Source organism: Lactuca sativa, chromosome 4 (assembly GCF_002870075.4).
Source record: "Lactuca sativa cultivar Salinas chromosome 4, Lsat_Salinas_v11, whole genome shotgun sequence".
Lineage (NCBI taxonomy): Eukaryota > Viridiplantae > Streptophyta > Magnoliopsida > Asterales > Asteraceae > Lactuca > Lactuca sativa.
The window spans coordinates 4,423,312-4,495,400 of record NC_056626.2 but is presented as its reverse complement, the minus strand read 5'-3'; the positions used below and the strand labels follow the sequence as shown (position 1 = coordinate 4,495,400).

The 72,089-nt window shown below is 36.0% G+C and overlaps 4 protein-coding genes, 1 long non-coding RNA gene and 2 pseudogenes across 6 annotated transcripts in view; 3 read left to right on the top strand and 4 right to left on the bottom strand.

The window, feature by feature from the left end:
- Positions 1 to 1,595: 1,595 nt before the first annotated feature.
- LOC111889889 (UDP-glucosyltransferase 29) lies at positions 1,596 to 3,177 on the bottom strand. The gene has a single exon (XM_023886046.2). The coding sequence runs from the start codon at positions 3,087 to 3,089 to the stop codon at positions 1,725 to 1,727; it is 1,365 nt and encodes a 454-aa protein (XP_023741814.1). The 5' UTR covers positions 3,090 to 3,177; the 3' UTR covers positions 1,596 to 1,724.
- Positions 3,178 to 6,656: 3,479 nt separating this feature from the next.
- LOC111889887 (uncharacterized) lies at positions 6,657 to 8,362 on the top strand. Of its 2 annotated transcripts, none has more exons than XR_002849654.3 (3): positions 6,657 to 7,047; positions 7,122 to 7,324; positions 8,127 to 8,362. It is a non-coding gene; the product is annotated as an uncharacterized LOC111889887 (long non-coding RNA). The 2 variants fall into 2 exon arrangements; XR_002849653.3 differs by having other exon boundaries at positions 6,669 to 7,047; positions 7,166 to 7,324.
- Positions 8,363 to 9,597: 1,235 nt separating this feature from the next.
- On the top strand, positions 9,598 to 10,245 carry LOC111889896 (uncharacterized). The gene is made up of 2 exons (XM_023886052.3): positions 9,598 to 9,897; positions 9,982 to 10,245. The coding sequence occupies exons 1-2, from the start codon at positions 9,742 to 9,744 to the stop codon at positions 10,216 to 10,218; spliced, it is 393 nt and encodes a 130-aa protein (XP_023741820.1). The 5' UTR covers positions 9,598 to 9,741; the 3' UTR covers positions 10,219 to 10,245.
- A 5,480-nt stretch (positions 10,246 to 15,725) lies between these two features.
- LOC111889891 (uncharacterized) lies at positions 15,726 to 31,433 on the bottom strand. The gene is made up of 8 exons (XM_042901800.2): positions 31,115 to 31,433; positions 30,563 to 30,651; positions 17,446 to 17,567; positions 17,121 to 17,249; positions 16,717 to 17,037; positions 16,551 to 16,623; positions 16,249 to 16,461; positions 15,726 to 16,019 (listed from the first exon to the last, which is right to left on the bottom strand). Exons 3-6 carry the CDS (start codon positions 17,512 to 17,514, stop codon positions 16,618 to 16,620), a joined length of 525 nt encoding a protein of 174 aa, XP_042757734.1. The 5' UTR covers positions 17,515 to 17,567; positions 30,563 to 30,651; positions 31,115 to 31,433; the 3' UTR covers positions 15,726 to 16,019; positions 16,249 to 16,461; positions 16,551 to 16,617.
- Positions 28,243 to 33,621, top strand: LOC128133355 (probable microtubule-binding protein TANGLED; annotated as a pseudogene).
- A 17,330-nt stretch (positions 33,622 to 50,951) lies between these two features.
- LOC111889863 (UDP-glucosyltransferase 29-like) lies at positions 50,952 to 54,718 on the bottom strand (annotated as a pseudogene).
- Positions 54,719 to 71,490: 16,772 nt separating this feature from the next.
- Positions 71,491 to 72,089, bottom strand: part of LOC111889880 (60S ribosomal protein L17-2) — a 1,993-nt gene continuing 1,394 nt past the window's right edge. Inside the window, exons 5-7 of the mRNA XM_023886035.3 lie at positions 71,973 to 72,075; positions 71,821 to 71,888; positions 71,491 to 71,727 (exon numbers count right to left, since the gene is read on the bottom strand). Of these exons, the coding sequence (XP_023741803.1) occupies positions 71,683 to 71,727; positions 71,821 to 71,888; positions 71,973 to 72,075 (216 nt within the window). The 3' untranslated portion in view covers positions 71,491 to 71,682. The remainder of the gene's footprint in view (positions 71,728 to 71,820; positions 71,889 to 71,972; positions 72,076 to 72,089) is intronic.

Here is a 72,089-nt window from a genome sequence, read left to right as displayed (position 1 = left end):
TATTAATCCAACAGAGAGCGCCACAGGTAATTGCGACTCGAGGTCAATCGCCTCTCACTCAATGTTGAAGAAATATGATTCAATTTCGTAAATCCACAGCGATCTTGCCCGCAAATTTCGACAATCCACACTGTCTTCTAAATTGGTGAACTATTCTTGTTTGTTTTTAATCGTAATCACATTTATTAGGGCTCTTATTTCTCTACATATCAGTAGCATGATTCCATTTATATCAAATTTATCTTATAATTTCATTATAAAGAACAAACGAATCAGAGGGTGTATTAGGTAATATGAAGGCATGCGAGGTGTTTGTGTTTAAGCTTGTGAGAGAACATTTTTTGGTTTTTATGATAAAATTAAGAAGCTATGCTTGATTTGTGGCCGTCTTATGTGATGTTATGTTTTTTTAGAAAGCTGATGTGATCATTGCATGCGGTTATTGTGTTGGTCATTCATTATGTAATTGTTGAAGCTTTTCTCGAATCTTGAATTTCGTTTTACTTGCCTACGGTCTATTAATGGAAATTATATCCGATGCTTGATTTCTGCCTTATATATGTGCCAATAGTGGTTCGATGATCAACAATTAATTAATTGTATATATAGGGAACAACATGAGATTCTCCTTGTGCGGGATATAGCAAAAAGAAGTGAGCATGCTATTCAGTTTAAAGATCAAAGAAATGATTGAAACTTTAACATTTATAACTCTTTGAATATTAGGCATATATATGCCAAGTTAAATCGTTCTTTCTACTTACATCTGTAAATAATACCATCATTAAAGTGTTGTCGTATATATCTCCATACAATAAAAGTCCATCTTGATGACCGCCTACAACCCATGAACATTTATCTTTTAAAACTAACTAAACCCCTTCATTCACTTTGTCAATAAACCATCGGCCACATGGCAGTTTTTTGTAACAATTTATTTTCTTTTGTCCCAAACCATGTGTTCTCAATTTTCATCATAACATATTATGTGTCAAGTTAAGGTTATGAACACACAACTTTCTTATATGTTGAAGCATGATTCTGCTCAAGGAGGACTAATTAAAGGAAGCATCAAGGTTATTGATGATTCCAGTTTACAAATGAATGGGAAGCAAATAAAACTAACCATGGAAAGGTGTATATTTATTCCTTTTGTTACTTGTGAAGTTAGCTCTTTCTTTTTTAATCTAGCGTTTAGAGAGAATTAGGGAAATGGATTGAATTTATGTAAAATAGTATGGAGCGATTCCCATGTAGTATAGAGTATCTTCGCATGTGTACCCAAATTAATTTGCAAAAACGATGGATTAAGAAATACAAGGTAACCACACTTGATAAGGAATCACATTCACTCATTCCATTCCTATGTCCAACAAAAAAAAATTCCATTCCATTTCATTTTTTTCTATTACCAACTACCAACTAACTTCATTGGTATGTTGATAATCAACCACTATATTTTTGTGCTGAAAACTTAGTTTTTTGAAGGTTCATGTTCTTTTTCAGTGACACATAGACAAAAATAAATGCAGAAATTCTTCAAACCCAAATATTCTTGGACAAACAGTGAGTATAAATGGAAATAATGTGTTTTATTATTTTGTAACAAATCAAACTAACAATATCCACAAAACACATAACAAAAAAAAAACCCACTAGTTATATGACTTATATCTAACTAATAACTTTTAAAAACTAAAAGAAGAGAGGAGATTTTCGTCATTTCAAACTTCACCAACTTCACTGCGTCCACCACCACCACCAAGGCTGCACAACTGCAGTAGCTCCACCACCGCCGCCTCGATCTCTTCCTCCCCTTTCATACTCAAATCAGAACTCATTTTCTTAGCTGTTTCCCTGACCACCTCCCCTAACTTACTAACGACCACGTGCCGAACAACCGCTGCCATCTTCTCCCGACTGAGCCGCCCATTTTCGTCCCTCACCACCTCCATTCCAATCCCAACCTCCTCCACCAAACGAGCGTTGATCGGCTGATCAAGATGCATTGGCATGGCTATTACTGGAACACCATACTTCATGGCTTCTATAGCTGAACTCCATCCACAGTGACTCACAAATCCACCAATGTTTTTGTGGCCTAATATTTTTCCTTGTGGCGCCCACCCTTCAATCACTAGTCCTTTATCCTTCACCCTTTCAAGAAACCCTAATGGCAAAGCTTCTGAAAGGCCAAGTTTTCTTTCAACTTTTGGAAACCTTAAAACCCAGATGAAATTCACATCGCTTATTTCTAACCCGTATGCGATTTCTTCCAAATCATGATCAGAAAGAAAATATTCGCTCCCGAAAGAAACAAAAACAGTAGATCCAACAGCCTTTGTTTCAAGCCACTGCATCACACTGTTTTGTTCCTCGTCTTCTACAGGAGATGGCTCTGCAACAAGTGGACCTACTGGCACAATCCTTTTATCAGTAAGAACAGAAAGGTAATCACTGTACTTACCTTCAATCTCCTTGAAAGATTTTACAAGAACCAAATAGGAAGATCGATTTACACACTCCATTACAAAGTCTTCATCTTTACGCATATCCTCTAAGCTTTTAACAACTTTTCCATACTCATAGCTACGATAGTAGATCGTCGAGAAGGGAAGCGCAATGCCAGGGCGGTTGCTCAAGTGAAAATGAACCATGGTGGCAGCAACACTTGTGGTGATGAACACCACGGAAGGGATTGAAAGGGCGGAGGCCGCCACCGGAGCCCATGGTTGGATGATATCGTAAATGAGCAAATCAGGTTTTAGGGCTTTCAAGATATCTGAAAACTCATCAGTTGCCATGTCAAAAGCTTTCTTGAGAACAGGCATAAGATGAGATGGGAGGCCATTGGTGGTGTGAAGGTGTGGTGGTAGCTCCGGTAGCGTCGGAAGGTTAAGCTCTATGAACTGAATTCCATGTGAAGTCTTGATAGACTTGAGATTTGCAGGAGTCGAACAAAGGTAGATGTCAAAGAGGTTGGTGTTGCTTAGTTTTTTGGCTAGTTCTAGGAAAGGAGAAATGTGACCATGGCCTAACCATGGGAACATCAAAACGGTTTGCTTTCGTCCAAATCTATTCATCGTCATTGCTGTGATTGAGATAAAGTGCTTCTGATATCGTTAAAGATTGTCTGTGGAGAAGACGGTGCGTTAATTATATAGAAAAAGTTATGATCGATGGAAACCCCTTAAAAATACGTATGGGGAAAATCTGCTTACAGATTTGCATTTATGTAATCTTTTTAAAACACAACGGTATATCTTAAACAAATTAGAATGCGATGAATTTGAATAGGTAATAGAATCTATATCTTTTTATTAAGATCGATTATTAGTTTGTTTTAGTAAAATCGATTATTTTTAAATAGGTAATAGAATCTATATCTTTTTAATTATGGTCTAAGATAATAACGGTTTGGTTAGTTATGGAAGATATCAACTGTTCCAAAAATAAATTTTTTTCTATATTATATATTGAAATAATTACGCTTAAAATATATACCAGGAAATCGGTTTAAAAAAATGCTTGCAATCCTTTTACGTGCATGATTCACTTGATAATCTATAGTATTTAGTTTAATTTTTTTTTTACTACGGTTTCGAAATTGCCATATGCATGCTAATATAATATTTAACGTTTGAGAAGAACTTGGTTTATTAAATTAGGCTTAATTGTTTGGACAATTCTAAATGTTTGTTTGCCGTTAGATAAATTTTTTTCTTTTGATGTCACTATAAAAAATATAGACAATTGTATTAAAAGAAATAATAAAACAAAAATTATAGACAATTGTATTTTAAAAAAATATAATAAAACGAATTATATAGTTACTAATTTTAATCCATAATTTGATATGTTTATCATCCAAATAGGTTATAAAATCTTGATTAATAAAAAAGACAATTCACTACTAGAAAACATAGGGTTTTCCTACGGAAAATAGCTACGGAAAATTTCCGTAGCTAATTAGCTACGGAATTGCTACGGATTAGCTACAGAATGGGATGCCCTAATTTAGTAACGGAATAGCTACGGAATAGCTACGAAATAGCTACGGACGTCAGTCCGTAGCTATTCCGTAGCTAATTAGCTACGGAATTGCTACGGAATAGCTACATATGCTAATCGGTAGCTATTCCGTAGCTAATTAGCTACGGAATGGCTACGGGATACCTACAAATATTATTTACCTACGGATTAGCTACGGAGTATGCTTTCCGTTAGAACTCCGTAGCTAATCCGTAGCTAAGTAGCTACGGATTAGCTACGGATTTTTCTTATTTTTGATTTTTCGGGCACCAAACGTCGTTTTTTTCGCTTCGTTTTTTTCACACCTCTACTATAGATGATTATCTATATTTTCACCAACTTATAGCTATTAATATCGTTCATAAAGTTGTGTGCCCTTTTGGGATCAAGTACTCGTTTCACAGTTTAACATTGTAATGCCTATATTTTTCACCAACTTCTGATGAATTATGTTTTTTTATATATATTTATATACATGAATGAGTTGTGGTATATGTGTACATGTATATGTGTATGTATACGTGTTTGTGAGATGTATGTGAACGTATTCATAAGCATTATAGTGTTAAACCACTAAACGAGCAATGGATCTCGTATGTATACACGCCTTTATATATGATATTAATAGCTATAAATTGGTGAAAATATAGATAATCATGTATAATAGAGGTGTGAAAAAAATGGAGCGAAAAAAACGACGTTTGGTGCCCGAAAAATATAAAATAAGAAAAATCTGTAGCAAATCCGTAGCTAATTAGCTACGGAATAGCTACGGAATTCTAACGGAAATCATATTCCGTAGGTAATTAACTACGGATTAGCTACGGAATATGCTTTCCGTTAGAATTCCGTAGCTATTCCGTAGCTAATTAGCTACGGATTTGCTACGGATTTTTCTTATTTTTGATTTTTCGGGCACCAAACGTCGTTTTTTTTTCGCTCCATTTTTTTCACACCTCTATTATACATGATTATCTATATTTTCACCAATCTATAGCTATTAATATCATTTATAAAGTCGTGTATACATACGAGATCCATTGCTCGTTTAGTTGTTTAACACTATAATGCTTATGAATACGTTCACATACATCTCACAAACTCATATACATCATCATCAACAACATCAACATCATCATCACTATCATCATCATCATCATCACCATCATCATCATCATCACCATCATCACCACCATCACCACCACCATCATCATCATCATCATCACCATCACCACCACAACCACCACCACCATCACCACCGTCATCACCATCACTATCACCGTTATCACCATCACCATCACCATCATCACCATCACCATCACCATCACCATCACCACCATCACCATCACCATCATCACCATCACCATCACCATCACCACCATCACCATCACCATCACTACCACCACCATCATCACTATCACCATCATCACACCACCATCACCATCACCACCATCACCACCATCACCATCACCACCACCACCATCATCATCATCATCACCACTATCACCATCACCACCACCACCATCACCACCATCACCATCACCATCACTATCACCATCACCATCACCATCACCATCACCATCACCATCACCATCACCATCATCACCATCACCATCACCATCACCACCATCACCACCATCTCCATCACCATCACCATCACCACCATCACCACCATCACCATCACCACCACCACCATCATCATCATCATCACCACTATCACCATCACCACCACCACCATCACCATCACCACCATCACCATCACCATCACTATCACCATCACCATCACTATCACCATCACCACCACCATCATCATCATCATCATCACCACCATCACCACCACCACCATCACCATCACCATCACCATCACCACCATCACCATCATCACCACCATCACCATCATCACCATCACCATCACCACCACCATCATCACACCACCATCACCATCACCATCACTACCACCATCACCACCATCATTACACTTAAATTGAGGAGGTTTGTTGGTGATTTTATATCATCAATATTATTTAAGTGTAATATGATTAAAATTGTTGACCAAAAATGATCTTGTTTAATATTGAACACGTTTAGGATGGTGTAGGAGTGCACACATGTTCAAGTTTTTCAATATTCAAAGTACATTGTTATTTATAGGAGATGCCCCTAAATGAACGGGGGTCCGGGGGCAGCGCCCCTGGCAGCGGGGGTCCCAGGGGCGGCAGCCCCTGGCGGGGTCCAAGGGGCAGAGCCCCTGGCTGGGATCGAGCTGACCTTTTTAGAAAGTTAACTGTTCGTGTCTAAAATATGTAAGAAAATTTATCCAAAAAAAAATTAAGACTCGAATAATAATAATAATAATAATAATAATAATAATAATAATAATAATAATAATAATAATAATAATAATAATAATAATAATAATAATAAATATAATAATAATAATAATAATACTAATAATAATAATAAATATAATAATAATAATAATAATAATAATAATAATAATCAATATAATAATAATAATAATAGTAATAATAATAATAAATATAATAATAATAATAATAATAAGGAAGTCTATATATTCAATCAGAGGCCATTTGAGCATGGATGTGGTATTCCCAGCCTGTTAGTAAGTCGTTTGGTCGTTTCTGGTGGAGGTTTAAGTTCGAATCCCATCCGCAACAATTTTTTTTTCCTCCTCACAGATTTGGCATCAGTTTTTATGTGGCTCCTCACGAAAAATTCCAATCTCCCCCCAATATGCCTCACGAAAATTTTAATCTCCCCCCAAATACCCTGTATCCCTAATCATCACGCTTTCCTTTCCCTGTGTTATCTTCTTTTTCACGAGACCCTCCATCTTCTGGGTGCCATCTCAAACGTCGATCCCAGAGACGTTCGGCCACCTCCAGCCCTTCGTTCGTCACCGCCTCCGTCGCCGATCCCAGAGACCTTCCACCACCTCCGGTGCTCCGTTCGTCACCATCTCCGGCTTTCTCTCTTCGATCGTTGCACACAGAGGTAGGTTATCTTTCTGAAATCGTTTTTTTTTATGGTTGTCGTCGACGGCTATCTCAAACACTTTGCCCTAATAGCTAAACTCGCTCCATAAAAATCGCATATCGACTCCACATCGCAGCACACCCTCTGACCTCCCATCTTCCGCGTGCCCGTTCGTCACCATCACCGGCTGTCGTTGGTGATGGCTGATAGCGATTTCAGTGTTGTGGAGGCTGGAAAAACACGAAGAAATAGCCCAATCGTTATGATTTTCAGCTTGTGAACACAAGATGTGAAGGTAATTTCTATAAACCTAAGTTAACGTAGGTTTCGTTTGGAATTGTTGATTTCATGTTGAAATTGGTTGATAAATCCTAAAATTGTTTATGGATGGAAGCTTTTGAGGACATTAGAAACCTCAATGCATGAATCGATTCTAGTTTGTATAAAGTAGATTGTCAAAATTTGTATAAGATGACTAATTTCAAAGGTGTTTGACAACCTAAGCATTGGTTCTTCTTAAAAACAGGTTGGCATGAAAGATTCATGAAATTTCACTCTAGAACTTAAAGAAAACACATTCAGGCAAGTAGGATGCCTAAATGAGAAAAATGTCAAAAGGGATCACTCCAAAAAATGGTTTAAAATATGCCTTGAAGTTTTATACATGTTTTGAACACTCTTTGCATATTATTTAACTATATGACATGGTTTTAAACACATTAATGCATGAAATTGGAGTAAACTGTTAAAATTGGACAAAAAGGGTAAAATTGGCAAACTTGATTATGAAGCTTCATGGAGCATAAATAATTATTAGAATAGAGTTGAAAGATTGTTACAATGACTAGATGAGCATAGTCATTTTGTTATATGAGAATTGAAGCAATATGCTTAGTTAAAGTCTATTGATAAAGAGAAATTACATTAATAAAATTGTGATTGTCAATATTGAAGGTTCAATGCAAATATCTTTTTATTTCATTATTAATTTCATTTGTTGTGTTTTAGGCGGTTATGCTTATGTATACAGTTTTTTGTTTTTTCCGTTTTTTTAATTTGTAATTAACTAATGTATTAAATTTGGGATTTTATTACAGATCTTCATCCAAGGGCTTAAGGGTTATAAAAAGTTATACTTCTGTATAGATTTGCTCATGTAAGTGGACATCCATTTGTATGATTTTTTTTTATGTAAATTAATTACTAGTAATATCTTGTACAAAGTAGGATAATGCATTCAAATGTATTTTGTGTGTATGAATTGTATTGGTTTGTATTTAAATTACTTTTATGAAATAAATTGAGTAAATGCAAAGTTCAATGTTGTATGGTATTTGAGACATTTGTATGGTATTTAAGATAATGGAATTGAATGTGTCAAAGTTGGTATTAGGGACATTTTTTGGTGTATTTTGGACAAATTGAATTGATATGGTATTTAACAAAAAATTGAAATTTTTAAATTTTTTTTTTTATAAAATGAAATTAGCTACGGACTAGCTACGGAAATCCGTCGCTAAATACGTCCGTAGGTATTCCGTAGGAAGAAAGTCAATTTTAGTCAAACATGAGTTCTGTCGCAAATTCGTAGGAAATCCGTAGCTAAACAGTTCCGTAGCTATTCCGTAGGAAAATACTTGCGTGGGTAATCCGTAGGAAATCCGTAGCCATGTGATTCCGTAGCTATTCCGTAGGAACATTCACCCGTCGGCAATCCGTAGGTATTCCGTAGCAATCACTGTCCGTAGCTATTCCGTAGGTATTATACCTACGGAAAAATCCGTAGCTATTCTGTAGCAATTCCGTAGGTAAAAATTTCCCACGGGCATTTATGCTACAGGGCATTTTCCGTAGCAAATCCGTAGGTATCGCCTTATACCTACTGAATAGCTACGGATTGTGCCGTAGCTGTTGCCTTAGTTTTCTAGTAGTGATTGCTTAAAGCTCAAAAATCAAAAATATTATGGTCTAGGATACCATATGAGATGATGGTGAAGGATATTGTAGTACCATCAGCACCAAATAGCACAATGGTCATGAAATTGCAGGGAAATTGTTTCTTCTTTACCTTAACATATTGATTTTTTAGCATGTTATTTGAAGTGTTAAATTTTTTTCTTATTAAACCATTGTGCTTTAAAAGTATGATGTTATAACTATGTATACGTTAAAAGTCTATTTAATAATAGCATTCTACTTTCAAATTACAATGTGTTAATAAGAAAAAAATTTAAAAAGTTATACATTGAAACTAAGGTAAAATAGTTCAATTAATAAAATATGAAATGATTGTTTTGGTAACAAAGGTAAATGCTTTAGAAGTTTTGATTACTGTTACATCTTTTTATTAAAGAATGGGAATAAGGGGAAAAAAGGATTGGAAAGGTGACAACTTTTAATTTCTGTAGAAATCAAACCATATGCAAGTGTTTTTATATGGTGAAGAAATGGTATTTTGGTCATTTCTATATCTTATGGCTTGAAAGAGTAACATACTATTGCTTTTGGTCACATTTGGTCACTAAATTTTTTTTCGTGCTCTAATAGTCATTTAACGTGTTGATTCGTGTAAAATTTACCCTTACAACTGCTTTTTGTTGGTTGCAAATGATTTATCGATCTTACATGTCAGTTTGATCCTACGTGGCATGTAGGGATAATGTTATTAAAAGAGGGGCGTATGTGGTTCCTTTATTGTGCCCTAATACCCCGATGGCTTCCTCCTACAGCTTATCATCTTCCCTTAATCGATCAAGCAAGAAATCAACAGTGAACGATCCAAAAACTTGTGATTGTGGGTTCCCTGCACGTATTCTAATGTTAACAACACCAAAGAATCCAGGGAGGCATTTCATGGTGTGCAATGAGGTAAGCTATTTCACTTGAGTCTTCCCCCTTTTCTGATTCATTTTTCCTGATTTGAAATCTCCTTATGAGTTATTTGTGTTGAAGGGTAAATGCAAATATTGGAAATGGTTGGAAGTAGAACCTGTACAAATTCCTCTAATGGAAGTAGTAGAGGGAATGAAAGCTGAATTAGTAGCATTAAAGACCGAAGTAGAGAGGGTGAAGGAAGACATGGAACAAATGAAGAAGGAAAAGTACTCTGATGTCATTGCAATGAAGGAAAAAATATATAAGTTTATCATAGGAGTTCTTTTTTTGATCATCGTGTATATGATGAAATGATGTATTAAAAGATGTTGTTTGAATGGAATGAAGGCATTATCTTAACTTCTTGTTGGAATGGAATGAAGAAATTTTGACTAGAATGGAATCACAAAGAAGTAATGTTGAATGGAATGGAATCAAAAAGAAGTAATTTTGACTGGAATTAGAAAGAAGTAATTTTGACTGGAATCACAATGTAGTAATTTTGACTGGAATGGAATCACAAAGTAGCATACATATAATAATGAATACATAATTTTGACTGGAATTAGAAAGAATTAATTTTGACTGGAATCACAATGTAGTAATTTTGACTGGAATGGAATCACAAAGTAGCATACATATAACAATGAATACATATATGATTCCATTCTTTAATTGTAATGAATACATAGAAGTAATTTTGAGTGGAATGGAATCACTGAGACAAAAATACATACAAATAAAAAGAAAGTAATTGAATGGAATGAATACAATGCATACATATAACAAGAAAGTAATTGAATATTGTAATTGGATTCATTGAAATACTCCATTTATATTCGAAATTAAATAAAGGACAAGTAGTTGTCTGCATACACAAAAGATGGGACAAAAGATTCCTGCTAGGGACCACAAAAGAAGGGCCACCATGTGCCCACACACCCAAAAGAAAAGCATAAAGAAATATAGTATTTTGTCTTTACATCACAACTTGATAACAAAACATGTGCCCACCCACTACCTACACACTAACTTAATCAAGGACTGTAGGGTTCTCTACACTACTCCCAACCCTAGGTATCTTCCTCCTCAATGCCATTTTGAAAATCCTTTGAGAATATTGCATTCGTCCACTTCTACCAATCGGGGGCCTTCTTGGGATAGACCTTGCAGCTGCTGCTGGTGGTTATGGTGGAGGTGGTTGGGCTGCTGGTGGTGGTGGTTGGGTTGCTGCTAGTCGACTTAGTCCTGCTTCACTACCCCTGGAGGAATTTGGTGCTATAAAAAAATTGAAGTCTCAATTACTTATCAAAATGATGTATTATGTTGAGATGAAAAAAATTTACCTTATGTATTTGTTTGCTGCTTAGATGGACACTTTTTCTTGTTATGGCCTGGTTCCTTGCAAATACTACACCTTATCAGGATTCCTCTTTTTGTCACAAAATGTCTAACTGGGCCACAAAACTCTCTTTCCACTGCATCCCTTTTCCTTTTCACTGATAGCTTACCAAGTAATCTTCTTCTTTTGGGAGGCAAAGGCTTATGATAAGGAACTTCTGGCCACATATCACTACTATTGAGAGGGTTAATGCTATAATTGTAGCATTTTAGATAAGCCTCTTTACTGTATGATTGGGACACATGTTTCTACATCTTGATTCAGGGAAGAGATTGCATCCACTCCATGTAAGCATGGTGTCCCTGTAAGTTGCCGTATTCTACATGCACAAGTCTTTGCAATTAGATCCGCTCCATATGTTGCATCATTAAACCTAACTTCATACTTTTGATTACCACAAGGAGTAACCCCCCACAATCTGAAAGAAGGGTAATTCCTGCACCAAGACCACCGTCATTGTCATCCATGAGGAGATCTATGAACCACTTCCATGTGGCCTTGTTCTCAACTCCAACCACAGCCCATGTTATATGGTAGATGTGGTTGTTTCATCCTTTCCTACAGCTATCAAAACTTCTCCTCTAACAATACCCTTTAAAAAACAACCATCAAGGCCAATCACAGGCATGCACCCTTCCTTCCAACCATCACTTATAGTTTTAAAGCATACATAATACTTAGAAAACAAAGTTGTGGAATATGGCATGATATTTACATCTCTCCTCACAGTAGACCCCGGGTTTGTCCTTAGAATTTCATGGCATATGACCATAATCTCCCATAATGTTCAATTAGACTTCCTTTAATTTCTTTTAATGCAAATTTCTTTGAATTTCTGCATTGCCCCACACTCACATTTATATTGAATGTTGTTGAAACTTTAGCTTTCATCTTCCTAACACTCATTTTTGGCTTCTCTATAATTTCACTCATAAACTATTTACCTAACCACTTATAAGTTACTATGGACCCAAACTTAAACACCCTGCTACAATTATGTTCACTAACTAGAGATTTTTTCTGAAAGGTCTTCTCTTTAGTCATCCAAGAGGGCCAAAGTCTAAATGGACAAGTAGGTGACTTGTTTTTTTTTTTTTTTTTTTTTTTTTTTTTTTTTGCAACACTTAACTAACAACCTTTGGGAGTCATTTTTTTCAAACCAAAGATCATATCCATTAGTAACTACATAGTTGCTCAACATGTTTTTAAGCTCATCAGGGTTACAAAATCGTATACCTAACAGTGGTTTCATCTGATTCCATGGTTGTCTATCATCATGCAAAGGGTATTGAGGTTCAACATATTTAGCATCTTCATATACATCATCTACATTTACTGTATGTAAACAAAGTTTGTTTAAGAACCTGTCACCCATGGTTTTGTTGGTTGGGAATGGATATTCAGCATCATCTTCTTCATGGTCAACAGAATAAGTGTCCGACAAGACCAATGTTTTAAAAACCGGTTTGAACCGGCCGGTCGAATCGGTTGGACCAGGAACCGGGAGAGGGAGCGGCTAAACTATCACCGGTTTTACATTGATTTCTGAACCGGATTGACCCGGCCGGTTTTTAGAAAAAAACCAGTTGAACCGGTCAAAATAAACCGGTCCAAATAAAAACACATGAAAAATAACCATTTACATAATAAACTTTGAAGATTTTTTTCAAATCTATTTAGTTTTCTCTAAATAAAAACATATGGTAAATGTTATAAATTCTTTTGATATGTTTGGATTCATCAAAAACTATATTTCATTTCGGTATTATACTTTATTTTCTTTTTGACGTATATGGATTGATGTAAAACACTAAAACTTATGGTTATGTGTTATTTTAATGTATTTGGATTCATCTACAACTTATTTTGATGTGTATTTTTAATGTTTGAACTTGTAAACATTAAATTCATAATTTCTATATGTACGTATGTGTAGGAAAATAGAAAAAAATATGAAAAATATAAAAACCAGTTCACCCGGCGATCGAACCGGTCACCATATCGGTTCAATTAAAAAACCGGTTGTTAAAACATTGGACAAGACTGAGTCTTCATCCTCTTCACAGTTGTAGTCTTGATCTTCATTATCCTCTTCCTCAATCCATTCGAAGATTGGTTCATTCTGGCGGTCCACATACATATTCATTCTCCTTTCATTTGCATAAGCCAAATCCCAAAATTCTTTGTAATCATCATCATTCACCAGTGTATGAATTCCCTGACTTAACGAATCTTGTGGAAGGCAGAAGTAGATGTCTTTACTTTTACTTCTGGTGAGCTTGTGAAGGAATTCTATGAACTGCTCGTACTCAAATGCACCGAAGTCAACATCTCGCACTGATTGTCGGTCGGGATCAAAGTATACTAATGGGTTGTGTGCAAACGTTCCATTGTAGTGGAAATCCACTACAGTGAAGTTTCGATCAGTGAGAAATTGTGATGAAGCCATTATAGAGACCGATTGAAGATTGAAGGAGACAAAATCGGGGGTTAATGAGACTTCATGTCCTAATCGAATTTAAAGACCAAATGAGACTTTACTCTTAACTTTAATGAGGAGCGGAGGCAAAATCGGGGCCTACATGCGACTTCATTGGTCACGTAGGATATAAAAGCCACCTCAGACCGATTCAACCGTTGAAACCGGCTAATATCGGTCATAAGGGGAAATTTTACATGAATCAACAAGTTAAATGGATATTAGAGCACGAAAAAAAGTTTAGTGACCAAAAGCAATAGTATGTTGCCCTCTCAAGTCATTATCCCACTTTAATATAAACTAGTAATGTGGCCCATCCGCATGGGTGAGAAGAGTTATTGTTTTTATGGTGTATTCAATGTGGATTGATAGATACACAAATACAAACAGATATATACATAAATCCACACAATAAATTGATAATACTCCCAATCTTTTTCATTAACCAAAAGGAATTCAATTCTCCATTCTTCTTTTTTTTAATTAGATCAGGGGTTCATTCCTGAAACATATATAAAGATTGGATTAGATAGCAATAAAATCATTTGAGAAAAAACCAGTATCATTGTGGTGAACTGGTAGTGATTATTTTGCTGAAAAAATCTTCATATCAACACTTGTAAAGTAATCAAGGATAAAATACTAATATAATATATAAAACCCTAATGTATAACCCTCTCAGTAATATTATATTAGCATTCACAATCTTTTTTTTTAATTAGGGAAACTAAAATAAAATGCTTTTGTGAACATCCTGAAAATAGTAAAATCCTACCTCTTAGGGAGGAAGGAGTCATTCCCTCCGAACCCACTCAACCCACTGCCACATCAGTTTTTCTCTTTCATTTTTCTTCATCTTTTCAAACCCACAACACACGAAAACTGTATCTTTTTCAACTCACTCAACCCATTCAATTAAAAAAAAATACAAAACAATCAAGGTAAAATCTTAATTAGCAATAGAGTTACTGATGGTACCTCCAAGATACCACTCCCTCTTTAGTGGGTTAGGACGGTTGGGAGTGGGGGTTACAGTCGTTGATTAAGCACAACATCGGCAAACCGAGTCTAGACCTACCATCGCAGAATCTAAAATAGATGTCCTTAAATTGGAAAACCCATATCGTCTCTCTCAAAAATCAAACGGTGATGCAATGACCCCCAAATCGACATCAACTTCAATTCACCGGTATTGCAAGAATAGGAGGCTTAAAGGAATCAGAATAAAGCAAAGAAAGAAACAAAAATAGGACCTGGAGGACGTTAAAGAGACGAACTATTGACCGAATACCAATTGAGAGAAAGGTATATTAGAAGAAGCGTGGAGGCGGTAAGAATTTGGCCTACTCCAAGGCGGTGAAGGATAAAAAGAAGAAGCATAGATGGTGAACCCCATGTGACAATCGGAGGTTTCGTGGTTCAATCGATGTCCCAAATGAATAGTGGGAGTTGTGGAATCATAGATGAATGACCGGAAAAGCACAGGAGCGGCATGTACTCGGCAATGACGACTGACTTTTGAGACGGAAACGATAAGGTCTTTTATGAAACGATGAGCTTGCAAAACAAAAATTGCAGCCTTTAGCAACGACACATGTCGTCGCAATTGATGGCCTTTCGTCGTTGCTAATACCTTTAGCGATGACATGTCGTCTCTAAAGGGTTGTTGCAATTAACTCGTAGCTAATACTCGTTTGTCGTCGTAAATATTGTCGTCTCTAATACACATCGTCTCTAATACTCCTGTGACGTCGCTATTGACGTCGTCTCTATTGATATTCCGACCACCGGCCGGAGTTTTTCCGGCAAAGCTTCCCGGAGTTATGTGTCGTCGCAATTAGTCCAGGCCGTCCCTAAAGGTGTTGCTGCTAATGTTTTTTCTTTTTTTTTGAGAAAAACAATTTTTTATGACATTAGTTTATATATATTATAAAATGCAGATTTAATAAAATAACATTAATAAACACATACCACATTACATAAAACATCAAACATACCATATTACATATCTAATAAATCTCAAATAAACATCTAATATATAATCCATAAACTATCTAATATATCCAAAATAACATCATCCATAACATAAAACAATAAATATTATGTGTCTTCGCCTTCGTCTTCCCCATCACTGTTTTCCTCGTTGTTGTTGACTTGGTTTTTAAAGGAGCGGATAATGTCTCCAATGGCCATCACAAATCTCGGGTTTCGAAAAAAAGCATTCACATCAACATCCTATAATTAAGTCACAAGCACATTAATTCATTAACAATTCAACAAACTATCAAACCATCAAAGCACCAAATGAATTAAGTCGTTAACATTTAACAAACTATTAAACGACCAAATTAATTAAGTCTTTAACAATTTAACAAACTACCGAGCTACCAAAAATTACTACAAATACATCAAGTTCTTAACAATATAACAAAGCTACCAAATTCTTTAAGAATTTAACAAGTACCTGTGTTGGTTGCGGTGCTCGTGACTGTGACTGTCATTGGGATGGAGCACTTGTACCCGCGGCTGAAGAAGCTTTAGGCCCAATGCCTTTCACATTCCCCCTTCATGTACCCAACACCTTCTCAAATATTGCGATCCAATCAATAGTGTCTGGATCACCACCAGAGTCGGCTATGTGATGAGTCTGTAGAGCAACCTCAGCAACTAAGGCATTCTGTATTTCACAAAGATTGTTAATATACGTTAAAACTAACACAAAAAAAAACCAACAATCTACTTCATTTTTAAGTAATAATAACTTACATATTGCTCTTCAACCAAAGGATCAACAAATTCCCCTTTTTTATTCACATGCGCACCATGAAATACTTCAAGTCTATTCAAATTTTGTTTAACATTACAAAATATGTTATATCTGAATAAACATTAAAAAATATGTTATAACTAAATAAACATTATTGTAACTTACTTTCTTGAAACAAACACTACCGTAGCTGCAGGTCCCTCCACGATTCTTCACTACTTGCTTCTTCTGGCATTCTCTGTTTCCAGCGGATCGTTTTTGATGTTTTTCCATTAAGAAATGGTCAATCGCAGCATTCCAACGCTGCCGATCCATACCCGTAGGGGCTTGAGCCCTTGCTGCCTTCACATCCCCTGCAAAATCAATCAAACGGTTATTTGCAATATTTTTGCGGCCTCTATACCGCGCACATATCCGATTGTTCAGTGACGCCCAACAAGTTGGAGCCATGTGATGATTTGTAATCGCATCAAAATCAAACCATCTCTACAAAAAAAAATAGAGAAATTAAAAATAATTTTAAATCAAAATTAAAAAATATTAAAGATATAACTTTATAAATAATTTACCAAAAGAAACTGCAACATTCCAACCCTTTCGGCTTCGGAAACGTCTGTCCATGTGTCTTTATCAAAACCGATGTTCCGCCACATATAGCTCCCAACCTCCCAAATGAAACATTCGTATACCTCCCCAATCTGCATGTTAGTATTTATGTTGAATACTATCTTAAGAGGTCGTTCACCGTTAGCTTTAAATAGTTTGTGCATTTTTTTATTTACTCCTATGCCTCTTCGTTTTGGAGGCACCGTTGCATAAAAAAAATATTAGTCAAAATAATTTTTTATATAGATACAATATGAAATACAACGAATTAGAATAAATCTTAATTACCATCGTTCTGGTGATCACCAAAACCTCCACCGAACGGATGTAGTGGCTCGTCACCACCGTCACCTCCATGGCCCATCACAGCAGCCATGAGATGGAGCAATGCAATCCAAAAAAAGGACATCCTGAAAAAATATAACACAATATGAATATATATATATATATATATATATATATATATATATATATATATATATATATATATATATATATATATATATATATATACACACACACACACACACAGAGACACACATATAATATGATATGATTACAACAAATACAAACCTTATTTTACTAGTCAAATGTAAAGATTTTTTTAATCATTCTCGCCCCCAGACACTTCAGTGTCTGCTGACACATCACTATCATAATCAGAATCTTCCTCATCATAATCAGTCTCGCAATCCCTAAGCGTACGTTTCGGGTTCCCTCGAGAAGTTAGGATACTTCATATCAAAAATTTTCCATGAAGTATTATCAACGGGATGCATCGTACCATCTTTGGATCGTCCGGTACTGTGCCAAATCATATCTTTAGCTGTGTGTCTAGAACAGTACAAACGTTGTAGTTTGAGGGTCACGGGAAAGTATCGTAACACCTTATGAGCTACCTTCTTGCCCTTTGTATTTTCATCAACCCACCGACTCTCATTACAAATTGGAAACTTTAGCAACAACTTGTGTTCTTTCCAGAAAAGAAAACAGTCGGTTTTACATACATGCATCAACTCATAACCCAAGCCGATCTTTTTAAGTGTCTTTTTTGCTTCGTAATGTGACGGGGGACCCTGTTTCCTTGAGGAAATGTAGTTTGCAACAATTCAAGAAGCTGATCGAATGAACTATCAGTCCATTTGTTGATCACCTTGATATGCATCGGCTTTGCTAAAAAGTCAAGGGACGAAAACAAACATCCAGGATATAATTTTAACTGGACTTCCTCTAACAACTTTTGAAATCCATCATCGACACTACTACCGTCGGTATCTGGGTTCCCTTTTTCGCGGTTGGTATCATTTTTAATCACACCCCCATAACATCGGCCATCTCGTTACTACGCGGTATGTCTTCAATAACCGGATGAGTAGTATTTTCGCCGTGATACTTCCATATAACATAATGTGGACTAAAACCATGTTGAAGTATATGGAATTTCATTATGGCTAGTAGTATAAATTTATTGACATTACATTTGTTACACGGACATCTGATTTGACCTTTGTTATCGACGTGTGTGTAGCACCTGGTTCCTGGTACGTAAATCTTATTTGTGTATTTTCCATTTTTAGCCTTGGACTCGACGAGTCATAGGTCCGACTCGCCGAGTAAAGACGGGACCCCGGGACACGTTTAAGTTGGTGACTCGGCGAATCCATATTCCGGACTCGGCGAGTCACCACTGTTGGATGAAACCCTAAGTTTCAGGGGTTTGCACCCTATTTAAACAACATATCCGCCCCAAGCCAGCCCCCATTCACCCCCCAGAGCTTCCAACCCTCGTTCTAAGCTATTCATAGAGATTTTGAAGCAATTGTTGTGTGTTCTTGAAGGTTTTGAGGCAAAAGGGAAGTAGATCAAGAGGAAGGGAAGGAATCCAAGCATCTTTGTGCTCTCTCAGTAGTTCCTTTGAGGTATAACCCGTTTTCCCCCTGTTTCTATGATTATTACTTCATTTAAGTCATTCTTGAGCCAATCCACAAGCTTGTATGTGCAAATTATTTCGTAATAAGTTGATTGGCCCTTAGATCTAGGCATGGTTGAGCTCCAGGAGCTCAGATCTGTTGCCTTTATGGACCCTCATTGCATGAAGACCCTAGATCTACCCTTTTGGGTGCATTTTGAACCCTAAAACCCTTATTGGTGAATATCTACACGTAAAGTTGGAAACTTTACGTGTGATTCATGCTCTAGGAACCCAGATCTGTGAATGACATGGACTGGAGTCGAGCAAATCCGTGTAGTTAGTGGTTGCATGGCAACGACTCGGCGAGTCGGTTCGCGAGTCTCCAAGTTTGTCCCCTTTTTCGTAGTGTCGAGTGAGCAGTGAGTCACGGGGTGTGACTCAGTGAGTCGGAAGCTGAACTCATCTATGGAGGAACTCGGCGAGTCAATGCCCTGACTCGGCGAGTTCAAGGCAATCTCCTTAGATCAAGAACAGACTCGGCGAGTTGTTCATACAACTCGGCGAGTCGCAGCATAAGTGTTCTTCGGATGAAGATGAACTCGGCGAGCTGTTCATACAACTCGGCGAGTCTTAGCATAAGTGTTCATCGGGTGAAGATGAACTCGACGAGTTGTTCATACAACTCGGCGAGTAGGATGAAGGACTTGAATATCAGTTTAGAAGGAGAACTCGTCGAGTCGTCGCCTAACTCGACGAGTAGAAACGGGATTCAGGACAATCGTTTGGGTAGGGACTCGGCGAGTTGGAAAGCCAAATCGGCGAGTCGGGTCAACTGAAAGTTGACTCTGACTTTGACTTAGGGCATGATCAGGGGTAAAATGGTCATTTTACCCAAAGGACAGTTAGCAGTGTTTGATTGAGTATGTTGTGGGAAATGCAGCCGGAGGATTTTCGGAGCAGCAGCAGCAGCAGTAGACAGTCAGTTCCCGATCAGATCAACAGCTACTTCGAGGTGAGTTACCTTCCAGTAACGGTGGGTCTACGGCCACAATGTCGGCCCACCAGTAGTAGTTGTATGTAGATGATTGTCTCTGTGATATTCATCTAGGGGTTACTACTACCTGTGTTATGTTTATGTGCTAGTATGATATGATGCTATGTGCTAGTGACAATAGGGGGAGATAGTCCCCGAGATATCCGGTCGGTAGGGCCGAAGGGGTAGTCATACCCAGCCATGTTAGATAGATTCTGATACTGTGATACGTGTTATATGGTAATAGTAGAGGGGAGAAATAGTTCCCCGGTATCCGGTTGAGAGGACCGAAGGGGAGCCCAGCACCCAGATATGCTAGGCAATATCCGGTCGAGAGGACCGAAGGGGAGGCCAGCACCCAGATATGCTAGGCAATATCCGGTCGAGAGGACCGAAGGGGAGGCCAGCACCCAGATATGCTAGGCAATATCCGGTCGAGAGGGCCGAAGGGGTAGGTCGGGCACCCAGATATGCCTGACAATATATGTATGTTATGAGATTATATGGTATGTGGTACAGTGGGGGAACTCACTAAGCTTCGTGCTTACGGTTTTCAGTTTTGGTTTCAGGTACCTCCTCAGCTAGGGGCAAGGAGCCGGCGCGGTAGCAGCATGTCACACACACACATTCTCTCTCTTGTTTCCGCAGTTACGAGTTTATTCTGGGATTGATACTCTGATATTTGATTGATCGAATGTTGTGGTTTTCAATTTGGTTTTCGATGTGAAATGGTTTAATCAAACAATATTTTAACTATTAATGCTTTCATGTAATGTTTTATAACGAAATTTTTGGACGTGAAAATTGGGTCGTTACAAGTTGGTATCAGAGCCCTGGTTTGAGGGATTCAGACACACCTTCGGGGGTGTCTGAACTCAAATCGAGGGATTAAAGGATTTTCTAAAAGAAAATGTTTTCTAAAAATTGAGAAAAGAGTTTCGAGAAAGAACGAAGTGTGTGATGTGTGCGACCGGCCGAGCTCAAGTAAGTATTCCCCAAAGTACCCATACAAGTTTATGTTATGTTTATCAGCTTTTGTAGAACAACATGCTAGAATAGGACTAAGGATCTAGGAGTGATGCCTTATGTGCCTGCTTTATGTGTTTCAATTGTATGAGAATTGCATGCTAATATCGAGTAGACAGCAGTAGGGTAGCATGTTTAGGTTATGCCTGATAGTATGAGTTTAGCACTGTGTGCTAGTTCAGTTTCTCTCTATGAGAGCGGAGTTGCTTGAGGTTGTTTCCCTCGTCTGAATGCTGCTTGCTTTGTGCTATGTGGGATTCTGAATAATGGGAATTAGCCATTAGGCGAATACGTAACGTCACTGGTGATCAGGGTTGAATAATCTTAGAGTACCGGATTTGATCCTACTGCGCAGCTCGTGTTTGAGTCTAACCGTTGTAGGGACGAGTCGGGTGCTCGAAGGATTATCTGAGCCTCGTCACATGTGATGGTATTCGGGTAATGGCTAATTGGCATTACAAGGAGGCCTGCAGCAGCTGCGGACTGGATAGAGTAGAATCAAAGATTTCCCTAGGGCAAGCCTAGGATGAGTATAGCAGTGATCAACAGTAGTGAAAGGGATCTGGTGGAGTCGAGGCATTCCTTGAAGGTACGGATAGATGTGGAAGGTAGTATGGGCCCGTACTACTGAAAGCAGAGGATCTGTACCTGAACCAAGGAAGGCCAAGATAAGACCAGGGAACTTGTAAGTAGTTGTGATCCCTCAGGAAGTATCAGTATCACTAATGATTGTTGTGATGTATTGCAGAATGGTGGTACTTCGATCGAGGCCGGTAGATGGCGGTTCAAGAGAGGGGTCAGGTTCGGATCAGGTTCTGAGCCAGTAGATGAGGGACTACGCGAGTTCATCGCGTCAGAGATCACCAGGGGTATCCTTGAGTCGACTCCCATTATCTTCGGGTCGATCAAGGAGGGGATCATCGAGTTGATGGAGGATCGCCTCAGGGCGTTCAGGAGCGACATGGCATCTGGCCAGTCGGGTCCTCGCACATTGTCCTTTAAGGACTTCAGGGGCAGTGGTGCTCCAGATTTCCACGGGGTGAAAGACCCCATTGCTGTCAGGCGATGGATTGCAGACATCGAGTCTGCACAGTTGACTAGCTTCTGCCCCGAGGTGTCGAAGGTGAGGTATGCAGCAGGGTGCTTGCGAGACCGAGCTCGTGATTGGTGGGAGTCAGTGGGTGATTCGTTGGGAGCCTCAGCTATTGAGGCTATGACCTGGTCGGACTTTGTGACCAGGTTCAGGGCAGAGTTTGCGCCGGCTGTTGAGCTTCAGCAACTGGCCAGGGAGTTTCTGGACATGAGACAGACGACGGAGACTGTGGCGGAGATCACCGCCAAGTTCCGGGAGAGGGCTTTGTTGGTGCCCCAGTATGCTAGTGACGAGGATATGAGGAGGACCCGTTATCATGATATGCTACGAGCTGACATCCGGGAGCATGTTAGCTTTTCGGCTTGCCCTACCCTGGACTCTATGATTTCCAAGGCGAGGGAGATGGAGATAGATTTGGAACACATCCGGAAACTCAAGGCAGAAGAGGGTCAGTCAGGAGGGGCTTCGGGGAAGAAGCCCAAAGGATCAGATGCGGAGCCGAAAGGCCAACAGGGACGGGGACGCTGCAGGAAATGCGGCAAGACGCACGAGGGGGCATGCAGGTTGGGATCATCACTTTAGCAGGGATTGCACTACTCCGGCAGCAGTTATTCAGACATCTGAGTTTCTGTGTTTCCACTGCAACCAGAGGGGCCACAAGAAGGCCAATTGCCCCCAGTTGACAGCTTCAGCGCCGGTGAAGGCGCCAGCTCCAACGACCCTGCAGATCACGGATAGTCGGCAAGGTAAGGCAGAGGCTCCGGTAGTGAGGAGCCGAGCATTTCAGTTGACTACCGAGGAGGCACGCGCCACACCCGATGTGGTGACGGGTATGATTCTTTCCCTCTATTTTATTTTTTATGATGTTATAATATTGATATGTGTTCCGTATGTATATGTATGCATTAGGATCGTTCCATGTGAACGGCATCCCAGTTCAGGTGTTGTTCGACTCGGGTGCATCCCGATCATTTGTTTCCCTTGCGCTTAGCAAGAAGTTTCATGAGACTTCGGACGAGTTAGATTGCCCTTTAGAGGTAGAGATTGTTGATGATTGATCGGTGCGAGCATCGATGGTGTTTCGAGATTGCGTATTGCGTTTGTATCAGGAGCGCTACTTGGTAGACTTGGTTCCCATTCCGTTGCGCGGGAACAAGGTGATTATAGGCATGGATTGGTTGAGCCCTAATGGGGCGGTGATAGATTGCGCGCAGCAGCTAGTGCGGGTCAGGACCCCAAGCGGGGGAGAGTTAGTGATTCATGGCGAGAGGCCGCAGTGTAGACCCGCAGTATGTTCAGCAGCAAGGGCGAGACGCTACCTTCAGCAGGGATGCACAGGATATGTCGCGTACGTGATGGATACCCGGGAGGCGGGTAAGGCGACAGTGAGCGAGGTTCCGGTGGTGCGAGAATTTGCAAATGTTTTTCTAGAGGAGCTTCCTGGGATACCTCCGGAGCGACAGGTTGAGTTTAGGATTGACCTCGTTCCTGGTGCGGCTCCGATAGCCAAGGCACCGTATCGGTTGGCTCCTCCTGAGATGCAGGAGTTGTCTACACAGCTACAGGAGCTGTTAGACAAGGGATTCATTCGACCGTGTAGTTCACCCTGGGGAGCCCCGATTTTGTTCGTGAAGAAGAAGGACGGGTCGCATCGGATGTGTATAGATTACCGGGAGCTGAACAAGGTAACGGTGAAGAACCGTTACCCGCTCCCGAGGATTGATGACCTCTTTGACCAGCTTCAGGAAGCATCTTGGTTCTCCAAGATTGATTTGCGTTCGGGTTATCATCAGATGAGGGTCAGGGAGGAGGATACGCAGAAGACCGCGTTTCGGACGCGCTATGGCCACTATGAGTTTGTGGTGATGCCGTTTGGGCTCACCAATGCTCCTACCGCGTTCATGGACCTCATGAACCGCGTATGCAGACCGATGCTGGATCGGTCTGTGATAGTCTTTATCGATGACATCTTGGTTTATTCCAAGACTCAGGAAGAGCATGAGGAGCATCTGAGAGAGGTGTTGGAGACCCTGAGGAAGGAGAGCTTGTATACCAAGTTCTCCAAGTGTGAGTTTTGGTTGCGCGAGGTGCAATTTCTCGGACACTTTGTCAACCAGCACGGGATTCTGGTCGATCCGGCCAAGGTCGAGGCCGTGATGAGATGGGAGGTTCCGAAGTCTCCATCTGAGATTCGGAGTTTCCTGGGATTAGCAGGCTACTATCGGAGATTTATTCAGGATTTATCCAAGATAGTCGTACCCCTGACGCGGCTGACGAAGAAAGTCGTGGTCTTTCGATGGGGACCCGAGCAGCAGGCTGCATTTGAGACACTGAGACAGAGACTGTGCGAGGCGTCGATCTTAGCCCTGCCAGAGGGCGTAGAGGATTTTGTGGTATACTGTGACGCGTCCATTTCAAGCATTGGCGCGGTACTGATGCAGAGAGGGCATGTCATTGCCTACGCTTCGAGGCAGCTCAAGCTTCACGAGGCGAACTACCCGACGCATGATTTGGAGTTGGGGGCTGTGGTTTTTGCCCTCAAGATTTGGTGGCATTACCTCTACGGGGTTCGATGTACCATCTACACGGACCACAAGAGTTTGAGGTACCTCATGGATCAGCCGAATCTAAATATGAGGCAGCGTCGGTGGTTGGACGTGGTAAAGGATTATGATTGCGAGATCGTCTACCACCCGGGGAAGGCCAATGTGGTAGCCGATGCGCTTAGCCGCAAGGCGGCGCCAATCAGGGACGTTTGCATGAGGATAACCGTGGTGACTCCCCTGTTGGAGCGAATTCGGGAGGCTCAATAGGAGGCTATCAAGGAGGAGCATCGGAAGAGCGAGCGTGTGGTGGGTCAGGTTTCCTCCTTTGATTATGATAGCCGAGGACTATTGACACTACACCGTAGGGTGTGGGTGCCGTATCACGGAGGCGTGCGCCAGATTTTGATGGAGAAGGCGCACGAGTCCCGATTCTCTATTCAGGACAATCATTTGGGTAGGGACTCGGCGAGTCGGGTCAACGGTAAGTTGACTCTGACTTTGACTTCGGGCATGATCAGGGGTAAAATGGTCATTTTACCCAAAGGACAGTTAGCAGTGTTTGATTGAGTATGTTGTGGGAATTGTAGCCGGAGGATTTCCGGAGCAGCAGCAGCAGCAGTAGACAGTCAGTTCCCGATCAGATCAGCAGCTACTTCGAGGTGAGTTACCTTCCAGTAGCGGTGGGTCTAAGGCCACAATGTCGGCCCACCAGTAGGAGTTGTATGTAGATGATTGTCTCTGTGATATTCATCTAGGGATTACTACTACCTGTGTTATGTTTATGTGCTAGTATAATATGATGCTATGTGCTAGTGACAGTAGGGGGAGATAGTCCCCGAGATATCCGGTCGGTAGGGCCACAGGGGTAGTCATACCCAGCCATGTTAGATAAATTCTGATAATGTGATACGTGTTATGTGGTAGTAGTAGAGGGGAGAAATAGTTCCCCAGTATCCGGTTGAGAGGACCGAAGGGGAGCCCAGCACCCAGATATGCTAGGCAATATCCGGTCGAGAGGGCCGAAGGGGTAGGTCGGGCACCCAGATATGCCTGACAATATATGTATGTTATGAGATTATATGGTATGTGGTACAGTGGGGGAACTCACTAAGCTTCGTGCTTACGGTTTTCAGTTTTGGTTTCAGGTACCTCCTCAGCTAGGGGCAAGGAGCCGGCGCGGTAGCAACATGTCACACACACACTCTCTTGTTTCCGCAGTTACGAGTTTATTCTGGGATTGATACTCTGGTATTTGATTGATCGAATGTTGTGGTTTTGAATTTGGTTTTCGATGTGAAATGGTTTAATCAAACAATGTTTTAACTATTAATGCTTTCATGTAATGTTTTATAACGAAATTTTTGGACGTGAAAATTGGGTCGTTATAGTGTGGTTTGGACCTCTCAATAAAAGATTCGAGTCCTTGTTGGAAAAGGGTAGAGTTACGATTTTCAATAGTAGTCCAGGTTTTATCAATAGACATGTTGCAACTAAAACATAGGTTAGGTTATAGTGTTTACTCTACAAGAACCAGAATCATGATTGAAAATTTATAAGGATAGAGTAACCATTCAATCAGATGGAATAGAAAATCGGATAACGAGAAAGTATTCACAAGTGTAAGCTTCTAAACTCACTTTTTGAATACCTTACCTCATATGCAAATGTGTATTACATGATTGACCATTTAAGAAAAAATCGGCAGCATTTCTCCTTAGCTCCTAAGTATATATAAAATTATATACCGAGGAGCAAAGAGAAAATAACAACTGAATATATCTTAAACAATCAATCATATAATACACATTTACATCCAAAATGAGGTAAGATATTCAAAAAGCAATCCCAAAACAGGGACAACCCGAAATTAATTTATAAATCAATTTCGGGCGGGTATTTCTAGGATTTTGATGATTTAAAAAGAAGAGACTTAAACTAAATAATAAAAAATAAAAAAATAAAAACTTACTTATTTATTATAGCATTGTACTTTAGCGTCTTAATTTTTATTTTTATTTTTTATTATGGCATTGTACTTTCAACAATATTATATATTTGTAATTTATATCATCTTTTTTTCCATATTTTGATTTTTAATCCCAACTTATATACACATACATATACATTTTTCCAATTATCACATCATATACATACAATATATACACATACATATACATTTTTACATATTTTTATTTTTAATATCAACTTATTTTTATTTTTATTTTTCTATTACGACATTGTACAATTTCATATTTATTTTTATTTATAGCATCTTAGTTATTTTGTTTTTTATTATAATATAATACTTTAAAAGACATTGTGTATTATAACATCCTATTTTTTTTCAATTATACAATCATATACATTTCACATTATATATTTTCTAATACACATACACATACATATACATTTTTCCAATTATAACATCATATACATACAATATACACACATACATATACATTTTTACACATTTTTATTTTTCATATCAACTTATTTTATTTTTATTTTTCTATTACGACATTGTACAATTTCATATTTATTTTTATCTATAGCATATTAGTTATTTTGTTTTGTTTGTTATAGTATAATACTTTAAAAGACATTGTGTATTATAACATCCTATTTTTTTCCAATTATACAATCATATACATTTCACATTATAACATCAAATACACATACATTTACACATACATATACATTTTTGCAATTATAACATCATATACAAACAATATACACACATATACATTTTTACATACATATCCACACATATACATACATATTAATATAAATATACACATATACATATACATTTCACATACAAATACATACATTCCATATACATACATACACTCCATATACATACACACATTTTTGGGCCTACACATACATTTCATATACAAATACACATATACAGATATATTTTACATACAAATTAATACAAACATTTCATATACCTACAATAAAAATAAAAAAGGAAAGAAAAAATTACCTAGAAATAGCTATAGTGGTGGTGTTGTGGTTGTGGACGTTGGAAAAAAATATGGTCACCGGAGAAGTAATTTTTCAGCAAAAACTCACTATGAAACCACCAAATTGACACCAAAATCTGAAATTATCATACAATTTTGTTCCAGAAAAGAAATTGAAAGAAAAAGAGGGAAGGGAGCTAGTACCACAGTCGAGTTCTCGCCGGAAATTATAACACAGCCGAGTGAAATGAAGCGGGGGAGAGGAGAAGTGAAGTGGAAAGGCAAAAGGAGAGGGTTTTGTGGTTGTGGTTGCCGGAAAAATCGATATTGTGTTTGTCTTCGCCGGAAATCGCCGATGGAGAGATGAGGGGTTTTTTTGTTGTTGTCACCTGTTCTAAGACACGATTCAGGGGTAAAGGGGACAAACCCTTTAGCAGCGACCGTATTACAGCGACTAATGAAGGGAACATATACCGCGTCTTTTTTGGTGACTAGTAGCGACAACGATGGCGTTTCTATTGGTGTCGCCACTATTGCTTTGATACGAAATAACCCTGCCCGTTGGATCACTTCAAAAAGGAACGGTCACGATTGACTCTAGGCGAAGTCACACAGATCTACGATCTAGACTATTAGAGGAGACCCTTTAGCGGCAACGGGGGCTTTTAGCGACCACAAGAACACGTGTTCTCATGTGTCACCGCTAATACCCTTTGTCGTCTCTAATACTGTTGCCCCTAATACGTTTATTTCTTGTTGTGTTGATCGGCAACAATTCTAATCTTATTGGCTTAGATAGTTGGTGCAAATGGTGTAGGGGTCAAATGGGATGACACGTATCATCTTGAAAAGCAAGCCAATGACTAAGGCTATGTTTGGCATAGCAGCTGAAAAGCTAGCTGATAGTTGAAAAAACTAACTGATAAAAAATGACGTTTGGTAAAACTATGTGAAAAAAATAGTTTAAATATATAAAATTACATAAAATAACATTTTAAGAGTATTTGTTTCTATAATTAATTAAAGGGTATATTTGGAAAATTTTAAAAATGCTTCTAAAAAGCTAGTCTATAAGCTACTTTTTGGATTGGCAAACACAACATAAAAAAACTCAAAAAATAAACTATTTTATCAGCTAGTTGTGGGGCCCCAAACTAAGCATATTAACTGATTATTCCACAGCTCCAAACCACCCAAAGGAAAATTGGTTTGGCTTGGCTCAAAACTTGGTACTGTAGATAAGAGTGTTATCAATTAATAGTATGTATAATATAATTGGAACAGGAAATTGAGGCTAAAAGATACTAACTCCGTAACTTGGCATTGATTTAGAGATTTTGGCTGTATTTTATAAAAAAGACTAGGTTATTACCCGTGGGAACCACGGTTGATAAATTTAAATAAAATCATAAATTTGATTGTCTAATAAAATAAGATATCATAGTTTAGAAATTTTAAAAAGATGACATGTGACGTTTTAGCATGAAATAAGAAGAAGCATAAATTTAAATAGAAGCATAAAATAGAATCATAAATTTGTCCAAGAACCATGATAAGGTAAACAATTTCAACAAAAAATAAGAAAAATGTTAAAAAGATGACATGTTACGTTTTAGCATGAAATTTTAATCATTTGCAAATGTATTTATTAGTGAATATACACAAATATGTTTTTTTATGGAAGTCCATGTTATTTTGTGCAATTGTCTAAAAGTTAGTTATTAAAGTAAAAAAATATGGTCCGTGATTTAAAATGTCAATATAATGTTATAATATACAAAAAAAATTGAAATACGTAGGTATTTCTTACATTTAGCAGTACCCCTTATGAATTTGTATGTGTATCTTTGTCAATTAGTAATGGTATGTTGATGGCATAATAAGATAATTTATTCATGTATTAAGGGGATGAAAATAGTTATAAGTGCTGCATAGGCTGAATGTGTTTTCTTCATGTACTAAGGTATATTACTTTGGACCTGCTTTTAAAAGTTTACTAAAATGGTCCTTGTTTTTTCAAAATTAATAGAAACTGCCGGTATTCAGAAATTAAAAGTAAATAGCTATGTACTTTAACATAGCATCATTATTCAGTGAATTTAGAATAAAAATAATTGTAAGATGCTATATTTTACAGAGGTGATAGGTAATGAAGTTGTATAAAAAAATATAAATTATATAAATGGTCCATATTTTAATAATAGGGAAATGTAAATACATGAATGGACCCTGTTTTACTAACTTTACGAAAAAGGTCCCTGTTTATTTTTAAAAATTGTTTATCTATGAAAGTAGGATGTTATATGAGACATACAATTGAAAGAACATTGCTATTTAGAGGTATATGAACACAAAAAAGTAACAGAAACAGTTAAATAACATTGTATTATCATATTCAATCTTTTGATATCAATAACTTCAATTATAGTGCAACCAATCAAATTGACCATTATACCCCACCCCTATTTTGTTCCTGAATTTTATGTATTTATAGGTTCAATTTCAAAGTATAATGATATTTTATGCATTTACCTCATAAATAAGCCACAAAGCACAACTTTTGTTATAGACTTATCAAATAAATTACCATTACGCCGCTGTTTTATACAGCTGATATAAAATGCTATAAATAGGCTCATATACACATTGTTTGGTGGAAACAATGATGATATAATATGGTATTTATCATACATGCATAGATGCCATAATATGGTACTTGTCACTTAAATACACACACTATATTTATCTGTAAACCTTCTCCCATTTTCTGCTAATCCATAACAAACAACAATATCAATTAATAAAACGTGTGAATAGAGGTCTTACTATGGAAATCCATTAATGTGTGAATCCCTAAAGTAAACTGCATTGCTCCTCAAAGAAGGAGAAGCTTTTTCTAACTCTAATTTTAGCCCCTGAATAAGATAAGTCAAGATAAGTCAGGGATAAATTATGATATCATCATGTAAATGACCTAATCAAATAAATACCTAGCGTCTATACTCATTGAGGAATTTCGTGGAACACTTGGTATGTTTGTTAAGAAACAATGTTAACAGAAAAAAAATTAGTTGACAAATTAGTGAAAAATGAAACCCAAACATTAAAATCATCATTCCTTGGATAAATTGACAAACGAACATCAATAGAACCATAAACATTCAATCGAAAGAAATGAATAGGAAAAAGATACATGAGAAATTCCAATTCAAACGAAACCAAATATGAAATTTGATCGATGTTAGGGTTAAAAGAATCAAATAACTCACTACTTCTAGATCAAATAACTTCAGGGTTCAAAACTTTCAACGATTGATCAGTAAAAAAGAATACGGTGGATTACAATTTATAGAGAGATTAAAATTTGGAAGCGATTACCTTCATAATTTTGTTGAATCTTGCTAATCAACCCCAAAATATTGGTTATTAGTAACTGATTTCTCGGCTTGAAGATGGAAGGCCAGATTGTGAGATTTTATAGTACGGTTTGATAGATCAAAAGAGGTTTGGAGAGAAAAAGAGGTGTGCTTAAATGAACGGTTTGTGCATAAAATGGCGGTGAAGGTAGAGCAGCGACAAGAGGGTTGAGCCGGAGTTGCTCACGAATGTAAATTTATTTTTTAGAGATTCAAGGTACCGATAATTTCGGAGAAAGATATAGTTATTAGTTTTGAAGATTCCTGATTTTATGGGAGTAATTGAAATACCCAAAAGAAAGAGAAAAATATATGAGCGGGAAACCATTAACAGTGCTATGTGTCAAAGCATGTGTCATGTTACTTTTATTAGAAAAAGAGAACGGTTATAAAATTAATCAAACTTTTATAGTAAAAACTCAAAATATTAATGAGTTATTTTAAATAAATTATTAATTTAAAAATATTTTTATTAGTTATATGAAATTATAATCGTTGATTTAAATAAATATGTAAAATTGATTTTTAATATATATTAGATATTTTTTATTTGTGAATTAATGAAAACAATAATATAAATTTTAAAATTTAAATTTAAATTTAAAATAAATAATAAATACATTGACAAATAACATCATATTAATGAGAAGGTCTAATAAATTTAAAATGGAGAACTAATAGATTGACAAGTGGCAACACATTAATTAAGAGGTCTAATATGGTGACACATGACAAAAACACTACTCTTTTATTAGTATAAGAATTTGTTATTTAGTTTTTTAAAGGTCAAAAAAGGAACAACTATTTTCGAAAATCATGGGGAAAACTTAAAAAATAAAGAGCATGTTTAAGGATGGATTGTATCTGCGTTGTTTTCCAAAATAATCTTACATTTGACTTATTTTGACAGAATTATAGAAGTTAATAAAATAAAACCTAGGTGAAAAAGGGTAATAAATCTTTTTAACCCTTTGTAAACAATACTAATCGACTACAATTATATGCCAATGGACTCGAACATTAACAAACAGCTTTAGAACAATAATACTAACAGATTAAACGTAACAGTTTGGCTAACACAAAGAGGATAGCCTTTCCTCTACATCTTCCCTCGACACCTCTAACCCAAAGAGAAAATTAAAACTAGAAGCTGAATGTTTTGAAAACCATGTTAAAAGTATTTTCAGAATACACCCTATACTTACGAAACTGAACTACTATTCATCCCAAGAAGGGCCAGGCAAAAAAGTTTCTATTAAACTCCATTGACCATTATATATATATATATATATATATATATATATATATATATATATATATATATATATATATATGGGATAATGTCACTGTAGCACAATGAGCTTTTGTGATTTGTCCGACTTGACCAATTATGTTTTTTTCTTGTGCATTAGGTCATCTAACTTTTACTGTACATGTCAATTAGGTCATTATTGTTAGTTTTTAACCATTCATCCGTTAACTAGTTTTCTAAATTACACGAATGGCCCCTATGGTTTAAATTTCTTTCGTAATTGGTCCTTATTAGCCATGTTTTAAATCACATGACTAAAACTACCACAATTCTGAAACTCTAGGGACCAAAGTGCAACATTGTCATCGTCTTCCCTAAATTCTTTCGTATCCTAACTTACCCGACGCTCTTTCAAAATCGATCAAATATGTTGAATCTGATAAATTCATTATTATTCATAATTTGTTGGTATTAAGTTATTTTTGATACTTAAAAGCCTAATCAAATGTCAGTCAATTTCCTAGAGAAATCGTGACAGCTGTTGAAACGAAAGCCAAAAGGATTACCACTGGGCCGGCGGCGATCCGAAAACTCCGGTGATTGATTCTAGACGGAATTCGAGGTTAAACCCAGAAACCACCGAGCTCCGGTCACAGAGAAAGAGAGAGAAACAGATAATCCGATCAAATCTACATTCTCCTTTACTTGAAAGAGCAAAATCACAGATTAATTTCAAAGTCTCCGGTTCACCACCCAAAAAAGAAATCAAGAATGAAAAGGGTCAGTTTCCGGCGGATAGGGTGTCACCGAAGAACAGACCTTAGGCTAGAAAAACTGTGATCTTCCCGAACCCCCTTTTCCATTCAACAACTGCTTCACAAAACCAACAATTTTGCAGAACAAAGTCGTCGGTGATTACAAGAACCCGTCAGACCACCCCTCACAAGTTTCTAATCAAGACGCCGTAGCCTCCTGTCGCCATGGCTAAGTTTCAAGTAAAGATTCGCAGTCCACCACTTTTTGTATCTCCGACCAGACCCAAAACGGCCAGCGCAAAGAAGAAGACGATGTCACCGCCTAAGAACGTCTCCACGTCAGCAAAGCTGCAAAGGTCGTTTTCACCGTCGAGATTGGCGACTAGATTGGCTTCGTCGTTGATGCTTAGGAACCCACCGATTTGTGTATCTCCAACTAGATCCAGGGTGGCTACCATGTAAAAGATTTTTTTTTTTGGTTTTCAGATTTTTATAATCATAAAATAACAATAATCTGCAATTTGTTCCCAAAATGACAATGTTACACTTTGGTCCCTAGAGTTTCAGGATTGTGGTAGTTTTAGTCGTCTGATTTAAAACATGGCTGATAACGACCAATTACGAAAGAAATATAAACCATAGGGGCCATTCGTGTAATTTAGAAAACTAGTTAACGGAGGAATGGTTAAAAACTAACGATAATGACCTAATTGACATGTACAGTAAAAGTTAGATGACCTAATGCGCAAGAAAAAAACATAATTGGTCAAGTCGGACAAATCACAAAAGTTCATTGTGCTACAGTTACATTATCCCTATATATATATATATATATATATATATATATATATATATATATATATATATATATATATATATATATATATAGAGAGAGAGAGAGAGAGTTAGGTTATTTTGTTTTTTACATTTATTGTGTACTAGAATACACCAATAGAAATTTAGTAAATTAAATAATTATTTAATTAAATAATTATAGATATTAAATAATTTCTATAATTTTTTTTTTGAAACGGCAAACTAACTAATCTACTCCTAAATAACCATCTATGTCTCCACCGAGACTTGAACCCCTGACCTCTCAAATGAGATGGTCACTCCATACCGCTAGGCCATTGGCCCTTTGGTATCCATAATTATATGTATATTAAATGATATCCATAATTATAATTTTCTTTTTATGGAAACTAATTAAATCCGTCGTTAATGTCAGCAATAACATTCTTTCAGAATGAATTTGCATCTAGGTTGTTATATATGAGTTCGTACTTTGTTTCAAGACTCAATTACTTAAAATATAATAAAGTTGTATGGAATATGAAGAACGATAGTATATTCTACTAAAATACACTCTCATTCTGCTGCAATACACTCTCATTCTTCTAGATATTAATTTATTCTGAAAGAATATTATTGTTGACATTAATGACGAATTTAAATAGTTTCCATAAAAATGAATTATAAGTATGGATAGCCTTTTGTAACACCGTAATTTTTCAAACAAATTTTTTTTTTCGAAAATTAAAATAGTTTATCTCTTTAACACTCTTCATAAAAATCCCATTTGTTTAAGTTGCAATACATAACTCCTTTGTTCAATCGATTAATAAACCAGAATCCTCAAAACAAACGCTCCCCCTGGCGTGTACAATCGAGTCGGTGCCGTCCCGTGAACCTGAGAAACCTAAAACACATAACACAAAACACTATAAGCACGAAGCTTAGTGAGTTTCCCAAAATACCACTCTAACACATATTAGCCACTCAAGGCTATAACTCTGTTGACCCTCTGGTCTGTGTGTCTCAGTGGGACCCTCCAGTCCCAACTCTCTGTGGACCCTCTGGTCCTAACTCTATGGACCCAAAGGTCCTAACTCTAGTAACTCAAAATCATGCATATCACATATCACAATAAATCTCAGAAAATAAATAGCATACAATTATACTGCCACATAACTCTAAACCTAACTCTGTGGACCCTCTGGTCCTAGCTCTGTGGACCTTCCAGTCCTAACTCTGATATACACACAGCATAAATCACATAGAAATAATGCAGTGCCACACATCGCATAGATAGCATACAATAACTCTATCACATAACTCTATTACCACTCTAGGTAAAGTATAGTGAGAAGACTCACCTGCTACTGCCGACTGAAGAACAAGATCACGTTGCTCCGACCACCGTCACGAACTCCACCACTGAATCACCGAAACCAATAAATACCAATAACAACCAAAATACCCCTGGAAGTCAACTGGTCAACTCTTGGTCAAAGTCAAAGTCCTCGGTCAAAGCCAACCCTCCTGACTGACTCTACTCGCTAAGTCAACCCGCTGACTCGTCGAGTCCCCATGCTCTGAAACTCCCATAACACGACTCAACTCGCCGAGTCGCCCCAAGACTCGCTGAGTCCCACAACTCTGAGTCAAACCGTACTCAACTCACTGAGTCATCCCTTGACTCACTGATTCTCAGCTTAACCAGAAAAGGTTAGGACCTCAAGACCAGACTCGCCGAGTCCAAGGCTATATTCAACCAACTCGCCGAGTTTCTTCCTATCTTCATGCAACTCGCCGAGTACACCCATGTGACTCGCCGAGTACCACTAGCCCTTAACCCATACAGAAGCTTTCTAAGCCATGCTGGGTCTCCAATCCATAGATCTACTCTTATACAAGCCATCCATCACGTAAAGTAGCAAACTTTACGTGAATCCAAGGAGATCTAAGCATAATACACTCTTGGGCTAAGGTTTGGGGCTAAAAGACTTCATCAACAGCTCTTGAACAGGGACTTTATGCTCTTTTGGATCATCACTATTCTAGATCTGAGGTAGCAACCTCAGATCTAACCTCCAAACTCAAGATAGCACTAGACATACACCCAAAAATCCCACAAATGATAGATCTAGATGGATAGCAACTCAAGCAACGAATCATTACCTCAAAAGAAGGCTCCAACAGAAGAATAAGTCAAAACCTTGAAACCCCCAGCCTTCTTGCTCTTCAATTCCCCTCCAAGATTTCCTCCTCCAAGGCTCTAATTACTCACAAAGGAAAGCTCACACGAATCTAGGGCCTCTAGAACTCAAAGGGAAGGTAAGGAGGCTGGGGAGAGGGTATTATGTTCTTTATATAGGGCTCAACCCTCGGGATTAGGGTTTTCTCCATACAACACCAACTCGCCGAGTCCCCCCATGCGACTCGCCGAGTTGGTTACTTAACACGCGACCTGAAACGCGACTCGACTCGCCGAGTCTATCCATAGACTCGCCGAGTCGACCTTCTTATTTACACTTTTAGCCCTTCAACTTTACTTCTGAATTTTCGGGATGTTACAACTCTCCCCCACTTAGATTAGGCTTCGTCCTCGAAGCCTGCTGCAGCAGACAATTCCAATAACCATAACCCTACACTGCAACCTCATATCTCTATTGACCCAGATCCTTCCAAACACTGATATCATCCCAAAAATGATCCAACTCCTTGCTTACCGATTCATATCAACTGACTCAAGCCGACCACCGGCTCTTCCCTCAGATAGAGACACTTATCCCTCTTTATCTCCATATACACTTGCCTCTCGCAAGACTAGATAATACCCTAAACCATCGAGTTCTAACCAGGTACTCACTGCTGGAACTTATCCCTGTTCCTTTCCGAATTCGACTCTACTCCTTTCATGCTAACAGGATGATACATTTTTCAGTTCCTGAACAACTCTTCTGAGCTCTCCTCTACAATCGCATACACATGCTGAGCCTGCTCTACATACTGACGACACCATCAGAGATCCCCAGGATGAATTACCTCTATATACATAACCTCCTAATCACAACCATACTTAAATTCAAGGCTCTATCCTTACATTTCTTCCGAACTCCTCTGGTTCTAAACCACCGAAGATTCTTCCGCAACCTCAACAGACACCCAACCCGGATGCGCTTCCATACCACTGGCACAGACACAGTGTTCAACCACCATACTCTTAATCATCCATTCTTACTACTGCTTTCATTTCCGTGAACCAACACTTCTCCCGGAGTTACCTACCTTTCTCTTTCCTTACCCAAGGAAATCTACTTGTAAACCTTGTCACTTCAGACAAGTGCCACGGTGCTCACACCCCACTCTACACTATCCCTAGTAAAGTAACGGCTACTCCATGTATCGCTCATGCTCTGAATCTACTTGTAGGGACTCTCGGGTCCATGCACCACCTCTTCCCAGCAAATGCGGGGGGGGGGGGGGGGGGGGCGGTCCGACACCTCCTCCTATACAACAGCTCAAAGGGTGGCATACCAATGCTCGAATGATGGCTGTTGTATAGGAAAACTCAGCCAAGAGTAAATGTGTGTCCCAATTCCCTCCGAAATCTAATACACATGCCCGAAGCATGTCCTCGAGCGTCTGAATCGTCCGCTCGCCCTGAAGTGTCCTCAGACATCACCATGATAAACTCTAGCTCATTTCTCATATCCCACTTCGATACTGAGCACCAGGTCAGCTTTTGACTCCGCAGCTGAACCTCCAAAGATCACCTATAACATGATCCAAAATATCTCACTAGCTTCCTCCCCGTGACCACTATCCCGGCCCAGTGACTCACAAGTCATGAAATTCTCTTTTCCTCATACGAAAAAAAATATAATCCAACCGAGGATCGACTCAACTCTGACCTCCAGTTCTGCCCTTGGTTCAACCACTAGGCTCCAAAAACTCTATACTAAGGCTACTCAAGCCTAAAACTCTTCTGCATCATACCCTGATCGGGGTACATTCCAACATCACACTCTCTTTCCGACTAGTGAGTATTACGGCTCCCTGCAATAACACGACAGCCTCTGACTAGTGAGTACTACGGCTCCCCATAGTACCCCGACTCCCTCTCTCTAACTTGTGAGTACTACGACTCCCCGTAGCATCACAACACCCTCTGACTAGTGAATACTACGGCTCCCCGTAGCTTCACCCCCATACTCTCATTCTCATCCCAACGACCCACTGCGCCCACTAATTCATGCTCTGTAGACTATCATAGATAGCTACACACACTTGCCCCACCTATGCATCACAGACTCCGGCGGCAACCGCTATAACAAAATACCTACCTCTGCGGAGATCCACTTTCTTAAATAATCCCTCTTGATGTAAATACCCGAAGGGCTCCCACTGGAACCGAAAATACATAATTCACCACTGGTCGTCTCAAACTTAAATAACTCCAATATCGGGACATTATTCCCGGTCACCACGGAACACCATTACAGGACATCATGATGTCCTGCCTCAACCACTGATCTCCTACTCCCAGCACCATACATATACAACAATTCGTTCCCTCTGAACTCCATAAATAATTCTCCTTTTTATCCAATGCGCAACTTCAGTGTATCCAAACACTCAATTGGAATACAAAGAAAGCGCTAACGCTTCAGAACACGTTGGTGATCCTCTGAAACCCTTTTCCCTTACTGCTCAAACCCAAGCAAGAATACACATTCCGTCCCGTGAATTAACTGCTCGATAATCTTCTATCCAGAAGTTCTCAACCGCCCATACCATCATTACGAGTCTTCCCTTTGAAACAGCCCTGGCCGCCACTAGATTCCTAACCATTTTCCAACTGCCGAGGAGACACCCATCCTTTCTCAGACACATACCACATGCATTATCTCACTCTGCTCCTTTCCTTGATCATCAATGACCCTGGCCTCATGAAATTGAGCCGCAGATTTCTGTATCCAACCCCTAACCTCCCTTGCGTAAATCACTGGTTCCCTCAGTAAAATACCCGGTTCTCCCCCACTTAGGGTTCGAACCATCGCCAATTGACGCACACACCATCCCACAGACTGTTTCCATTAGCAATATCACACCTGCCTAGTAATATCACCGACTCTTAGACTGAAACAATAAATCATCGTACTCCTCAACCTTGACTTCTCAACCCAAGTTCCAACACCTGAATCATCACAAGAACAGGGACTCCACTCCCATACTCAATATCCATCATAGACGGAAGAGTCATCGCCCTGATATACTCGACTGGATTGCCCACTGATACCATTACCACATGCCCTACTATACTCAAATAGGGTGCAACGTGGTCCTTGACCACCTCAGTGTTGGGTTATGTGCATTCTAACACTTCCTAAGTGTACATGCAACCCTAAATACCTTGGATCTATGTTTTCTCTATTATACATGCAAATAAGAACATCCAAGGTATTATCCTAATCTACCATACAAAAACTATGAATGTAACAAGATAGAATACATACCTCTTGATGTAGCTTGATGTCTTCAAGCTTTAAGAGCTTAGCCCCAATAGTGTGGAAGCCTCAAGTGGAATCACAAATCACCAAGACACCTTGGAATACTTTAGAGAATATGATTACTTGGTTCTCTCTAGTGAAATTGGCTAGCCCTTCTTTAGTGTATCCACACTAGTGTCTATTTCACCAACCAAAGACATCTTTATATAGTATGGAGGATTAGGGTTAAACCCTAATACCCATGACCTTTCATTTCCTAGGATCCATGGGTTAAACACTCCATGGACTATCCATGAAAGCTTAGCCCAACCTAAATGAACTTGGCCCATTCCATATATATAAGAGTCCATATTTAATTAGTTCCTTTTGATCACTTAATTAATTATAAATTAATTCTTGATCAATACTAATTAAATAATATGATTCCATATTAATATATTAGAACTTATAATATATTAATATTAATCATAAACATACTATTCTCAAAAGATTATCCATATAAATTGTGTCGGTGAAGTGCAACCCAAATGGACCATGCCGGGTCGGGTCAAGTACATACCAAATATAGTTATGGACTTAGACATTAATCCAACAGTCTCCCACTTGGATAAGCCTAAAACTATTATTGCGTATGACTTCAAACCTAACTGGCAATCGTAGCTCTTAAAGCTGCTGTCGAACTCTGATCTTGTCAACGAACTTGTCCATTAGATAAGGGATCATATATTCCTCCATTCTAGATATCATATGGACTGAGACATGGATTATAATCATTCTCTCTGTCCATTTGTTGTTTCTCGATTTCCGATTTATGACGACTGACTAATTGAACAAATCAAATCAGTCCTGGCCCGGCCGAGCACTTCCATTTGTCATCATCAAATCATCGAGGGGCCCACAGATATCGCTTTTATCCCGAAGGTAAAAGGAATGGATAAACTTCGACTCATATGGCTTGTTCTACTACTTGTTGAATCATACACAAAGGCACGTTTTATAGCACCGGGTTACCAAATGCGTTTTCGTGCAATCAATGTACAACCAACTCATAGTAACAACTCATATCTCTAGGTTTGAAGAATATAAGATATTATTGTCTCATGATCACTCGTGATAAAATCCATGAAGTGATTCCAATGAGCACGGGTTGAATCCAATACTCAGAACTTATGAGCACTCATGAGTGTTGTAGCCTTTTGTCCAACACCTTAGACCTCTACAAGCCAACCCATGACAGTCTTAATTCATATCTACTTCCAACATATGACCGACTGTGGATGTTTAAATAACTTAGTCATTCAGGAAGAATAACCCAGTTTATTCGGGAAGTCAAAACATGCAAAATAAAACACAATAATAATTGAATCCAATATGGTATCAACCCTTTGAACATAAATAAAACACCTTTTATTTATCACCATATGATTACACATTATTCATTGTATACTGTTTCAGCTATCAACTTTATTCTTTAATTTAAAACAATAGTTGTCCCATGCTCCAAGCATGTACACTATGTTTTCTTAAACACTAGTCATGCCACACACCAAGTATGCATACTATGTTTGTCTATGATCTTTATTTTGTGAACTAGATCAATTGAACATAACTTCAATGATTCTCTTTTCACACTCCCAAATCCTTACTGCAAATGCAAGAATTCCAAATTCATGCCATTTACAGAAATCTGTTAGATTCTAAACTTATATGCATTGATCCTCTTGTAACGATTATGCACAAAGTCACAAAGACTTGGCAACAATCATTATAGAGTATTCCAAAGGAGATCAACTCCTTGAAATATCCTTCTTGCATTAAGTTTCCTTAATCTTACACAGATTGAAAATTATAACTTTGAAACATTTCCAGATTCCATTTTGACTATCACTTCTGAACAAGAGTTGCCTCCTTACAGATTATGTCAATATGGTCCTTCCAGAATTATCACTATACTTCCAATTGTCCTTGAGTAACCAATCTTTGGTAAACCTTAGATTGTCCTCGACAATTGTTTAATCCTTTCATTCATATCCAGTTCTAAACCTTTTCCCTTCATAATGCCCCAGGCATTTTGGAAAATTTTAGAACGGATGAATATAGCACATGTAATCGATCCTATATCCGAAGCATATGGGACACGATTCATGATGTCTTACATAAAGACTAAACCAGTCTTTTGCTATAATATTTCCATTTCAATTTGCCAAGTTCACATAATTCAGATTATGAAAAGGGATGTCGTAATCATAATCGAATTTTAGAACGCAAATAATGGACCCATATACAGAATTTCCTTATGTTGAGCCATTCCAACATGAAATTCATATATATCCTTGACTAAATGATTAAAACCTCACGATCTAAGCTTATAGATTTGAGATGAAGCATAATTTCCTCTCCCTTAATTATAGCAAAACAACTTTTTCCCAATTGAAACTTTTGTTTTCTATAATTAACATTGCTAACTTGCAATACTTATCATAATTATCATGCTCCCACTAACATGATGATTATTAGCATAACACTTATGCTCTCACTAGCTTTGACATGTACTCAAAAATCAGCTGGACAGTCTGAAATTTAGATTCACACACCCTTTCCGTAGAGAGCTCACCTATGTGTCTAAGCAATTTCAAGAACCATGAAAAGGGATACCGTAATCATGGTCTCAATTGCTTAGGCATTTTCCATTTCTCACAAGTCCATGTTAGTGTGCCGGTTAACCACACGCGCTCCACTAACGACTTTTGAAAATGCAAATAACACAATTGATATCTTCGTAAAATCTACTTAGTGAAAGCGTTTCCTCACCATCATTTTCATGAATCGGAGAGAAACCTTATGACACTTAGATTTATATGGTGTATGAGTTCCTACCCATATGAATTTGTCAAACCATAATCACAAGACAAAGATAATGGCAAATCCAAAACCATATGGATTGAACTCAATCTTAACTTCTTGCCACCTGGCAGCTCAAGGGCCTGCCATTGCTTCCAAGTTGTTATGCAACAAACTGAGAACTCTAAGAACTCATATGCAAAGCCAACTTTGACTGGAATGGGCACAGATATGTCAACACGATAGGTTATAAACCTCAAGTCGTGTGCTAGTGAAGAACCTCAGGTTTTATTCTTGATTATTTCTTGAGACTTTCAAGACCTTTAAGACTCCCACTGTCCTCTTGACATATAAGACTCCCTTGTCAATCATCCAAGAGATAGTGCGGATTCTAATCAAGAAAAACACTTTACCCAATTGGCCTAAGTTGGTCTTTGTTTTATCCAAAACATCACAACTTACCAATTTCAAATGTACAAGAGTAGAAAATTTTTACTCTTACATTTGACAAGTGTTTTAAACCTTCTTTAAGACATGTCACTCAAATGACAATCTTGGAGTATGACTCTAAGACTTGTATTGGAATGAAGTATGACTCATCTTCTTGATTTAACCATTTCAACAATTCAAGTTCCTCTTCTTAGTCATAAGAATGCACTAAGATTTCCTTAGAGAACTAATTTTGATATGGTTTCTTAATCATTAATATGATCACAAAAACTGATACTAAAGTACTCTCCCATCTTTTCAGATTTGAGAAACTTTTATCCTTCTGCCTAATTTGATTCTTCTTATTCGCTCTGCCTTACATTGGAACCTTTTCCAATGTCTCAGAGTTACACTTAAGCATGTAAGTATAATCATATTTACTGAGCTTTAGTAAACTATGACGAATAATCTTATCGATCTTTTGTGGTGGACTTAATCAGTGCACAAGACTGTGTACTCGATCCTTTAGTCCTTCACTTGACTCACACATCCATGTGAACCAGTAATTAGTCTTAATTTTTCCAAAACTTGAAAGTTCTCATTCATCATGCTATATAACTTGCATGATTCCAAGTCCCGGTCCAAATGAAACTTGGGTGATGAGAATCTTTCCTTATTTGGTAAATATAGACATTACCACAAATGAAAGAATCAACTTCATATTTCCACTCTTGCTCTTAATGGAATCATATAAGCAACAATTTTTCCTCAAAAGCCATTGTAAGGATATTTTAAAATAAATAAAATCAAAAAAATTTTCTTTTATTTTAAAACTTTGCGGAAAAACTTATCCTTACAATCCATATGAAAAGTTGTTGTTATCTATTCCTAAGCAATATCTCATAACTCCTAAGAAGTTGCTCAAGAATCCGATCTTCAAACTATGCGATAGAAATCCATCTACGCCATCAGATTCAGCATATTCTTTCTTTAAGTTTCTTCACTTTTCTTTGATTCTTAAAACATCACCATGTGACCCAGTCACATCATGTATCAGGAATCTCAGAATAGAAACTTAACAGAGTTAGATAGTGGTCTTTACCTGAAGTAGAGTCAAACTTATTGACTTTAACATCCTTAGGTAAATTTGGCAGCTTCGCAACCAATGCCCCTTCCCTTGGCAATATAAACGTATGGACCCTTTGATAATGGTACACGAGACTATCACAGACTTAGTTTTTCTCTTTACCATTTGGTCAACTGAGTTGACTATGGCCGATCCCTTTCCATTGGGAAGAGAATGCTTTACTGGATATCCAATGTCATCATTGTCAATGTCCATAAAGTTTTAGGAAGTTGATCTTAGCAAATAGATAAGATCATTAAGGGTCTTGTCATAGTCTGTTTCATAGGTGTCCCAAAGGAACTCACTATGTGACTTAGAAAGTGATTGAACCACCAACTTTCTCAAGACTTTGACACCCAACTCTCCCGGCTTGTCAATATGTGACTACATCTCCAAGATGTGTTCACACCTAGACCTTGCCTTGCCAATAGGGCTTGAGTGACCTTAAACTTTTCAAGAACTTGTGGGTTGGGGAGAATAATTGGAGGAGGTGAAAGAAGTATGATTTCCAAAGGACATCATCTTCATTTAGGAAACCTTGTTTCACTAGATTTGGGAAGATCATAGGTGTCTATTAAAGACATCTTTTGGGAGATATTCAAGATAGTTGATTTAAAGTCCTTAATATGACACCCAATATGAAATATTAAGGCTAGGACCCAACAAACTATTTTATAACTTAGAAGAGGTATGCCGTAATCCAAGCTATAAAATATTTGAAGGTAGGTGAATGACGATTCACCAATTTCCACCAAGATAAACGAAATGAATTATTAGGTTTTAATTGGTTTTGAAACTCCTAGATCTTTGAGATCCATTGAACTTTTTCAAAGGCATGTTTCAATCTCGAGTGTGCCCTTCAGGTTTTGTGACTGGGATGCCGAGGATCACAAAACAAGGTGTGAAGTAACCATGCAAATTACTTGGTACCCTTAAGTGTTTACCCCTCAATCGATGTGCCGGTTAACCACACACGCTCCACCGATACTATGATAAACATTAAGTTACCCTTTGCCTACCTTGTTAAATACGAGTTAGTGTGCCGGTTAACCACACACGCTCCACTAACCGACTTAAACAAAGTGCAAAGTGTAATTTCATGGATTAGCACCTTATTCACATTTTTCTAAGTAACTAAGATTGGGTATTATTAAGAGTTTAGTTACTTAGTATTTATCATTAATACTTTTAATGAAGGGTTAATTATAGTCTTGTCAAACCCGTTCGGCTAACGACCCTCCACCGGTCAAGCAAGCGGTGGGTGAGAGTGGACACCCATTAAGTTGCCATTTTATAGGCAACAACCTTATACCCACCTTATAGACCGGCTTCGTGAATGAGGCGTACTAGCGGTAAGACTGACTTTACTCTTATACATATATATATATATATATATATATATATATATATATATATATATATATATATATATATATAACTTATAATATTATAAAGTATAAGGGTTGAATTTTAACTTTTAAAATTCTAAGGGCTAACTTGGAATTAAAGTATTCATAAGAGAAAACTTTACAAATTCCAAAACTTGAGGGCAAGTTTTGAAACTATTCAAAACTAATTAATTCCATAACGTATGTGTTTAAAGTAGTTTTAATCCAAAAACTCTTCAAGTTCCATAACTTGAGGACAAGTTATGGAAGACTTTAAACTAATAAAAGAATTAACTTTTTCTTTATTTTATAACTTATGGAATTAATTAAGGTTACACTTTTTTTTTAATTTATTATTTAATGAAGAGACTCTTGGTCCTCCATAACTTGAGGACAAATTATAGAGTCATAACACCTTTTAATTAGAACTAGACTCTTCATTTTTGTAACCTTTGCCAACTTTTATGAGTTTTAAGATTCATAAATGTGACTTATAAGTTACATAAACACATTTTATGAACTTCTTTTAGATTAATTTGGATTAAAACCAACTATCACATAATTTTATTCATTAATCTAAATTCACTCATAAAACAAGGTAACACAAAAAACTTTTGGTGATCCATAACTTATTCTTAAGTTATGGAATCCTTTAAAACATTAACACCAAATTTTGTAACTCCATAAAAACTTTGAATCAATTTTTTTTAAAAACCTTTTCATATCCATAACTTATGGAGGTTTCAAAAAAATAAAACTCTTTAGATCAAACTTTTAAAACTAATAAAATAATCATATCATTTTATCTTTTATTAAATTTGACCTAATTCAACTCATAAAGCAAATTATTCAAATTTTACAAATAATTAGTTTTTCACAAGAACAAGTAATTATCTTAAAATTTGACAAACTTCATGGTTTTTTTCCTTTTTTTTTCAACTTGGAAAATAAAATATTTGCATCAATATAACAGAAAACAACCCGTGGCTCTGATACCACTGTTGGGTTATGTGCATTCTAACACTTCCTAAGTGTACATGCAACCCTAAATACCTTGGATCTATGTTTTCTCTATTATACATGCAAATAAGAACATCCAAGGTATTATCCTAATCTACCATACAAAAACTATGAATGTAACAAGATAGAATACATACCTCTTGATGTAGCTTGATGTCTTCAAGCTTTAAGAGCTTAGCCCCAATAGTGTGGAAGCCTCAAGTGGAATCACAAATCACCAAGACACCTTGGAATACTTTAGAGAATATGATTACTTGGTTCTCTCTAGTGAAATTGGCTAGCCCTTCTTTAGTGTATCCACACTAGTGCCTATTTCACCAACCAAAGACATCTTTATATAGTATGGAGGATTAGGGTTAAACCTTAATACCCATGACCTTTCATTTCCTAGGATCCATGGGTTAAACACTCCATGGACTATCCATGAAAGCTTAGCCCAACCTAAATGAACTTGGCCCATTCCATATATATAAGAGTCCATATTTAATTAGTTCCTTTTGATCACTTAATTAATTATAAATTAATTCTTGATCAATACTAATTAAATAATATGATTCCATATTAATATATTAGAACTTATAATATATTAATATTAATCATAAACATACTATTCTCAAAAGATTATCCATATAAATTGTGTCGGTGAAGTGCAACCCAAATGGACCATGCCGGGTCGGGTCAAGTACATACCAAATATAGTTATGGACTTAGACATTAATCCAACACTCAGTCCCAACCGACTACCTGCTCATGATATATCCTTACCTCGCGGCAGACATGCTGCCTAATACTCTGGTGGAAAAATCGTCATAAATGCCAATCCGCAGGGTTTTACTCCTAAACCCCAAAACCGAAATCTCACATTTCTCCTGTTTCCCACAGAAACATAGATAGCACCCATCAGGTCACAGAAGGTGACATCTCCTCCATTGACTGATCGCTTACTCATGCCGCAATCCACCATAAATGCCTTCTCTACAAATCCTTGAGTCTTGCGACTACATCTGACATCTTACCAATAATACTCTGAAATGCTCCCGACCTCCCTCTCAAGGGATGCCTTTACGGACTCAATCATGGCCCTCGGGCCTAAAACCCCCTCGCGTCCAAACTCCACCAATCAATCCTGATCAGACAACCGGAGAATCACAAGCCTCAATTTCTAAGAACCATGGTACTCAGCCCCTGACATCTCTTCTCGATCTGCTACAATGTATGGTACTCGAACCATCACATCATCCCTCAATTTGCTACGATGTATGGTACTCGAACCATGACATCACTCCTCAATCTGCTACGATGTATGGTACTCGAACCATGACATCACTCCTCAATCTGCTACGATGTAAGGTAATCGAACCATGCCATCACTCCCCAATCTGCTACTTAGAACCTTCAAAATACTCCATGTATCGAGTATAGGTCCTCTGCTTTCGATAGTACGGGCCCATACTACCTGCCACATCTACCCATACTTTCCACACGGACCATTCCAGAGCTCCTAAGTAGCTGCTCAACCTTCTCGTTCACTAATTCTGCCACGCGTGCACGCTCCTCAGCGAAATGCTCTACTCCGCCAGCGTACTCATCTGGCTAAGGTCACTCCCACTTCTCCGCCATCAGCTTCTGAAGAGCTCCTAATGATGCCAGTCATCTACCTCCTGAATATCGTCATATTCACTTGGTAGCTGACTCCCATCATCAAGAGTTCCACAAAGCACGAAGCAAGCAGCATTCGGGCATCGAAGAATACATAGATCTCACTCTGGATGATAACTCCGCTTGCTCTGCTCATTCTCCGGGTACCACCGAACTCTGCAACTCTGCCCCTCGCGGGTTCTATCTATTCTTCGATAAACACCACAATACTCATCTAGGCATCTCTCCTAGATTACTTCTCTACTCAAATCCCCTAAAAGGATTCCAACTGAATACTCTTACTCATACTCAAAAGCACATCACATATAACAGCAACTCCTAGGCTAAGGCATCACAAATCAGGCCACTCTAGTCCTAAGATATGAAATACCTAGCATGTCTCTAGCATGCATAATATCTCATAAAATGTATCATAAATATCTCATAACACAAAAGTAAGGGTATTTTGGGAAATCACCATTCGGGCTCTGGCTGATTGTACACACTACTCATTCTCGCTTTCTCTTTGAACTCTTATTCATCTTTTAGAAAATCATTTCTTGAAAACTTTTCTTACTTCCTCAGTTTGATTCCAGATTTACCTGAAGGTGCATCCGAATCCCTCAAACTAAGGCTCTGATACCAACTTGTAACACCGTAATTTTTCAAACAATTTTTTTTTCGAAAATTAAAATAGTTTATCTCTTTAACACTCTTCATAAAAATCCCATTTGTTTAAGTTGCAATACATAACTCCTTTGTTCAATCGATTAATAAACCAGGATCCTCAAAACAAACGCTCCCCCTGGTGTGTACAATTGGGCCGGTGCCGTCCCGTGAACCTGAGAAACCTGAAACACATAACACAAAACACTGTAAGCATGAAGCTTAGCGAGTTCCCCAAAATACCACTCTAACACATATTAGCTACTCAAGGCTATAACTCTGTTGACCCTCTGGTCTGTGTGTCTCAGTGGGACCCTCCAGTCCCAACTCTCTGTGGACCCTCTGGTCCTAACTCTATGGACCCAAAGGTCCTAACTCTGATAACTCAAAATCATGCATATCACATATCACAATAAATCTCAGAAAACAAATAGCATACAATTATACTGCCACATAACTCTAAACCTAACTCTGTGGACCCTCTGGTCCTAGCTCTGTGGACCTTCCGATCCTAACTCTGATATACACACAACATAAATCACATAGAAATAATGCAGTGCCACACATCGCATAGATAGCATACAATAACTCTATCACATAACTCTATTACTACTCTAGGTAAAGTATAGTGAGAAGACTCACCTGCTACTGCCGACTGAAGAACAAGATCACGTTGCTCCGACCACCGTCACGAACTCCACCACTGAATCACCGAAACCAATAAATACCAATAACAACCAAAATACCCCTGGAAGTCAACTGGTCAACTCTTGGTCAAAGTCAAAGTCCTCAGTCAAAGCCAACCCTCCTGACTGACTCTACTCGCCGAGTCAACCCGCTGACTTGTCGAGTCCCCATACTCTGAAACTCCCATAACACGACTCAACTCGACAAGTCGCCCCAAGACTTGCTGAGTCCCACAACTCTGAGTCAAATCGTACTCAACTCACTGAATCATCCCTTGACTCACCGATTCTCAGCTTAACCAGAAAAGGTTAGGACCTCAAGACCAGACTCGCCGAGTCCAAGAACAGACTTGCCGAGTCCAAGGCTATCTTCAACCAACTCGCCGAGTTGTTCTTCCAACTCGCCGAGTTTCTTCCTATCTTCATGCAACTCGCCGAGTACACCCATGTGACTCGCCGAGTACCACTAGCTCTTAACCCATACAAAAGCTTTCCAAGCCATGCAGGGTCTCCAATCCATAGATCTACTCTTATACAAGCCATCTATCACGTAAAGTAGCAAACTTTACGTGAATCCAAGGAGATCTAAGCATAATACACTCTTGGGCTAAGGTTTGGGGCTAAAAGACTTCATCAACAGCTCTTGAACAAGGACTTTATGCTCTTTTGGATCATCGCTATTCTAGATCTGAGGTAGCAACCTCAGATCTAACCTCCAAACTCGAGATAGCACTAGACATACACCCAAAAATCCCACAAATGATAGATCTAGATGGATAGCAGCTCAAGCAACGAATCATTACCTCAAAAGAAGGCTCCAACAGAAGAATAAGTCAAAACCTTGAAAAGCCCCTTACTCCAAGCCTTCTTGCTCTTCAATTCCCCTCTAAGATTTCCTCCTCCAAGGCTCTAATTACTCACAAAGGAAAGCTCACACGAATCTAGGGCCTCTAGAACTCAAAGGGAAGGTAAGGAGGCTGGGGAGAGGGTATTGTGTTCTTTATATAGGGCTCAACCCCCGGGATTAGGGTTTTCTCCATATAGCACCAACTCGCCGAGTCCCCCCATGCGACTCGCCGAGTTGGTCACTTAACACGCGATCTGAAACGCGACTCGACTCGCCGAGTCTATCCATAGACTCGCCGAGTCGACCTTCTTATTTACACTTTTAGCCCTTCAACTTTACTTCTGAATTTTCGGGATGTTACACATTTAATATACATATAATTAATACTAAATCCCTATTGGTGCATTCTAGCACACAATAGATGTGAAAAACATTTTAACCTACCTCTCTCTCTCTCTTTCTCTCTCTCTCTCTCTCTCTCTCTATATATATATATATATATATATATATATATATATATATATATATATATATATATATATATATATATATATATATAGGGAGTGGTTCAAATGAGAACCAAAAAAGGTTAAGAACCGTAAGAACTTCTAACTTTAGATTTTTATAAAGGATTTAGGGTAACCCTAAACCCTTTATAAACACCCTAAACCCTAAACCCAAAACCCTTAACCCTAACCCCTAAACCCTTTATATATATATATATATATATATATATATATATATATATATATATATATATATATATATATATATATATATATATATGAACTCTAGTTGACTTTAAAAAATCAAAAGAGGAGGAAGATCTCTGTTATGATCAAGCTTCACCTTTCACCACACAATAGAACCAATTGCAAACGATTCGCTTTTCGTCTTTTCAATTTTCCCAACACCACGCAGACGATGGCCGAGGCAGCATAATTGCAACAGCTCCACCACCGTCGCGTCGATCTCCTCCTCCCTTTTGAGCCTCAAATCAACACTAATATTTTTGGCTTTTTCTCTCACCACCTCCCCTAACTTACTCACCACCACATGCCGAACAACCTCGGCCATCTTCTCCCGCTCGAGTCGCCCGTTTCCATCCCTCACCACTTCAACTCTGTGACATCCTCAAAATCTCGGCCAGAAAAGACCGGTTTCATTTATGCTTTTTAATCATTTTCAGAGTAACTCCTTTTAGTTTTAAAGAGATGCGGAATTTGTTCCCAAAAACAAAACATGATAAAATAGATATTTATCAAAACATTTCATAAAGAAATATGATTTCATTTCATAATCAAAAGTCAGGATGTCATGTTCCGATACAGATCATAAAGCATAAACGATAACATTACAAGTCATTCAACCAATATATACATATACAAACTTGTAAACAAAAACAACTTGATGATTCGCCCATCTTAAGCTCTTGCGCCACTTCCTGTAATACAAATCAACTGAGTGGGTCATGCTTGGGAGCCTGGTGAGCATATAGGGTTTTCAACCCACAATAAATAATTATATTTAATTTCACCAATCCACAATAAAACCCGATTACCCATTCCCGTTATCCTCACTTTACGTCCCTAAAATAACTTATATTATAAGGAACCAAATTCAGGATTTTTATCGGGACGGACATTACTGCAGAGGGGCTTCCTCAACAATAAGTGCCCTAAAGGCAACCATGTGGGGGATAGAGTACACCGGTGAACACGTCATTCACAACACCTACAGGTAATGAGCCTGCTAGTATTCCACAGGACAGTCTAGAATAGTCTGTGGTCGTCATCCATACTTTGTTGAATGACTAGAATAACACCAATAACACCGAGGCCTCTCATATGTTTATTTCACACCAATTATCTACCCATGTTCTGTCTAACATATTAGTAGATAAAAATATACATTTTTATACATTGTTTAAAAACCTGTATAGCATGCTTTAATCAATACATATTCCACATAACAGATGAGGCATATACACATAACACGTATTTCATAGAGAATATATCAGATCTATGAGATAGAAGAGAGTGAATATACATTTACACATATAACAGCAAAATATATACACATAGCACGTATTTTATATAGAATACTTCATAATATTGCGTTGGAATGAAAATGACTACACACTCACATCCCGTATTCTTAAATACGTTTAACGATTACTTGTTTAATATCACGTATTGAAAGGGACTATACACTCACCTGATCGGAAGACGATCGGGCAGCACTACGGCTTGCAGAAGTAGTGTTTCTCCGTAGATCTGGAAGATCTTCACAAAAACCGGGCTCCTCGCGGGCAGGGCTTCGGCTCGGGAATAACGCTCTTCGGGAACCTCGGGGCTTCGGATCTTGCTTCGGGGCTCGGGAACAATACCGGGGCTTCGGGATATGATTGGCACGCAAATCGAGGCAAAAACTTAGAGAGAAAGTAAGAAAAATCGCAAGGAAATGGCTGATCTCGAGTTCTATTTATAGGCTGCTGGGTCTGGGATTACGCGGGGCGTAATTTCAAATTACGCAGGGCGAACTCAGTACGCGGGGCGTACTTTGACGTCACTGCATGCGTCGATCTGTGGCACTCGAGTATTGGTCAGGCAACTTGCATCCGACTGAGTACGCTGGGCGTACTCAAATTACATTGGGCGTAATTGACTCGTCGAACTTCTAAATTCCGTAACTTTCGCATACGAGCTCCGTTTTCGACGTTCTTTATATCCACGCGAAGGTGAGACTACGCTCTACAACTTTCGTTTAGACTCCGTCGGCTAATTTTGACTTTATTTTTATTATTTATTTTTAGAAGGCCCAGACAGGAAAACTTCGTTATAAAATCATAACTTCTTCGTCCGACGTCCGTTCTCGCCTATCTTTTCATCGTTTCGCTACTAACAACGAGATCGTCGATTATCATTTAGATTGTTTCGGCTAAAAACCGCTCGATCTCAAATCGAGTATTCGGGCTGCATACTGCTAAGTCGAAACTTAGAAAAATCATAACTTCCTCATACGAAGTCAGATTTGGGCGTTCCTTTATGCACGCTCTTGGTTTCACGAAATCTACGATTTTTGTTTAGATCGCTAAGGCTAAATATCACTCTATCTTAAATTCATATTTTACGTCACTCGCCGTCGTGCCGGTTCTGTCGCGAAACTTCGACAGGTCATAACTTCTTCGTTATAACTCGGATTTTGGCATTCCTTATATCTCCGGAATCCTTGTTTCAACCACTACAACTTTATGCAAAGATATCGGGCTTATCTCACACTTTAATTTTGACGCTTATTTTATTCTTAATTCATTAAATTATAAAAATTAAGAAAATACACACATAAATCACATAATTCAAATAATTCACAAATAATACATTTTATTATTTCAAATTGGGGTTACAAAGGTTAACCTAGACTATTACATTGCTAAAAATGGCAAGCCCAGAAACACAGGCGTTACAAACTCCAACCCCAACCTCCGCCACCAACCGAGCGTTGACCGGTTGGTCAAGGTGCATTGGCATGGCTATTATTGGAACACCAAATTTCATGGCTTCCATTGTCGAACTCCATCCACAATGACTCACAAATCCACAAATATTTTTGTGGCATAATATTTTGGCTTGTGGCGCCCACCCTTCAATCACTAAACCCATATCCTTCACCCTTTCAAGAAACCCTAATGGCAAAGCTTCTGAAAGGCTAAGCTTTTTTTCCACTTTTGGGAACCTTAAAACCCAAATGAAATTCGCGTTGCTCATTTCTAACCCGTATGCAATTTCTTTCTAATCATCTTCAGCAAGAAAATATTCGCTCCCAAAAGAAACAAAAACAGTAGATCCAATGGCTTTTGTGTCAAGCCACTGCATCACACTGTTTTCCTTCACGTTCACCGCAGGAGATAGCTCAACCACAAGTGGACCTACTGGGACAATCTTTTTATTAGTAAGAGCAGATAGGTAGTCACAATATTTACCTTCAATCTCCTTGAAAGGTTTAACAAGCACAATACTTGAAGATCGACCAACACACTCCATAACACGATCTTTATCTTTACGATTATTTGTTGAGCTTTCAAGAATCTCCGACACGTGAGAATACTCATTTTTTCGAAAATAGATTTCTAAGAATGGAAATGGAATACCACTGGAGCTCTTCAAGTAAAGATGAAACATGGTGGAAGCCATGGTGACACTTGTGGTGATGAACACCACAGACGGGATTGAAAGGGCAGAAGCCGCCACAGGAGCCCAATGTTGAATAAGATCGTAAATGAGTAAATCAGGTTGTAGGATTTTCAAGATACCTGAAAACTCATCACTTTCCATGTCGAAAGCTTTCTTGAGAACAGGCATAAGATGCAGTGGGAGGCCAATGGTGGTGTGAAGATCTGATGGAAGCTCGGGTAGCTCCGGAAGGTGAAGCTTTATTTGATGAATTACAGGTGATTTCTTGATAGACTTGAGATTTGCAGGAGTCGAAAAAAGGTAGATGTCAAAGAGGTTGGTGTTGCTTAGTTTTTTGGCTAGTTCTAGGAAAGGAGAAATGTGACCATGGACTAACCATGGGAACATCAAAACGGTTTGCTTTCGTCCATATCTGTTTATCGTCATTGTTGTGATTGAGATGAAATGCTTCTGATATCATTTGATTGTCTGTGGAGAAGACGGTGCATTAATTATATAGACAAAGTTATGATGGAAACTACTTAAAATACGTATGGGGAAAATTTGCATGCAATCTTTCTATTTTACGTGCAGGATTCAACTAGTTTTGGTTTGTATATCTTTTTAAAACATAAAAGATATTCATTGATTGGTTATGCTTTGAGGTGTATCGTATTTCTTGGTTATGCTTGGAACGTTTGATCCTATCATCATGGGTTCACTGTGTTAATTTCGTCTAATGCTTATTTCGTTGTTTATGTTTCCTTTTGTCGGGACAAATTGGACCAAAATTGAGAGTGTTAGTTGAACACCAAACAAAGCATCTTCAAGGGTAAATTCGTCAATTTTGAGTTGTGTACTTATCCTCCCTAAAAAACTTTAGACTAAACTGCACAAATGGTCCCTGTGGTTTGCTCAAAATTGTCATTTTGGTCCAAAAAAGTTTGGACTAGCACTACAGGTCCAAAGTTTTCATTTTGTTGCTTGTTTGGTCCAATTTGTTTTGATTTTTTTTCAAAATGATGAATTTGCCCCTGTTAATATGATTTTTTTTCTTTTTTTTTTTTCTGATTTTCAGATTTAAAAAAATAAAAATAAAATAAAACTCTCTCTCTTATTTATTTTTCTGTTTTTCAGATTTAGAAAAAATAAATAAATAAAAATAAAAATAAATCTTTCCCTCTCTCTCCACATCCCAAGAACACATACCACCATCATCTTCTTTAATCTCAGATCTTCAAGTCACACCCTTTCTTGCCCACGTCTTCATATTCTCTCTACAAACTTAATGAAACTAATTTCTCTCAGGATCATCTTCTTTCTCTCTGTTTTGAGTTGGGTAAAAAAACAAATCGGGTTCATCCAGAAACATAAGGAGAAAAGTACATATCTTTGATTTCCATGAAAAAGAGCTAGAAATAGACGAGCAAACCTATTTGCTAAATCTGTTCACCTGATGCTCTGATGTTTTCCTCCACTCTGAAAGAGAAGTGATTTAAAGAGACGAAATCAACCCAGATTTGAAGAGCTAGAGAAGTGATTCCCAAAAGATTCCCACAAAATACATAGAGAGAAAGAGATTGTACTCTTCATTTTTACCTGATTAGGTTTGTTTTGGTGTTGTATCGCATCTTCAATTTGGGATTCCTGAAGAGCCAATGCTCTTCATTTGTTTATTGGTGTTTGGGTACCAACAACAGGAGAGTGGAGGAGGGAATGGAGGCGGTAGAGATGTGAATAGGTTGGGGGAAGGAGAAGAACGAAGCAACAAAGGCTCTTGTTGACTACTGCAGTTAAGGGGCTGCTCCAGCGGCCTCTTGATTGTTCCTATTCTGATATGGAAGAAAACGCAAAGGGCAAGGGTAAGGCAGATCGGAGATAGAACAACAATAGGTGGGGGAATTTGGGTTGCTATGAAGCCGATGAAATGCACAAGGAAAACGGGAGGGGGTTGTTGCCCTTTTGACAGCCGAAAAACCCCACCTCCAGTGGAGGTTTTCTCGTTTAAAACTGAAGAAGAACAAGAACAAGAACAAGAACAAGAAGAAGAAGAAAGGAGGTAGTAACAAGTATGGGGGTGTTCAGGTTGCTTGTTATCGAGAAAGAAGAAGAAAACATGGTTGGAACGGAGGGTAGCAGCCTCCTTTTTGTGCTTGGGTTTTCAAAGAGAGAGAGAGAGAGAGAGAGAGAGAGAGATTTATTTTTATTTTTATTTTTTATTTTTTTTAAATCTAAAAATCAAAAAAATAAATAAGATAGAGAGATTTATTTTATTTTACTATTTTTTTATTATTTTTATTTTTTTAAAATCTGAAAATAAAAAAAACAAAAAAAGAAAGAAAATCATATTAATAGGGGTAAATTCGTCATTTTGAAAAAAATCAAAACAGATTAGACCAAATAAGCAACAAAATGAAAACTTTTGACCTCTAGTGTTAGTCCAAATCTTTTGGACCAAAGTGACAGTTTTGAGCAAACCACAGGGACCATTTGTGCAGTTTAGTCTAAATTTTTTAATTTGATATGCTTTGACATTTTGATAGTATACTCATCCTCATTAATTTTAATAATTTAAAACTTTTTTCATTTTTCTTACAAATTCAAACTTCTCAAATTGTTAAATTTTCATTTTTTTCTTATAAATTCAAACTTCTCAAATTATTAAAATTTAATTTTTTTTAAATAAACTCATATAATATATGAATCTCACACCTAATATAAGTAATATACAAATAAAGAAATAAGAACCAATTTTACAGAGTATTTAATGGCGTATTTATTAAAATCGATTATTAGTTTGTTTTAGTAAAATCGATTATTTTTATATAAGTAATAGAATCTATATCTTTTTTATTAAGTCCATAATTTGATGTTTATCGCCCAAAAATGTTATAAATCTTGATTAATAAAAAAAAAGACTTGCGAAATCTAAAATCTATTCTTATTATGGGCTATAGGATAATAACGATTTGATTCGTTATGGAAGATATAACTGTTTCAAAAATAAAAGTTTTCGTTATTAAATAGTGAAATATTTAATTTTACCAAATTTGTTCAACGTAAATTAGTCTTTGATTTTCCTTGAAAACTACTCAATTTTTTGATGTGGATAATTTATTCTTGATATTGATATAGAGTAATTTATTTTGGAGGTTGTCTGCGGAGAAAAGGTTGCATTATATATTGACATAATGCTATCATGGAAATTGCGCTTAAAATACATATCTGGAAATTGGTTTAAAAAAAATACATGCAAACCTTATTTAAGTGCATGATTCACTTGTTCACTTGATAATATATAGTATTTAGTTTGAATTTTTATTTTTACTATGGTCTCGAAATTGTCTTATATATGCAATTAGTTGTGAGATCCGTATGTTATACGGGTTGGATAAACAATAAAATTAAATATGTTGGGTTAAACAAAAATTTATTTAAATTTGAAATTTGGATTTAAAAGAAAACATATTAAATATAATATGAGTAATTTATTGGTTGCTTTTAATTAAGACAATTATTAATTGAGGTGGAAATATGATGTGTTAATTAAGAAAAGATTAAAAAAAATGAAAAAATGACAAATGGAAAAAACATTTATTCAAAAATACCAAAAAATGATATGTGTTCAATTTAATGGGAGAGTGACATGTGACAAAATTATCTTCATTTATCATGGAGGATTTAATATTTAACGTTTGAGAAGAACTTCGTTTATTAAATTAGGCTTAATTGTTTGGAAAATTTTAAATGTTTGTTTTCCGTTAGATAAAAAAAAAATCTTTTGATGTCATTACAAAAAATATAATAAAACAAAAATCATAGACAATTGTATTTTTTTAAATATAATAAAATGAATTATATAGTTACTAATTCTAATCGATAATTTGATATGATTATCATCCAAATAGGTTATAAATCTTGATTAATAAAAAAGACAACTGCTTAAAGCTCAAAAATCAAAAATATTATGGTCTAGGATAAGAACGGTTATACAGAGGTTTGGTTAAATTATGAAAATAGCAACCGTTTCAAAAATTCAATATATCTATACTAACTTATAAAAGAAATTTTACTATTTCTATAAATAGAATCAATATAATAATAATATTTTTTAAGACGTTCAAGTCTTTAAGCTTAAAGTACAACCAACTATTAATATAATAATATTATAATATATATCTTACAAATGATAATGCTAAGGATACAAGTATTAAAAACACATTTAAATTAGTAGTTCCTTATTTTTAGGGATTGAATTAGTATTTTCATCAATTTTGACCAATTTGTACTCCTAAAATATCTCTTCTCTGGTATCTGGTGCATTCGAAATCTGAAACACTTCTTTTCGACAAATCGTTTGAAATTTAAAAGCTCATTCAAATTGGAGTTCCTTAATTTTTTCCATAAAATATAGTTGACTGGAGATTAATTCAAATCTTCATCTCCTTTTCCTCCATGGAATCCACCGCAACAATATTTTCTGGTTTTGGCATTGCACTTTTTATTTTTATGAAACCGATGGATAATGGTGTAAGTGTTCTTAGAAATATAACATGTATCCGAATTGAACTTATTGCTTGAAAGAAACTATTCGCCGCCGCCGCCGCCGCTTTGCGCGCAAACAGCTAGTCCTTATTAATGAAGTATTTATTTTTAGAAAATACATACACTACAAAAAAAAAAAAATTGAACCGGCAAATCTAATCTACTTCTAAACTAACAACACCTATTTCACCTATGTCCACAACAGGACTTGAACCCTCGACCTCAAAGAGGAAGGGCACCACCTGATACCGCTGATCTAGAAGCTCTTTGGTTTTCCTTGAAAACTATTAACATTTCCGTATTGTTTGTAAAAACCTTTGGGCTTTGTTTGCAAAAAACGGGGCTTGTGGCCCGTTTCCGATTAATTTGAAGTTACATTAATGTTCCTTACAACTTTACATTTTAGCCCTTATATTTACATTGGCATGTTACATATTTATTATTTATATTTAGACAAAACTTCATAAATGGTCCCTGTAGTTTCATATAATCCATAACTATAAAAAACCTTGTCCATGTGGTTTTTGATTTCTATCGTAGTTAGTCATTCACCCATCTAAAAAGTCGTATTTACCCTTTTAAATATACTTTCGATTTATTTATTTAAATAAAACAAAACCACCCCTTCTTCTTCTTCTTCTCCAAAACCTCCCGTCTCTTCTTCCTCATCGGAGCTTCATGCTCTGAGCAAAACAACCACCAGAAATTGATTCAAACTATTTTGAAAATGCTTCGAGCGATAGTTACATTCTGGAACAGGTATGGAAATGATTAACGTAGGTGGAAGATCTTGTCATCATTTTTTCTTCTACAATCTAAGGTTACTCGTAGAACCTCGATTCCTACCATTTTTACCAAGCCTCTAGGCCTGGAAAAGAGTCGAAAGTGGCAATTGAGATAGCGATTCAAGATTTCAACATCAAAACCAATCAGACTTCGATTTTATATCTTCAAAACTCAAGAAATAAGCCTGGGCAAGCAACTATTGCAGGTGAAATTTGAAATATTCTTTAAAACTACAAATTTTTTTTCTAAAATATTATCAATAAATATACTAAAGAAATTTGATTCAGTTGTTTATGTCACACCCCCAAACCAGGATGGCGGAAACGTCTGGGGTGGATGACTTTCATGAACAGTATCACAACATAATGTATAATAGTGGTCAAAGCAAACACAATCATCATAAATATAATTGAGAAAGTTACATTGTTACCATGTATTGTATGTTTCAAAACCAATTAAATTATGATGACAAAAATAAATGGTACGACGTCGTAACGTCTCATCCTCAAAAGCTTGGTGGTTACCTGTTTAACGATTCTCTGAGAATACAAGTAGTTTGCAAAGTGTCAACAATTAAGTTGGTGAGTTCATAAGAGTTTTGTATGTGAAAAATCTGTAACTTTTCCTTGTAAAATGATAGTGTACATTCCCAGAAAACCCAATATTTTCTTAAAAATGAGTTGTAGTCTTAAAAGTCATAAGACCAAAAATGTATAAGTATTTTTATGCTTAAAATAGTATTATGTAGTTTTATTCTTATATAAAACCATTTGAACGCATGTTACCCCGTAAACCAAATGTATTGTTGATTCCTCATGTGAGTTATTACAACCATGCTAAAACCAAAGTTGGCATGCTACGACGTTCTTTAGGCGTCAGAATGTTAGACATTTGTCACCCCAGACCTGTCGGTCTAGCTGTAGCTGGCAGCTTAGGTGCGGGATTTTCAGTCCCGTACAGATCTATACACAAGTGTCACGCTCTCTTACCGAGATTTTGGTTATAAATCAGGACTTTAGTGTGTACTCTGGCAGATACGGTGAAGATTGTGTCTCACATAATTGTTTCAACAAGTTTACATATAGTGTAATGAAAACTCTTGTAAGTATAAATATCACATTTCCATAGTATTTTCATAGTGTAAAATTAATTATACTTTTATATAATTATTTGTATTGTATCAAAACAGTAAATTAGTGTCAATAACCCATAAACTATACCTATTATAGTTTATTATAAATGTTTTATTATACCCATATATACTCACATATATATAAGTTAATATGTTTAGATGTCCCTAAATAACATATAATTTATATCTAACACAAGTATATGAATATTTAGTATGGTGTATCCAATTTGCTAGTTTTGGTCCTTTTTACGTCACCAAACGGTAAAAATTGAGTTAAAAACTTAGTAAATTTTATTTTTGTTTTTTTGTGGAAACCAATTCAAACTAACCTTATATGTTTAAAACAACATAATTTAGGTCAAATCTTACAAAAATGGTACCATAACCTAGTCATGGCAATTTTTTCAAGAAAACCCTACTTTTACATAAAAATTGTGGGTTTTTAGGTTTTCTTTTTGTAAAACCAAATCTTTGGTATTTTTAACTAGTTTCATAAAATATGTCCAAAATAACATATTTTGATTTGTATCCCACAAAAGTGATGTAATAACTTGGTTAAAACCATTTTTTCTAGAAAAGTCATATTATATTTATAAAAACCCTATTTTTTTGTAGTTTTGTTTTTATGACTTTTCTTAAGAACATAAAGCATGTTTATACTCATTTTTCATAGATTTGAATTTTAAACAACATACCACACATAAAATGTTCACAATGCTAGGTAATAACATTATTTCTTGTAAATAATACTTTTGCACAACTTGAAGACTAAGCATGTATAACAACTTGTGTTATTATACAAGTTTACTTGTATTCCCCCCTCCCCTTGAAACTTGGATAAAAACGAAAGTGAGGGGTATGAACCAACCTTGAGTGTGTTTCTTGGTAGATAAAGAGGTGAATATGAAGGTTTTCAAGCTTAGAACACTTGAAGACACTTGAAGATCAAAATATCTTATGGATATTAACACATGTTAATGTGTATAATTGTAACAAAAATAGTATATATATATATATATATATATATATATATATATATATGTGTGTGTGTGTGTGTGTGTGTATGTGTGTGTGTAGAATCACTAGATTAGTAACGAAAAACTTACCAAAAGATCAAGAACCAACTTATGAGAATTAACCTTGAGATAAATGACCTTGTTCTTGAGAGGAAATGGAGAAGATGATGTGAGAATAGGGGGAGGGGGGGGTCGGCCAAAGTTTAAAGGGGGAGGCGGAGGGGGTGGGTGAGTAGGGTATGGGAGTATGGGGGTGTAGGGGTTGACATTGTTAAAATATAATTTCTTTAATAAAGGTGTCATCACCATATAAGACAAAAATTGTTTTTTTTATTTTTATAAAAGAATGGGTAATTTTTATAAAAGTTGGTGATTTTTATAAAAAAAATATGGTAAAAATGATATATATTTACTTAATTTGAATCATTTAAATTCAAATTATTATAAAAATTATTATCATCAAAAATAATAACACATTACATGAGAGTTAGGATAATTCCTAATTCTTTTCGTTAACTTTTGGGTGTTTAAGTCGCGTATTTAATCTGTCGGATTTGGTGACGAATTCACCAAAAATTTGTATATGTAACCTTTGTTATAAATCGGTTATGTAGTATAATGGGGGAGGGGGAGGGGGAGGGTGGGTAGGTATGGGAGTATGGGGGTGTAGGGGTTGACATTGTTAAAATATCATTTCTTTAATAAGCTGTCATCACCATATAAGACAAAAATTGTCTCTTTCGTTTTTATAAAAGAATGGGTAATTTTTATAAAAAATTGTGATTTTTTATAAAAAAAAATATGGTAAAAATGATATATATTACTTAATTTGAATCATTTAAATTCAAATTATTATCATCAAAAATAATAACACATTACATGAGAGTTAGGATAATTCCTAATTCTTTTCGTTAACGTTTGGATGTTTAAGTCGGGTATATAATCTGTCGCATTTGGTGACGAATTCACCAAAAATTTGTATATGTAACCTTTGTTATGAATTTTTCATGTAGTATAAAGTTTATTAACTCTACTACATTGTGTTATAAATATTATTTATACCCAAATAATGTATAATTGAATGATCGAGTTGTTACGTTACTAACCCTAATTAGGGTTTATATTCGATAATTAGCAACCAGAGAGGTACTTTGTATTATAACTTATCAATAGTACATTAGAAACATTAGGGAATATCACATTTCTCCTAATATTCTAATACGAGTTGAGTTGACCTGATTGACTTTTGTTGACTTTGTTTGACCAAAATTGATTGTTGTCACACTTTATCATCTTTCATCTCTCTTAGGCATTTCGTCAAACAGTTCCAGGCTAACCCATATCTTATCATTCCTAAAGAGTTGATTCGTTTTTCTCTTAGGCTTGACGTGCTCAAGAAACTAAAACTTCAAGTCTTTGTGATTCATACATTTGTGGAACTTGGGACTCGTCTCTTTCATACAGTCATTAATTCCACAATGATTACCTCATAAAGGGTATGATTGGAGTCAAAAACTACTTCCATAAGCAACCATGGTATGCTCACGGACGTCATCAAAATCTTGTAGAAAGTTTAGATGGTCGATCTTTATATTTGAGGAAGTGATGAGAAAAATGAATCAACTCTTTTATTATATTTCATTCAATGAGTCTTATGATGATCAATTGATCCAACAAATACCTAACAAGGTAAGCACGAGCATACATAAAACAAATAATTATGTCAGAAAAAGAACATGTATGGGGTGGGGTGGGTGAGGCTAATAGTTTATTTTTTTATTTTTTTTTTTGAATGGTTTTAATTAAAGAAAAATGTTAAAAAAAACTAAAAAGGGTATAAAAGTCTTTTTATGTGAGTGATGGACTAAGCATGATAGAAATTGAAAACCATAGAGACTATGAAGATTTTTAAAGTTAGGTACTATATCCTGGTTGTAGAAAACCATAGAGACCTTTTATGAAGTTTTATCTTATATTTATCATATTACATATTACATATTTATCATTTATAACTTTTATTTTTATTTTCCATCAAATATATATATATATATATATATATATATATATATATATATATATATATATATATATATATATATATATATATATATACTAGGTTATAACCCGTAAACACCACGGATGAGAAAGTTAAAAATAATTTTAATTAAACTATAACTTTTATAACTTAATTATTGAGCATTTATTATAAAAAAGTTTAATAATTAATAAATATATATATATTTTGTCAGTGATTTCATAATGATGATAATGATTGGTTGATATTACGAAAATATAGTGGTTTGAATATCCGATAGGCAATTTGTATTTATAGATATGTTAGAAAATTGTTTTTTTTTTGTAGAATGCAATATAAACTTAAATAAAACAAAAACAAAATTTTATATAAATAATAAATTTGTAAAAGTTTTATAAATCTCTAAAATTGAGTGTTTATTTATTTTTAGTTAAAATGATCAATTCGTTTTTATTTATGTTTTTGTTTTTTTGTTTTAGTTTTTTGTTTTTTTTTTGTGAATTATGTCATTTTTATCATTTTATTGTATTTCTTAATTCGGCAAACTTAAAATGAAAAAAAATAATGATATGAAACACTTAAAATTTACAGTTTGATTTATTTAGTCAAAATAACTATTTTAGCCTCTTTGTCCAGTTTGGTCATATTATTGTCCGTTCTTAAGTTTTTTCATTCTTAGAATTTATATCACTTCAACAAAAATAGTAGGTATAATTTTATCCCTCAAAATTTTTATTTTGAACATTTTTTTTCAATTTCATCAATTTTACTAATTTATTGTAGGCCATTTTTTTGTCATTTTGAATATTTTTGTAAATTTGACATTTTATTGTTTTTTTTCTTTTTTGTTCACATACACACACATCAATACATACACACATAAAAAGTATGTTACTTGAATTTTATTTAAATGGGGCAAATTTGGCAATTTATCATAACAATGACATTTTGAACAGAAAAACAAATTAAACTGTATTTTTTTGTGGTTTTTAAAGAAAACATTTTTATTAGTTTTTTATTCCTTTTTTTAACCTGCACTCATAGCAATAATACCAATAAACCTTTTTTTTTCTTTTTTGTTTTTAGCTGTACTCATATCATGTAACCGAATTGTACACCCGGCCTTGTGTAAAACCTGGAAAAAAAATAATTTTTTAGATATTTTAGGTTAATTAAAAAAATGCAAAAATAATTAATATAAACATGATGATCATTAGCAGCCACCTGAAGGCTAATAACTCAAAGCAGGTTTTGGCCCTTTTGGTTATGATAAAGAATGAGAGGATAGACATTGTTGACAAATGCATCTTTTAAAAAGCAAAATGTGAGCATCAATGTGGAACAATCTTCCTCGTTAGGTAGATGTATATGGGTAATATGCTAAATTCATCTATACCCCCAAGAACATAATGTTCCTATGTTTTGTAGGTTTTATCAAGTTGCTTATAGCATTTTAAATTAATTTATAAAAATACCCAAAATCTCTATTCTAATAAAAAAAATAGTTTTAATATCCTTTTGACATGTGTCATCATATTAGGTCTCCTAATTAATACACATTTTATTCTTTTTTTTTGTCATGTGTCATCCTATTAAACATCTTAATTAATACATGCCACTTGTCAACCTATTAATTCTCTATTTCAAATTTTAAAATTTTCACTTTAATTACAATAAATTAATAACAATGCAATAAAAATTAAAATAAAATTAATACAAATTATAAAGTGATATAATTTCAAATATTTATTTAAATTAACGATTATAATTGATTAATAATTTTGTATTCTAAGTATTAAAGTTTAATTAATTTTGTAGCCGTGGTTTCACGAGTTATAAATCTTTATTCTAATAAAAGAATAGTTTTAATATCCTTTTGACATGTGTTATCATATTAGGCCTCCTAATTAATACACATTTTATTCTTTTTTTTGTCATGTGTCATCCTATTAAACATCTTAATTAATGCATGTCACTTGTCAACCTATTAATTCTTTATTTCAAATTTTAAAATTTTATTTTAATTACAATAAATTAATAACAATGCAATAAAAATTAAAATAAAATTAATACAAATTATAAGATGATATAATTTCAAATATTTATTTAAATTAACGATTATAATTGATTAATAATTTTGTATGCTAAGTATTAAAGTTTAATTAATTTTGTAGCCGTGGTTTCACGGGTTATAAACTAGTAATCTTATATAACTGAACTTCTTGCCATATGTTCAGATGAAACACTTTAAAAATATTATATTTATAACATAAAAGTAAGAAATCAAGATTTATAATAGAAACGTGTAAGAAAATAGGGACATAAGGAGTGGATTAGTGAATTCAAATTTTTGCAGCAATCCAAATCTTGTAAATGTGTACCAAATATTGTGCAGAAGATGATGAAAGAAGGATAATGAAATTGGCTGAGTCTACCACATTTATAATTTAAGAAAAGTCAAAATGACCTATCATTATGTAGAATTTGGAAACAATTTCTTTTTGTAGAGAAATCAACCCATCATTTAATAAACAAATTGCAAACCAAGGGCAAAATGGTCCGGCATTATGTAGAAGCTACAAATCGAGCACCTTTTGGGGGGAAACCTTAGGACATATGCTAGTATAATGTTATTACAAAGATTAAGAGGGTAGACAGTGTAAACACATGTATCATTCAATAAACCAAATACAAACATTAATCCAGAACATTCTTCCTAATCAAATTATCTATCAATTGTTTGAACAATTGAACTAAGATTTTCAAAAAAAAAAAAAAAAAAAAAAAAAAAAAAAAAAAAAAAAACACAACTAAAAAATAAAAATATTATCATCGTCTTAATTTTAAATCTATATTTTTTCTCATTTTGAAAAAAAAAATCCTTAAGTTATCAAACGAATCTTACATGCGTTGAAAGGCGTGTTAGTGCATATATGCATGTGTGTAGTGATATTTTTTTCACATTAGCCCTTACCTTAATAAAAATGTAATATTTTTATCTTTTGTTCATTGCTAACTATATATGTTTTATATACAAAGTCTCAAAATTTTGTATTCTGTATACTGTGTAAAATTGGCTGTCATCAAAAAAAATTATAACCTACATATTAAATATTCGAGAGGCATTAATATAACTCATAGGTGGGTATTTATACCTTAATTATTATGCATCGACTCTAATGTCTAAGCGGAAAAAGTACATGCCTATGTTATTGTGTGTGTAGAGGGTTGAATCCATTGAATCTCATATAACAATGTGCTCCTAGGACTACAGGCTACAACAGACACCAAGTAAACTGTTATTGATGTCAATTGTTGTTCTCTAATTGTTTCCAACATTGTCGAATCATAGAGTATGGTATTTATCTGTATCAGATAACTTAAAATCTTTACTTTTAAGTGAAGTATCTTGATTTCTGACCTTTATTAACACATCGAAGAACTTCAAATACTACTTTTCTCAAATAATTGTCAATGTTCTCCTTGTCTTTAGATGACTCATGGTCTTCCTCGCTGTCTATGTCTGAATCGATCACACATTTCTTCTTCAAATCATCAAATTACTGAACTTCTTTACATACAAACTCTTCATTGATTTTGATTTTGGATAAGTTATTGGAATCGGGGCCACCAATGTAGAGTCGCTCAAACCCTAATTTTTCTATGCTATGAACTCTGATAACAGATTTAGCAAGAAAAGAGTATAATCAGATAACTCAAATAATTAAAAATTATAACTTAAAACTTAGAACTAAGAAATTATTCTAACTTCCAGTAACATAATAGAAATTAGAGCTCATAATTATACAAACTTTACTAACATATATTATAACGCTCTTGTATGTGCGTAACATACAAAAAGAATCAGATTTCATGATTTGAAATTACAGACTAATATAAAATTATGAAATTATACATTAATCTAAAATTAGAACTTGAAATCAGTTAGAAAGACCACTGGAGGTAGGGTCGGCATACACTGGACTAAGCAGAGCGAGAGACTTTGCTTCATGAATCGGGATTGATACGAACATCAAAGAGCGGAGAGGCAACCATCAGAGTCCTCTTCAATTTATCTAATTTGCAGCCAAACCCAATTGAATAAGCCCTAAAAATCCGTAGATGGAGATATATGCGAATAGCGAGATTTTGGGAATTGACTTCCATATTTGATAATTTGGAGCAGAAAATTAAGGATTTCAAAATTTTGATAGCAAATTTCACGATATATGATTTGAAGATTGCTTTTCAATTAATTAAGGAGATCTATGCTGAGCGGGAAAAATATAATATTGGGTAAACAAAAAAAATGACACGTGGCAAAATAGGATGTAAAAAAATGACATGTGGCAGTATAAAGAGGTTTTTATTAAGAACTAGTTGTGAGACCCGTATAATATACGGGTTGATTAAAACAAAATGTTAAGTACGAACGATTAAATAAAAATTTTATTTGAATTTGAAATTGAAATAAGTGAAATATACGAAAAAAAATATGCAAATAATAAATTAATTAAAATTATGAGTTTAGTGTGTACTAAACGGGTTAATTATAACAAAATATTAAACATAAAGGTTTTAACTGTAAATTTATTTGGAATTGAATTTGAAATTTAAAATTTGATAGTCATTATGGTAGGTTTACTTTATGAAAAGTAAATCAATGATATATTGAAAATGAAAATTAAAGTAATGACAAGTGGAAAATAAATATATTTCAAATTATGACAAAATGACATGTGGCTAATCTTATGAGAGAAGGACATGTGGCAAAGACATTTTCATTTATTAGAGTAGATAGAGAATAGATATATATATATATATATATATATATATATATATATATATATATATATATATATATATATATATAATTACTTTATTATAAATGTATTACTAATGTTCAGAGTAAATTACACCAACCGTCCATCGTGTAAGTGTCAAAAGACACGTTCAGTCCCTATTTTCAAATATTAATTCGAACAGTCACTCATTAGTTTAAAATTTGCACGTTTTATCTCTCTAAACATAAAAAAGACCATTTTGCACTTATTTATTTATTTTTTGTTTATTGTTATTTATTAATTATTGATTGATTGTTTATTATCAAAAATAATTAGTATTGCCTTTTAAAAAAGAAATGGGGCTAAGCATGTTGATAACTCGTCTCCCCTACTTTCTTCTTCGGTACATCTTCTATCCACCATCACCATCCCATCGGTGACCCCCTACGACATCTCCAACCGACTCCAATACTTTGATATTGAGCCAACCCAACCAAAACCACCACCGATCACCTCCCAAAAAACCATTTTCTCTCTATTTTTTTCATCTCATAACCCTAGCAGTCGCTACCCACCGGCAGAGCACATTTCGTCGGGATTCTAGCCGGGGGCGTTGCAGATCCAGAAAGCGGCAAGGTATAGTACCTACGGGTGGAGGGGTGAGCACTGGAACAGGGTATCTGCTTTCGGGACCAAAACCGCCTCGAAACCGCCGGTTCCATAAGCAAAACTACTTTAAGTGGTTCCGGTTCCTAAAGTTTTGGAATCGCCCTATGCGGTTCTAGTTCTGGTTCTCATTTTTCTGGAACCGCTACCCGCTGGGTACCCACCGGAACCGGTAAAATCTTCGGTTTTTCGGTTTTGTTACGGTTCATGCTTGATGCTATGGACAGTGAACTGAAAAACCGAAATTTTATATTCTATTTTTCAAAATATTGTTTATGTTTACTCATTTAAGTTAATATCAAATTATTTCTTAAAAATTTTTAGTTACAATTAATAATCATCATATTATTTACATTTTCCATTTTAAACCAATAATTGTTATCGTTAACATTTGTTATAATTATATATATGTTGATATAGATTAAAATTGTCATTTACATTTCATCACAATTGCACATAAATAACTAAATATTTGACTATCTTTTATCTATTAATTAAAAAAATACATTTTTTTACTAGTAGATATTATTTTCCATACTCCATAAATATTAAAAAAATTATATGGATTATTCATTTTCATTCATTCTTTTTTAGGAAACTTGTTATGGGGTTCACATATTTTTATTATAATAAGACGATATTGCTCCCTCGCGGCTTTGAACAAATCGAAATCATTCGCACCATTTTGCTTTTGCGAAGAAAGTCTGTCGAAGATTGCATTGAACTTGGTGCACCTACGACTTATTGGAGTTCACTTGCAACTAAGCATATCGATATTGCGATATGGAGGTTTCTTCATAAGCGTGCGGAATTTTCTGAGCACGGTTTCCCAAAAACTAACTCTTATATCGTTTCCTATAGTTCGATTTTTTGAAGTCACGTACCACGACACTTACAACGCATACTCCTCTTCCGGTTCCACCACAGTGCAGCTTCTTCTTCACTTTCTGCGATCGCTTTTTCTTTCTTTTTTCATTTCCCTCTAACTTTCTGACTACCTCCCATTTGCATTTCGGAAACCGTATCTTACTTTTGTTGTGTAGGTGGTGATTGTGTGGTTTTTGGTGGCATGGAAGCAAATATATTGAGAAGATTTGTGTTTTGTTCCATATAGGGCGATGTAGGAAATTACATTTGGGGTGAGGCGGGATTAAAAGTATTTCCTTGAAATGATATTTGTGGTGAGTTTTGAGTGTTGAAGAGGTTCATATAGCTTTCATATGCCGTAAAACCCGTCGGCACGGATGTGTTTTGGTTTAGTGGAGGGGTTTTTGCTTCGTAGCTTGGTTAAAAGAAAATGTGGTTGATTTTTATGTAAATAGAATGAGAAATAGAATGGTGTATTAATTTTGTATGTATATGTGGGTATTTATATGTGGAAAAAAAAACCTTTTGACCATTCACAAATGATCATTTTTTACCCGAAACATTTGAAAACACGCGTTGCCAGCCTTACCATAGCCACGGAAGAACCCTTAACATGGAGTTTGGGAGTTTGGATGGTGTTCGAGGTGTTATAACGTCGTTGAGGCTGTGCCACATTGACAAAAAATTATTTCAAGAAGCATTCAAATTCACCATGTTGTTCTTAAAAGTAGAGTAAACAGTGACTCATATATGATAAATTTACCATATTTTTTTTAATTAAATGTCACATAAGCGTTGCGTTGTCATTAATGATTAGCTAGAAGTGCACTCGCCCATAGGCTACACCAGAAAGACTAGCCCACTAAGGCCCACCGTTTTTGCTTGGGCTGCCAAAAATGCCAGGATTTTAGGGGCTTTCATTATAGTTCATGGTTTTTTAAGTCATAGCAAAATATTTCATGGTTTTTTAGTATCGAGTTAGAAACATTAAAATGGTTGAGAGAGCTTGACATTAACCCTATAATTTTAATTAACATTTCGTGTTATTTCAATTTTCAAGTGACCGTTAGGAGACAAAAAAGGAAATGAGAAAAAAATGGAGATAAATAAATTCATGCTTACAAATTAAACAAATAACTTTCAATTTGTTCATTACAACCTGAACTTTTCCTGTTTAATTTGTGCTGCATAATGTAAAGTTCCATTATATAGGTTTTAATTTTTTACTCAAACATGTTTATTAAATGTTAAGTTGATTTCACGATTGGAAATTGTATCAATTTTTTACACCTCTAGGTGTAGTTGAATTCATCCTAAACAGGCTCTGACAAATCACGTCAACATTTATATAACCAGCAAAGACACAAATATCTGTTAAAAGCAGGAACTAAAAACAACAAAATAGGTTTTAATATTACCAAAACAGCATCCTCATGCAACACTAGATTAAAAGAAATACAAAACTTAATCCAGATTTCAATTTCTACCATAAAAAAAATATCCAATATCCTGGTACAAAATCAAAATATGTAGTAGAACAATTTCAGTCTTACAAAAACCAAAAGCACTTGATAACTTAATCAAGGTTTCTTCGACTTGCCACTGGTTGCCAATTGAGATTCAGCCTGCAAATATAACAAACTACAAATTAGCATATACTACCTTATTTACCAAAAGGATTTATAAAAACTCCATGTAGATTAAAATTTAAACATTACCTCCTTTTTCACGGGTTCTTCCTTCTCAGATAAAGTCAATTCAATATGGCAAGGTGATGACATATAAGCTACAAACATAAAAAAAAAAAAAATACCCCCAATCAATTTGAGTTTTTATATAAAAATAAAAAGTAAAAAAAAAAAAAACTTACGGTTGATTCTCCCATGGGCACGGTAAGTCCTCCTTCTTTGTTTTTGTGCTTGGTTGACTTGAATATGGGAAATGAAAAGGGCATCCACATCTAACCCTTTCACCTAAAAGGTCAAGG

Coding starts and splice junctions, on each gene's coding strand:
- LOC111889896 (XM_023886052.3), top strand. CDS start 9,742: ATGGCTTCCTCCTACAGCTTATCATCTTCCCTTAATCGATCAAGCAAG. Junction 9,898..9,981: donor ATTTCATGGTGTGCAATGAG/GTAAGCTATTTC, acceptor TTTGTGTTGAAG/GGTAAATGCAAATATTGGAA.
- LOC111889891 (XM_042901800.2), bottom strand. CDS start 17,514: ATGGAGGTGACGGTGGTGACGAGCCACTACATCCGTTCGGTGGAGGTT. Junction 17,250..17,445: donor TGGTGATCACCAGAACGATG/GTAATTAAGATT, acceptor ACTAACATGCAG/ATTGGGGAGGTATACGAATG. Junction 17,038..17,120: donor GAATGTTGCAGTTTCTTTTG/GTAAATTATTTA, acceptor TTTTTTTTGTAG/AGATGGTTTGATTTTGATGC.
- LOC111889889 (XM_023886046.2), bottom strand. CDS start 3,089: ATGACGATGAATAGATTTGGACGAAAGCAAACCGTTTTGATGTTCCCA.